Below are 72,089 nucleotides of genomic sequence, written 5' to 3'. Positions count from 1 at the left end.
GAAACTTACGAAACGTGATTATAAAAGATGAAGTTTCAATTTTCATCTTGTAATATTCTGGCGCTGTCGAATGAAAGAAATTAAAACACAAACACAATATAGTAATTAATTGCTTGATTTTAATAAGGAAAAAATTTTGGAGTACAGTTGGAGAATATGTCAAGGCATTCTTTCAAATGTGATCTTGTGTGTGTTAATGACTGATACTAGCCTAGATGTGTTCGCTGGCAGCTGACTTTTTTGGGCTTGAGGTTTTCTCCTAAAATTTACATCGTGCATTACATAATACATAGTCCATAGTCCTCAAAGGAAAATGGTTGCAGTAAAATTTAATACACATTACAGCCGTTTTTAACGATGTAAATAATGACTGAGGAAAATAATGTTTTTAATTTCCAGTATAATAACCAGTGAATTTAGAAAGAATGCTCACAATATTCTGAATTAGACCACACATTTTTCCTGTCTTGCTGCTAAAATTTTCAAAATTACGTTGTGATTTCATTCATAATGAATATTTTGAAATTAAAGAAGGGAATAATTATTTCATAATTTCTACTTTGGAACAAACTAATTGCTCACGGTAAATAAAGTTAGAGTGCATTAGTTATTGTCACACATAAAAATTTTAATGAACTTACTTGGGATTTTCAATTGATATTCATTTAAAGTCAATAAAGAACACAACTCAAAACCTAAGATACACGATAAAAAATTAGCCCATACGCATTAGATAATTAATCATTCAAAAATCACGATTCAGATGTTTAATATTGAAATAATAATAAAACAAAATTGTTGAGAACATATATCGGAATATATCTATCCTGATTGTAGCATCACATCATAATATTATTTGCGAGTCCAGCGACAGGAAGCCTTGTGAGAATATTTGAAATTGGCAGCGTTGCCGCTTCAGAAGTTCGTAAGATCAGAGACGTCGCTCGAGCTCAGCAGTTCGATAGGAATATGTCGGCATTATTACAGGTTCTGTAAATGGGCCTTTACGGTTGCCAGGGTGACGAACGAGTGAGCTCGTTACACGACGAACTACTGTAATGGCGAGGTACCCTGCCACGAGTGAGGATATCAGGGATAACAACTTTTAAAGTAAAGGAAAACTTAGAAAAAAGTATAACTCAGTACTCACAGCATTGAGTGACAGAGAGCGCATTTTCTCGTCGACGAAAACGTGAAGTCACGGAAGGACGGACAGACAGACGGACAGACGGACGGACAGACGGACATGGCGAGCACAATAGTGCATTTTTTCATATATGAGAAAATGCACTAAAAATCGGCTCTCGTTGTCACTCGATCAAGCGACGAAATTTTGACATTGCGTTATTATAAAATATATTGATACTGATACAAATTATTGTTCATGAACGAATTTTCACGTGCAGTAAAATGAGCTTAATTAGCAAACTGAACAAAACTTATTTTGTCGTGTTTCTGGCAGCTCAATATGTCTGTCTCTTTGCCGTCTCCCCAATGTCTTGCCGCATTAATTAACAATCGTTTCTTTTCAAATTCATTGCATAATGCGCTTATCTGTTAATTATTGCGCAATATGTTCGTATAATTCAGTTAGGTCAACACATAGATGGTTCACATTAGAAAATTCGACCAAACTTGAGAATTATAGAATTGAATTATGACGAATGACAATTATTTATTGACGAATGACAACAATTATTTGCGCATAAGGGAAATGTAGATCGTATCCTACAGTTTATATTTCAATTCATCAAATAAACAGAATTGATTGGCCAGAACAGCAGGATACGTTACACAGTTACTTGGGGGAGCTTAATTTCCTTCAAAGGAAAACAAATCAGTTCATTCTACGCACCCTCCCGTGTGAGAAAAAATTCTAACAAATTTGTGACCAACAAAGGAAGAGATCGCGTCACCACAATCCCCTATATGCACTAGGGAAAGAACAACGCTCGGTACATTCACACCTTTATTTCAATTTACCAACTGCATGGAGTCACCAAGCGCTCCTATCCACAGGATAAATGACGCAGCGCTGCTTTCGTAATCAATTAGAGCTCCTGTTAAGTAATTAAGTCAACACGCTATAGTGAATAAAGGGCTTTTGATTGCATTATCTTTGCGCCCGAACTACTGAATGCAGATTTCACAAAGAAAGTCCACTTTGCACCTCGCTGCAGTTCTCACCATGTAAGATTCGTCCCAATTAAAAAAATTATTGATACTGTGTTGCGACAGAATGTTTTATTTTACTCGCAAGCAGAGGCAATATAGCGGTTACCTTTGATATTGTAACGATTTGGAAAATATTTCTATATTTCGTTGTAACTGAGAATTTATTCACATAGAACTGACTAATCTATTCAGAATCAGAAAGCGAAAAAAAAAATTCTGAGTTGAATATTTTATGTTTAATCGTTAAAGGACGCAAAATAATGAAAAAATGGCGGACGAAGAATTAGTTAAATATGAATGATCAAAGGATATTTTTATACGTACGAAGAGTCCAATGCCTTCGAGAAAGATCACTTCCAATTTTCTATGAATTTTTCGTACACTGCCTCAATAATGATTAAAATACAGTCTACGTAATAGCGGAATAATACTGATACACTAATTGATTTCTTCTGCGCTGTCGCGATAAAACTTGGGCATAAGCCGACAACTAGTCTTATGCTAGCAAAATCAAACTGAATCGTGCGCCACAAATTAATTTTGAGCTAGCGAAATAGTATTGAATTATCTGTCACTTATTAGTTCTGCGAAGATGAAATAATACAGAATCTTCCATCACTAAATGGTTTTGAACTAATAACTGGCGAATTATCCTCCACAAACTCTATATTTCTGAGAAAATATGACTCATCTCGGAACGCGCCTATGGCTTTTGTGAGCCAAGACGCGCCACCCGTTGCGATAATAGAACATCTGCGTGAAGTTAAAGCGAAGCATCCCATGGAGGAAAAAACAAGACAATGAAAGGGAGAAATTAAGATAGCAGAGGGCAATATTTAGTTCGAAAAATTATTAACTATAGTATTTAATGGTAATGCAGCATGCTAGTCATTCATCATAATTGTTTCACGTTTTCTTTCCATCAAACATTGTTATAGGGCACGTATAAAAACAAAAAAAATTAATTTAGAGATTGACAGTTGACAGTGGAGATTGAGCCAGTGTCATATAATATGAGTTTAATAAATAAAAGACAAATAAATTGAAAGAATAGACGGATTTTATCTTTGTAACAAATTATTATTCTATTTATCATTTTTTTTCAAATTGAGTATATGACTTCTATTTCCTAATTTGAAAACATTTAAGTGAATGATGGCAAGAAATAACAAAAATCCTAATATATAAGTGTCTAATGCACATAATTATCATATGAGAATAAGTGTCTAATATAATAAGAAAAAGTGTCTAATTCAAATTATAATCATAAGGACGTGCATTTCAACATTTTTCAAACAATTCAACTGTATTAAATTTTCAATTATCACACCAACCTTAAGCATTTCTTACAATCGAAATAATTCGAGCTGGTAGCGCATTGTAACCACAATTTTTAAAATTTCAATAATGAAGTTCTGCATATCAATTATAAGGAAATTCCTAATAAATTTCCGATAGAACTATTAGGAGATGATTGAATCCGGCATGGAAAATATTTATTACAAAAAAATCGGGATATTCTTTTGATCTTGTACCGTGTATGTAAGCATGTAAACTAAAACCCTTCGACATTTCTTTTTTTAGACAAATAACATAATTAATTCATTGTGGGTTAGAGAAGCTATAATGTGCTGATAATCGTGCATTTCCGTTATGCAACACAGACGTTGCAAGTCTGTTAAGGATGAACGCATCCCGAGCCATTCAACAGGAACAATGAGCTGCTTTTTGCGGGCCAAATAAGGGCAAATTAGCGGAAATTTTCAGGCATTTGAGGGAGCTTATTGGCAGGTGGGGCTGATAGGGACGTTAGATGAGGACATAAAACAGGGCATTATTTTTCAGGTCATTAGAGTGCGACGCGCGCTATTAGAAGCTGAATTCTGTTGATGCTAAATTCGCGAGCATCGGATCAACTGATCGCAGGCTTATGTATCAATAAAATTTTGCGATATTGATCAAACTTATTTCCTTGCTTTGACGAACAAAGTGAGATCATGACATGCTGACGATCAAACGCTAAAAATAGTAGAATAGTAATCAATTTCAATAGGTATTTAGATGGTCACGTTCCGATAGATCCCTGTTGTATAATGGTTATCCGGTTATCAAAAAGCCTCCTTAATACCATAATAATAGCCTCCGACCTTTTCGGTCTTGGATGATCACCGAAAAATCCTTCCATAAAAATACTATTCTTCAATGTTTGTACGTGAAAAAATTGAAGTGTGAATATCTGTCGTTTCCATTGTTTCATTTCATTCAATTCATGCCGAACTATCGACTGACATTAAGTTCCCACTGTACTATAGCAATAATTTTCAAGTTGTCAAGAACTCAAGTTTACCTGGCCGAGGTCAAAGGCAGGCTAGGGCGATAGAGCCGCGATGACGCAATAAAGTCTTGCATTAAGACACAGGTCATTGGGTGCAACGCGCGCACAAATGTCGGTCATTTGAAGGCAGTCACCCGCGCCCCACAATGGCCAAATCCACGCCAACACAAAACTTAGGAATCGCTATCCCAGCTACAACATTAATATTGATGCGAATTTAAAACGTTTTTTTCTGAATATAACTTATATGAGACATAAGTTCAAGATGAGTTATTGTATACCTACAGCATACGTGAAGATTTTCATATTGATATCGTAGTTCCAACGCCGCATGTGAACTTTTAATTCACCGGTATTAAATAATCAAGCATTAAAATTTTGTAACTGTTGCTTACAGTCAGGCGGCAAATGATTATTATGTATGTAAAATATATAATAAGATAATTAAAAACTATTATATACACATTTAAAAAATGATCAATAACTATATTACTTAGGATTAATCATTATGATCGAATGCTACAGGATTATCGATCAACATATGCTTCGAGTTCGATGAAGCTGCGTTCACTAATTCTGCAATACTTTATAATGAACAAAATAACAATATAATTGGATGGTATATCGACTACAACCTCCAGCAATATTTTCTCACATTCTCATCTATAGCGCTGGTCTCTGCCCCGTCGCTCCAGCGACACTAATTAACGGAGCCTAAAAATTTTGATGGCATCGCTGTTTTCGTGGTCGTCCTTTGTCTGACGACGAATTTAGGGCAAAAGTTATCTGTGTTTTTCCACAATTTTTCTCACTCTTAAAAATCAGAGTTTGTATAAATTTTCTGTTAGTTAGGCTCAATACTTTTTTCATGTCGGTATCCGAGATTTTTCTTTTATAAATATTTCAGCCCTGCGATAGTTAGAGTCGTTGTTGAGAATTACTGTCTCAAGAAACCAAGATAAACTTTAAATACTCTAAAAGTACAATCAAATTAAGCAAATTGTTTAGCTAAATAGCAAGACAATAATTACATATTAAATCGCATTAAATGATTATAAAATTTATAAAAATAAATTAACTATAAATTTAAATAAATAAATGATTATATATTTTTAGTATAAACATGTGGTGATCGACTTCGTCTGCCTTCCATGGAAAGAAAATTTTTTTGCTCATCTTTACGGAGTGCTACAATCTCTCATGACGGCATAAAATTGCGCTGAAAATATGTTGGATTTATCTCATCTGCATCTTTTATTATTTTTTTTTAATTTTGTACCACGAAAAAGAAATAAATGCTGTATTAATGTATTTCGTTTTGAAAAAAAAAAATTAGGAAACTTTTGAGAAATATTTCTACCGTATTTTTTTCAGACTACCACAAAACCTCACCAGAAAATTCAATCATGTATAGGAAAACATTATAAGGCCTAAGTCTCGCACAATATTACAGATGTATTCCACAGCCACGAGCCTCTCAGGAAAGTCTATGGAAGAAAGTTTATAAGCCACTGTAACGATGTTGGTTCCATTAGATGAGCTGAACTTTGATCAGCGAAGACCGAATTATCATTTATATTAGGCTCAAAGAAATACAAAAGTTCCGCAATCCTGTCTATAAACGAAGTAATTTGGATCAAGGAGCAAACGCACCTCATGAACCTAACAAAAATGAAAATTTTCAATTAAAATTTTACTTATTCCTGAAAAAAAAGATTTGTTACCTGCATTATCAGATTTTACTGTAATATTATATTTAATTTAGATAACATCTCTCTTTTTAATTATGAAATACTGTAAAACATGAACTTCAGACGGTTAGCTTCATCGGAAATTCAAAATAATTACTCAGAGAACGAATTTTTATCTTAAATTAATCTTCACTCACTACTGACTAGGACTATGAAAAATACAATAAATACGTTGATGATTTCATCATAAGCGTTGACATTTATAAATTTTCAGCTAAAAGTGGATACATTTATCAATAAGTGAGAGTTCTGGTATGTCTTTTTTTGATGAGAGTACATGACGATCAATAAGTGTGATTTATTAATTTTCGGCGTGAATTTCGTCGGTAGGATGGAACGTTAGAGCAGGACTCAACTGGCGAATGCCCGGACAATAAAAGATTTCTTGTGTCCCTACATACATGCAGTGCTTCGTGTCAAATCGATGTGTCAATTATGCATTAATCCGAGGCAACTGGATAAATAGAAAATATCGGAAACCATTGTGACATCAAATATATGACTCAAAATTAAATGCCTAATCTAAATTTTACGATATGTTTTTGAATAGCTTCTCGTTTCCAAGAAAAAGAAGAGAGACAATGCAACCATCGTAAAAATATAATCTATTTCTTCGACAGCAAAAGTGGGAAGTCAAAATAGAAGGGGGCGTTTTCAGAATCTTCGTCTTACCCAGCCAATTAACAAAAAAATGCTACAGATTCGGATCATGATGGTCGGTAGCAAAAGTGGTTGTCTCAAAACTTGCATGCACCAACATATTAATGTAGATTTTCTGTGAAGCTATCAAGCTCAACCATCCATCTATTCGATCGAGCAGCACTCTGCAGAGAAATTGTCAAGTGCATGCCATATTTGACACTATATCAGCAATTAGTAAGGAATCAGAAGCTTTGTTGATAGTTCGTAAATAATGCATAAAATTTGACTTCTTCATGTACCATCATGAAGTATAATAATAAAATTGTTCAATATTTTATATTATATGTGAACATCAAAATTTTTCATGCTGAACAGTGGGCATTGATTTCCAATTCATAATGCCATTCCATACATATTCCATGAAAATTCTGCCACTAAGGAAATTGATGGATACGATTATCGTTCTGATTTATCACGGCCTAGTTCCAATACCATGGCTACACAAGTGGTATAAGAATAATTTACATCCCATAGAGCTGACACTCGGCATCTCTTTAGCATGAGAAAATCTTAAATCACGATGAGGAACTGGCATTTCTCTAAGCAGCCCAAATGCACTCGTTAGGCTTCATCTCTTTTCACTTCAGCATCAAAACGGAGCATAAATTTATGCTCTGAATTCAGTGCCCTTGCTCCGACGCTCTAAATTCTCGCCCAGCACCAAATTTGTATCCTTTGAGGGCATTAAATCTGGGATCATATATAACAGTAAACTATTTAGCTAGACTCATGTTGAAGATTCTATATATACGTATTGTGGAATGTTTCTCCGTAAACATATTGGAGAATTTGTATTGGCGGTTCCCTTATTGGTCGCCTACGAAGTTTTTTTAGCTTAGAAGAGCATTCACTAGGAATGTTTTTGTCTTTTTTAATCATTTTGTTCTATCATTGCTGCGTTCTTCTATGTGAACTAAGAATACAGTATAATATGATAGACATGCACAACGATGAGGAAAAGAGTCTGTATCGTTAAGACTGGTATATATGATTGAATGCAAACCAATATTATTAAACTAAACAACTCCTCTCAGTCAAGCTACGTTATATGTTATTGTGCTTTTTACATAATTTTGCATGCATGATATCGTTCAAATTGACATTGCATGATATTGAGAATTATAATTATTGCAGATCCACCGTCGAAAAAATGTGAGATTACTGACAAACATCAAACAAAAATGAAACCTGTTGCCGCGGCCGCGCTGTAGTATTGGTTCAAGACTGTAACTCACTGGACATTTGCACTTGCATTGGCAGATCAACATTGGATGGAAGTCATTGGTATGCCTTCAGGAATCGCTTCATGTCTAATTAGCGTCACTAAGACGAGTTAGACGAGATAATTTGTCAAGACAAGCCAATGCAAGGGTAGCTGATGCCTGCCTGGATCCACATCACCAAGTCATGAGCTGCAGTCATGGTTGACGCGGGCATGAGGTCGTGATGGAACAGAATGCTATGAGCCGTCTTGGCCATGTTGATCAAACTAGGCAAAGATGTTATCAAGTTTTGCGACTGAGGGTAAAGAGAGGGTAGGATGTTCAAAGGAGCGCAATGTGTCATGGAAAGATATACCCCGCCATCATGGTTGACGTGTGTTCTAGTCTCAGAGAATAATTAACTACAGTATATAATAGATGACGTGAGAAAGGACTGGCCAAAAGGTGTCGAAACTAAACTACGAAGAAGCAGTTTAATAGTATTTTAGGAAAATTATTATATTATATTATATTTATTATATAATTATATTTAATATTTTAGGAAAATACATCTCTAAATTTTTAAGCTAAATTGAATTGAAACTGAATTAACTAAACAGTTGAGGTACTTTAAATGAATTCGAAGACGGCGTTTCGTTTTGAAAATTGGTTAACAAGGGGCTTAATTTACCGACAAATGTTAAGTTCAACATTCAGAATAGCTATACTACAATAGCCATATTTAAAATCTGCCGAACATCTGTCGGTGTTGAGAAAATTATTTATATTCCTTGCTTCGAATCGTCGCTCTAGAACAATGTCTGAAGTTGGTATCTCTCTGGAATAGAAGAGTGATTTAATGTAAATGCATATTTTGCAAGGAGAGCTCGTTGCTGACAGTATAGCTCGTAATCTGAATAACTGAATTCCTGATTCAATGATGATTCAAAGCGATACTAACGCTAAAACGTACGCGCATAGCCTGCATCGACGGACAACAGGGTACACAATTGATTGGTCTGCCCTCGATTCGCTACATGTAAATACGTTAGAGACGCTTACTCTTTTGTTGTACGAATATACGGAATTATTCATTGTAGCCATCAAGTCACCGAAAAAGGAGCTGGATCTGGAATTAATGTCCAAGACTCAAACCTAATATGCATCGCCTTCTGCGCCATTTGTGCGACACTTTGTTTGGCAGAACTTGTGCATGTCTCCGAGACCGGCGCCCAATAATTCATGGGCAACGTCAGTGACAATGTTTTACAAATTGAGTTAGTCTGGTATTTTAAATCTTTTTGAAGTAATGCCTTCAAAATAAGAAATAATTTTAGTTTTTTTAAAGTAATAATGCCTTAAAATTTTTTGAAGTAATGCCGAATTAGTAATCCTATTGCTTTTGTTGTGGAGCGGATAACTATATTTTATACTCGGCTGAGATACGAGTATTTGGGTTACTGATGGAAGAAATCGTTTGCTTCTAATATTTTATTTGAAAACCAGAGCGGGCTATTATTGCCAAGTAAATCGTCAATATTCTAACTACATAGCTTACATTAACCCGAATATAGACAACCAAAAAATATATATGACTAATCCCTCTTTTTGGGCATCACAAACACACTCATTATACTGGTGTGATGACAAGCAATCGATTTGATTACGGTTTACGAGATCTTCTGTCCCCCAGAATGTCAGGATATCTGAACAAACTGCTGCTGTGTTCAGGCAGTTTGTGCGACCTGCCGTGCCACTGCGCTTATAATATTAATCTATATAATGCATTGCGCGGTGCTATCAATCTCGCGGCCATCGAATGGCAAAGCTCGCCGTAAGTTGCACATATTAGCTCACGCCTGTCGCTCATTTCGTGGTGTACGCGTGACAGATTAGCTCGTTTATTTAATAAAAAGCTACAGTATGTCGACTGCATGGCAAAATTAGCTCTGTTCTGCGCTCGTCTGCAAAATTATGAGGCCTAGAATGTAGAATTTGCTTTGATAAAATAATTTGGTCGAGTCAAAGCACGAGTGAATATAGTGAATATTATATTGGTCGAGTGAAAGCACGAATAATTTGGTCGAATCAATGCACGAGTGAAATTCATGAAAAGTAGAAGAAGATGACGTAATTAGAAGAATGACGTAATAGTATTACAAGTATTTACGGTTGAATTGTAATTTTTTTATTAGTGTCAAATTAATCGAACCATTTATCATTTGTCTGACAAGTCAAGCTCTATATATTATTATGCACATTATGACATTAGACATGACAGAATCCTTCTAATTAATCTAAAGATGAAATAACAAATGCAAACATTAAATCAATTAATTAGAATTAGAATTTCGTTTAAAATAACTGATTTGCTTTCGAAATTTGATAAAAAAAAACATGAAATGCGAAGAAGAGACATTAATTTTCTAATCGTCCAATACCTTGTTTTCCCCTCGTAGACAAAATTCTCTCAGAGGACAAGCAAATTACGAGACCTGCATGAGAATTTCTTTTATCAACAAATATTGCAGGTGCCTTGCACACCTGGGAAATGCATGAAAGGCATCTAAAGCAGGGAATTCTATGTAAATAAAGAGACAGGTCACTCCCGGATGATAGAAGTAAATGATTAATCTACCTTTCAAAGGCACAAGTCCTCCCAGAATCGCCTCGCGATAAAAATTACCCCAGCTAAATGGGCCTTAATTTTTATTACCGAGCGACCTCATTGATCACGCGATATTTACTTGGCAGCGCGTAAATTGCTGTACCAAGGCAACATGAAATTAGTGGGTGGATGTTACCCTACGGAAGAATTTTCAAGAGGGAAAATATAATTAGGAAAATAGTTTTTCAGTATGATTGCGGTTAACCTAAAGAGCCGTCTGACATCTCGTGAGAGAATTTTTCTCTAACAGGCCAAGTGAACAACAACAATTAATTGACAACCGCGTTAAGAGGCGCCCCAAGCAGGTAATTTATATCAATTTTGTAATTTTGTCACAAAGACTTTTGCTGGCAGGTGAAGTCTGGTCTGAAATTTTGTAGTGCTTGTACCTGCCTCGTTAAGAAAATTGCAACTTAAACTTTAAGAAAATTACTGCGTCATGTGGTTTTAAGAAACTATTCATTTTAGCATATATCCAACGAATGTTCATTTGGTTATAACGACTTTATTTTCAGCTAGGCCAGTCAATTCCGCAATGAAACTTCTGTACTGATCCAATATTAATGAATTTTTTTAGTCAAATAAATGCGCGGAACAGACATAGACGTGAATATAAGAACGCACTGAATGCAAGAAGCGCTCAGATTAGAAAGACTGTCGACCGAGCATCTTGAGCAGCTGAGGCACATCAGCCGAGCAATGTTTAGAATGCGTTCTTATCGCGCGCAATGTTGGTGTCTGAGCAGCTGCGTTCCTGTTGGCAGCAGCGCGGTAACCTTAAGCAGCTGTGCTCCTTTCGGTGGCGTTCAGAAGCAAAGCGTTTACTGAGAAGCTGAGTTATTCTGAGCCGAGGCGTTCTCCTGAGAAATTGCGTACTAAATGCAACTACAGCCTTCGGAGCAGAAGTGTTTCTTGAGCAACTGCGTTTACAGATCAGACGTAAGGGGCGTTCCCTGATGAGCGTCATTGATGGATTGGAGTTCTGATCGATGAAGCGACAAAAGCTGCAGCGTGGCAGAATTGAATACAACGATAGATTCCGAAGGAATCTATCTTTTATGAACGCTTCTGTCGTGGTTTTCTCAAAATATTTTGTACATATGCGCAAGTAACCACAATAATATTCTTTTCTGCAGTTGTACTCTTAAAATAATTACAAAAATATTAGTATAACTTTCACTGAAAATCGGCAACTCCTTCGGATAAAACTACGGTCCTGATAGGGCAATATAAGAGTGTTCAATCTCCATTTGGACTTTTTTTCTTCGACGTTCCTTGTGAGGCTAGTGAACTGCGATCGGCAAAGGTAAAACTAAGCGTTGTTTAGTCAGCTGCGGACGGATACCTAATTATTTACTTCTCAGCGGTGAAAACAAATGTTAAACCAAAAGTATTGTTCATATGATTATACCTCATATTGATTAGAGTGAGACTATGCGCAGTAGAATTAAGCCGAATAATTAAGGCGCGCACCGCTTAATTATCAATCAAGTTTCCTATTTCGTCGAATAACAATTCCAGATTATCAAATTTTGCAAAGACAATTATTAAATGTATCTTCATTGCAGATTGAATGAAATTTTCAATTATTTTCAATCGTCCAACCATGAAAAAACGGGCACATGATTGGCGATTCGAGGAAAACTTCTGAATGTAAAAAAGCTATAGAAAATAATTGACTCGTACAATGAGACAGAGTAGAATATAGTAAAAAGCGCATTCATCCAGTAGTGAAGCTCGCACCTTCTATAATAAATATCAGATAAAGCAAGGTAAGTTAAATCGAAAGTAATTAATATATATACGACACGGGATGATCTGTATTTTACGGTGCGAGTACATTGTGCTCTCTCAAAAAATTGTCTCCATTTCGGAAGAAGCAGAGATTACCTTCAGAAATGAAGAAAGGTTCTGATCCGCCGAGATCTACACACAAAGCAATTGCGCGCGATTGCCAGTCTCGGTCACGCGTAATATTACGAGCAATATTAGTACAACAATAGTTGGTAAGACTTGCGAAAGACTTGGAGTGAGAACAATTTAATCCGAAGTTTATTGTCTGGAGCAAAAACTTTCCTGAACTACAGAATCATTCCGTATAATTATTTCTTCTTTTCTGAAAAAGAGTGCCAGTTGGTGAAGTCAAGATAATTCCTTTCGCGAATACCTGGTATTTGATTTCCTTGCTCAGCAAATCAAAGTTCTCGGGAAGCCGTAATAAATTATTTCATTCCAATAATTTTCTTCATGATAAAATACTGGTAATTAGGATAATATCCTAAGGCTTCATTTACTATCTGAAATTGCGTGACATAAATCCCCCCACAAAGCGACTTGCTCCAACACTGCTCATCAATATTTTCTCATATTGACTATCATCTTAGAATAAGTTATGTATAAGAATGATGAAAAATTTATACCAAAACTTTATATAACTACCATGCATCAGTTTCTTTTAATAAATAAGAATTCAAGAATCATAAGAAAGGAAAAAAAATTAAGAAAACCTGATATTATAGTAGGCTGGGTAAATGAAATTGCTATTTTGGCGAAGCATTGCTCCTGATACAATCGAAATTCATATTATCTCTATAATGTTCGAATACGCATGTAATCGCATGACTGGTATATTTTCCTGGTACAATAGGAATGATGATTACAGGCGCTACCATCCAATTTCACGATGTCGATCTATTCTAAAGTGAGACAGAATTCCTTCACTAGAATACAGATGCCAAGCAATATTACATTACTATAGAGAAACGCAATGCAAGCTAATATGACGCTCAAAAATGGAATGCGGCAGAAAGTAGTCTTGGTGAAGCAGCAAAGTTTGTTTGAAGTACAGCAAGTAGTACGGCTCCAATTGTTTGTATAATATACCTTGTATGACAGTATTCCTAAGCAAGTTATGCTCAAAGACAGCCGATGTTTTAGCAGCTACTAGCAAGAGGTTGTTTCTTAATTTTAAAGTTATAATTAAACGGCATGACGTGGCGGACAAGAATTTTTCAGCAAGAATTTTCCGGCTTGAAATTCGAAACTCTGAGATGACTGGCAATTAAGATATCTCAACGAAAATTTCACTTTGCTATTTTCCCGCCGTTAGAAAATAAACTAGATTCACAGTTACTTTCAAAAACAGTAATCGGTAAAATTCACTTTTAAAAGGTGCGAATTTGGTTCAATAAATTGCAATAATTAAATCAGAAATTGTTCTATGAATTTGAAATTCATTTAGCCTGAATATTTAGACCACAGTCAGACAGTATAATACAGGAATATCCAGTTCGCCCGAAAGTGTAAAACGAAAGTCGTTACACCTTCGGAGCCCGACCATTCGTGCGCCGTTCAACGAAATCCATTCCGGAATAACAACAATCGACTGAAAAACCAACGAGAATGATAATAAACTCTTTATATCAAAGATCTTTTTGGATAAATTAACGATCTTTTCATTGTTCTTATTGCTCGGTGTTTCATTGAAATTCGAGCAAATATTAAAGAAAGAGAAGAAATAAATCTGAAATTAGAAGTTGATCCTCGTAATCGAATTTACCCGAACATCTATCCACAACCATCTCATTCAACGCCAGCTTAATGCAATTGTTGTTTCTTAGCGAACATCAAATGCGATGATATACGATAAAAATACAGCAGCATTTATATATAGAGAATATTTACCATCGAGAAAATTTACCCTCGCTGAATAAGCGTAGAAGAGAACGCTTCCTGGAAATTGCATAGTGCAGCGAACTTACCAAACGGCTCAACATGTTTAACATAGAGACAGCCTCACTCGTTGTATATGTTTCACAAAATTTCCTATAAAGTATTGCGTTCTTAAGCCAGCACACAAATGCGACGAGCAGCCGTAACAAGGATGCTGAAGCAAGATAGCCAGCCATGTGATTCGAGGTCGGGTCTCAAAAATTCTGATCCTATCCCTAACTTTTCGTATAATTATTCTTCTACATCCTAAAAATATACATAATCAAGCATTGATAAAAGAAAATTTGAAGGGTGTAACGTATGTATATTTATCCAAACTACGTGAAACCAGAAAAATTGCAATTTTTTATAACCTAGCGGAAAGAATTCATGATAAAATAGTTTTATTTTAACATGGATCGGTGCGGGCGATGTTGAAGTCTGCACTCTTGTGAGCGCCCTTGTAAACTGATTGCTTTCTCTACGCAATCTCATCGTCGAAGCCTGCAAGTTGCCTCATCTTCCGCAGACAAATTGTAGGATTTACTTAATACTTTTGTGGTACAGAGGCTCTGCATTCTTGTCTATCAGATGAACCTTCCGAATAGAGTAGCTTCATTCATGTGTCTTCTCCGTTCCCTTTCACATTTAGTTTCATTTTTTGTCTGAATTATCCTTGCTGAGTAGTAACAAAATAATTGAACCATTTTTTTATTTAGACTATCAATCAAAGGATCGAAAAAAATTAAGTGAAATAAACTGGATTTCATAGAAATACATTTGCAAACACAACCACGAAGATTTTTCTTAAAAACCATTGAATTTCAATTCATTTTATTTAAATTAACTTAGGATTGCACTACAGTAACCAAGATGTCGAATCCGTCGGCTCAAGTTGATCTAGTATACAAAAATAGATGAAAGCGACTGAAGAATATTTATACATCTCATCGACGACACCCTCTTTCATCGCGAGAAGCCAAATCCGCATCCCGACTCCAAATAATGCGAAGTAATCCGCCTTTGGTCGCTGGTTTTTTGGATCTGATCCTCGTCTACTCTGCTGGAGCTGATGTTCTTTTATCACGAGCCAGGCGGGTCCTGATTTGTAGGTAAGCTCGAAACCTTACGAAGAAATAATTTCTACCAAGCAGCAAACGCAGATTGCTGCCGAGAATAACATCTTCATTCATATGAGGCGCGCTGAACTGCGAGGCTGACTTGAGGGTCGTATTTGGCTGCCGTATGTAACGGAGGGTTTAGTCATTTTTAGAGCAGGGACGAAAAAGAAATTATCCTTCGAAAATTAAGATATTAGAGGGTTGTGGAATGGAATACTAATAATAATGAGAGGGTTTGTTAGTATAACATATCATCTGTTGCTGAATTGGAGTTACTGAATGATGGGTGTCCGAAAGTGATAGGTTTGATAGGCTCAAACCTATCAGGATGATATATAGGAGAAAATCAAAGGATAAGAAATGCGAATTCTGTGTTTGATATGCGTACGGCTAATTTGTATTTTGCCATGCATGAATAAGATGAATGATAAATTGTTTAATGATGGTAATTTCCTCCTTAACTCACAATTGAAATCTCAGTCAGAAAATATTAGATTTTGGCTCCAAATGTTGCGTTTACCTGAATTTTAAACTTAGTCATGAAAATCTTATTTTACCATAACTTTTTAATTGATTCTGTTGGGGTACGCTCATATTTTATCATCTTACGTGTTATTTTACTCCGAATACATCAATTATTGTGAAGTTGTTTAATGGCATTTTAGTTTAGACTTTACGGAAGTCGGAATGCGGAAGGAGTAAGTTACTGCTAGATTATTGTGCGGTCCCCTGCTCTGAACAAAGCACCTATGTCCAAGAAGACTGGTGCTTAAAGATAAATCAAGATAGATCAAGATTGTGCGGTGTGAAACCCGAAGCGGAGGTACGTAGCGTACGTGTTGGGTCTTGACGTGTATTATTGAATTGCGATATGTGAATTGATTTGAATCACAAATATATTATATTTGTGCTCCATTACTTGATTTGTATGTTCATTACTTTATTTACTAGTTAGAAATTTAATTATTGTTCATTTTACTCTTTTAGGAAGGCCTCAAACCAGAGACTCAACCTCGAGACTTAGTGATCTTCTCATCAGTTGGCCAGCACGTGAATTGTGCATATTACAGTCTATTGTACATGCTAAAACGGATTGTGCAATAAAGTGATTTTAATTAGAGACTATCAGTGAAAATGACCCTATACGATCATGTAGGCTGAGTTGGTGCACTGTTAGAAAAATTACCGTTAACGGTATTACCGGCGTTTCAGTGGCCGGTCGGCACGTGAAAAGAAACACCGTGTCGCCATTTTTATTCTAATTTAATACTAGAAATCGGTAAAACATCTGATAAAAATGGCGAAACAGTTTATTTTCACGGGCGACCGGCCACTAGAACGCCAGTGGGACCGTTTTTTCACCGTTTTTTCTAACAGTGTGTGTCGCTGACCACAACAATTCCCTGAAACGATAGTGATGCTCATTAAGTAATTTGTTTCAAAGGAAGTGACAAGTTTCCTTACCACTTCTTTTTAGCCAAAGGAATTTCAACATCAGGCAGTGCAACAAGCTAACCAAAAAGTGTAGCGTTTATTTTGTAGTGATAAAGTCCCTACAATTCAGATGTTGAAATACACAAAATTCCAAGTCTCTCTTCAACAGCGTACCGTTGACAGAAATTTAGATAAATTTTAGCCTGTCCAGAATAAAATAAGGTGATTTGGAAATTATGGTTAAAGAATTATTCTTTGTGCTATAAAATTTGCTATGACCCACACTTTCGAATATGCTTCGCACTGAGCAAAATCGAATCACTTCGACCGCTCGGCAACACGAAGTCCTGCAAGAAATTCCATGCATAACAAACAATGCACGTAAATTTACCGTAAGAGGTCTACCGCACACAAGCTTTGCATCTGTTAACAGACTTTCAATAGTTCTCCTAACCGTTACGGTCATCTATACTTTTTTTATTGATGGAAATGCATTTTGAGGTAAACGCACGCCCGTGAATCAAATAACTTCATCGTAAATCCTTTGAAGTGAAATTTGTAGTCGTCTTATCAATTTTTTTCACATAGGCCGGCAAGTGAGCTTAGTAAATTTCTTTTATGAACAAAAATAGGTAAATTCATCAATCCAGCATTTGAACTGGATACGAAAATATAATTTCAAACTTTGAATGCTTCGCATTTGTAGTTCGCACTTAAATTCTTTAATTCGATGCAATCTCATACGGGAACTAAAATTATTTTTATATATTTGATGTAGAAATAAAGTACACAATCAATTTATCACTGTTGTCGAACAAGTATTTAATAATATTGTGTAATGGTCTCATGTACTCGTTGGATTCGAAAGACTTCCAGTGAAATTTTTTTTAAAACAAATCGATTTCACAGATTTGTGATAGCCTAATCTAAATTTTCTATTTAATCAAGTTTAACCGAACATGTCCGTTGTATTTCCCTCTGCATGTTATAGGTTGAGAAAGAAACAAAAATAAACTTCCCCATACCTTCGACCTGTTAGTGGCCGCCATTGCGCCAGCCAAGATTTGCATCAGGGTTGTTTACGCGCGTGGTAGATTCTGAGGAAAAAGACACGTGCGAAAAGAGACCATCGAGCAATTTTCAAGAGACTTCAGACGGTGATGACGCACGCTGAAGAGGCTTTAGAAGGCCTATCAAAATATATTAACCAACTAACAAAGTTCGTTCCAGATTAGAAAAATTTAATTTTCATAAGGGTTCACTGCACGCAAACTAAAACTTGCAGCATGAATATCGAGGCCCTTAAGCACATCTTGCTTAACTGAGGTAAGTTACACAACTGTTCGATGAAAAACACTCATAATAATGCCGATGAGTTATAATTGAATATCTGGGAGTCTATAGTACAATTCTGAGTTGTATATATCTTGTTTAGTTTCAGAGGACTCGGTTTCACTGACGGCAATCACACTTCTAAGTTTTCAATTCAAAGTTGAATGCACACGGGGTCCTCTATGCTGTAATTGCTCACCGACGTCAGCAGTTAAGGGGATCGACCTGGCTAAAATCGATCAATTTTGGCTTTTCCGGTTTTTCTACTCATCTTTTTTTGAATTTCGGTCTGGTTCGTTTTTTATATGGGGAAGAAGGGGGCGGGGAGGGGTGAAAAATGTAAAAATGTGTAAAAATGGGAAAAAACGTCATAAAAAAAACTAGGTGGAAAATGAAAAAAATGAATGATAGAGTCGATAGATATGGTCTTTACGAATCGAATGATACGTGTCTCGATGTTGTAGGATGATATTTGTGGGAGGAGATAGATTTTCTGAAGTACTCTGAAGTACCCCCTTTTTAGCCGTTTTCTATGAATTTCACGTTTTCTATCAATTTTTTCGAAAAATTCATACGAGCAAAATGTTTTTATTTTCACATTTTACGTATGTATGTGAAGTTTCATGACAATCGGATAATAACTGTAGAAGTTTTCAAAATGCCAGGTCGATCCCCTTAAGGTTCCTGATTTCCTTGAGATCTGTGAATAATTGTTGCCCAAATGCTTTCTTAAGTTAATTAGGTTAAGTATTAAGTCTGTATAACCTGTTACGTTTTTCTCTTATTAAATAAACGTTTTAGTTTCGCAATAGTGTCGAAAAATTAACTGTTATTAAATTAGAGTTACTTTTGAAAAATCTGGAGAGCATGCGAAGAAGAAATAACTGCTATAGCCAAAATATTCTTGCTGAATATAGGTACTCTTATATTACCGTCATTGATCCAAAAGTGAAAATAACTGACGATGATAGTTTGAGTTCAGTGGGATAATAAATTAATAAATAAATCCATGTTCGTATTTTTACTTCATGTATTGCGTGTAAATAATTATTATTGCAGTTCTATTTCGCTGGGATTTCGTGCCACCTGTTGCAGTCTCGAAGACTGCATATCCTGTCAACGCCCTATATAGCATCTTGAGATGTAAAATCACTTCAGAGTCATATGGATAGAGAAAAACAATTTGAGTTGTGTTTACTTCCTAAGAAAACTTTGATCTTGCGAGCATGATGAAATAGACCATTAAATTTGTGTCATTTTCGCCTGCCTGCAATTAAGTCGAACGGAGGTGTAAAGCCAACTTTGAGACGCTCATTAAGGAGGAGCTTCAGAGTTAAGGCATTTTCATTGTCGTTATACCACTTGTCTATGGAATGTTTTTACGACACATGTGAATATGTCATTTGTATATTAATTGCCCATTGAAACAGTGAAATATCATATCGTTTTGGTAATTGCTACACGCCATTGTAAGATCACAAGTAAACAGGTTTAATTAAGGGATGTTTATTTGCGTGTACGTTTGAAGTCTGGTGCTGCAAATAAACAGCGGGCATGCGAGGATGTATCCAAATCTAAATATAACAATTTAAAGGTTATACTACAGTTTATAAGTAAAAATAAAATGAAATGTTAGATTCAAATTTCATAAGGAGAGGTAAATGTGAGTTCATTGCTAGAAGTGTAAGGGTATGGATTTTCAGTGAATATAATTACATAATTTTGAAAACATTAACAAGATTATGGGAGCAATATTATGAGAAATAGGATTAAAAGGAACGAAATTAGAGAAAATTGAATTTCAAAATATCATGGATTAGACATCTTAATCGAATCAAATTACTAGTATATTGCATTATAGGAATAGGTCTTGATATTTATATACGGCATGCAAGACTTACTATAAATCTCATCAGGTATAGACAACAGTGTTAGTTAATTACACGCTTCACAAGGATTGACAGGCACCAGTTAGTCGGCACTTGGCATGAAACCAGCCTATAAAAGGAAGCTGCAACACTTGTGTTGTTGGAGCAACAATGAACCCAGGTGCTGCAGCAGGTAGCAGGATATTGTTCTGCTGATGCTTTCATCCGCACAATGTGCTTATTGTTTACGATTGACATCATTGAAGAGCTGGGGCTGCCAATCAGAGCTCAATTCACGTGCGTTGCTTTGAACCATTAACTTGGAATTGATTCTAATTCACCTTGACAATGTGAATGACGACGTGCTGTTCTGCGATTAAATCTTTACGCAAATTGTCTAGATCAAAACAAAAATATGTTTTTAAACAAATGATACATGTAATACTGACAGTAAATGATTTCACTAGTTTGATGCTTATATATATTATGCATCAAATTGCGCGTAGCCATTACGGCCCGGAGCAAGAGGAATTTATTCCGTCACGTTTTAATATTATTACAATATATTCGCTGATATGACACTTCATCGTTGATAAGACGCAGTCGCGCGACACAATTGTCATGAACTGTCGAGTGAGGCAGACTGAGTTAAATAAACCGACTATTAAGGCAGACTGAGGTAAACTAAGCAAAGCTCGTAATGCGGGATATTATTCTCAGTAATTCAGTTTAGATTATCCCGGGAGTAACATTCAGTGGCACTCCCAGCTACCGACTATCTCTGACAGTTGCGCATGACTTCGCTGCCGCATTTAAGCACAGACATATCACATGATCATTCCTTCTCCAGTCATGAGGTTAGGTGGGAATTTATGTCGCCATCACATTGCAAACATTGCGACTTTTCGCTATTTACATGCTCAGAGAATCATTATTTATGTTCAAAATTTTTGTACGCTGTATGTTAAAAAGCCTAAAGACTGTCAAGATTTTCATTTAAAATAAGTAAATTTCGGAATAATTCTCTTTCCTAGACTCAATTGTCTCACTCACTCGTGTCGATCTTTTACTTAATTTTCTTCCGCCTGGTATCATCAACGAGGTCATTAACGCCTGGGGAGCTCAGCACGATTGCCCATTTCTGTAATAATTATATCAGGGGAATGGAAAGGAACTGTTATTGCCTGCGACTTAACTAATTATCCTGAACTTGCTTCTGCCACCGCAATACTCAGCGCAGTTCATAAACGCATCTGGAATAATGCTATTATTCATTTGAAAGATGAGCACAATGGCAAGTGTGAACGATTTCTATGAGAAAACGTGCTAACAATTTTGTTAAAAGTATTATCGGCAGAATCAAGAGAACAAAAATAGATAAATCTCATATAGAAATACATGTATAACTTTTCTTCAGGAAATCCTTTTCTGTTAAGTTAAAACGCTTAAATATCATGAATACATCAGAGGTGATACACATAACCTCTGATGTAGTCTCTCTCAACACATGAATAAATCAGAGGTGCACTGCAGTCATCTAGCAAAATAAATGCATTATTATTACTCTACGAGCACTTGAGTGATTGCTCCAAGAACTTGTCCCATTAGGACAGGTTATCGGCGGCATCAGTTCGAGGGAATCGCTGCAGCGCTAAACTTAGGTCGTTCGTGGCCGAATAGACCAGCGCTACAAAACTTGGCTAAATTCCGAATGATATTAAGCAGCTCGCAGGCGCCACCCTGTCGGGCAGACTCTATAACTTCATAGAAGACCTCATGTGCAGATCTTAGCCTCTTTGTTCACGGACACATTAACCATTGCTAATAAAATTAGGATCTAATAGTCTTGTAACGACTGCGTCATTGGAAAAATGAGTATAGAAAAATTTTGGACTCTGGGAATGTTTGAACTCACTTCCGGGCTCAATGCCTTGACTGCATCGTTAAACTTCAAGTTTTGAAGTCAATGTTTCCAGACCTTCAATATTTCCACCATTCATGAAAGTTTCACTTTCACTTCGCTTTCTGGAGTTGAGAAGTTCTGTGGTCGCAATTTCATGAGCGTGCAGCTTGCATTTGAACAAATATTTACATCGCATTGCAGTTGTACGCTTATATTCCACCGTTGCAATATTGAGACGTAACGCGATATATTGCCTCAAGTTTCAAGCAGGCTCTCATGACAATGAAGTTAGGGATTTTATATAAAGCTTAACGCAGTTCAAAAATATTTTGTCTACAAGTTAAACAAGTTATTGCTCTCGAACAATAAAGCCGAGATTGAATTGAGTTGTGCTGAAAAAGTTTCAACTCGCTCAAGCTAGCTAACCTCGCTCAAGGAGCTAACGTAGGTTAGCAAAGTCTCGGTAGTTAAAGAAAACTTTGTGATACTTTCATGCGTGAATCTCAGAAGTCACTGTTCTCTCGTCGAAGTCAACCTCGGTGGAGAGAAAGACTCTTAACTGGAGAAAAGACATGTTTTAAAAGAATGAGAGGCAAAATAGCAATCCAGTGGATTAGTACGGGTCATTCTTTCGCACTGATTTTAGCAGAATTGTAGCAGAAAAATGAATAATTTTAATGTGATTTGTCTTATTTTTCTGGAATGTAATTATATGATACAGTAAAATGTTGATTTTTTTTTATTCTGAAACTCCTTCATACCCAATTCCACAGTTCACAGCATATTTCTTAAAGACGGCATCACACTTTAGATAATTAATTTTTTTACAGCTGGTTCATTATTAAACTTAATATTAACCTGACTTATGTCATTATTGAAATGAAGAAACGCTAAATAATTGGCTCAAATTCACTAGATCAAAGTCATTTAATAAATTATGAGGTAATGTAGTGACTTGTTTTCAAGCAGGCACTATTATTACTATTAGTTAATCATGAATTATTTTCCAGGTTAAATTTAAGGGTGTCCCTGCGATGTCTCCTGCAGAAGTATGACGCATATCAGTAAGAAATAATTATTCATGATCCTTTGAAGAACTTGTTCCTTGTTCAATTGATGAGCCCCATTAAGTATTCATTATTCGTTGGCTTTTGTGAGCCAGCGCTGATCTTCCGCATGGAGGTGAGCCGAAAAAAATCGCGTCGAGAATCTTCCTTCATTAAACGGAACGATAGATTTCTTTGCGCGAAGATAAATCTGACTCCCGCTGAATCTTTATGTGTTGAATATATTTTCTTGATCTTTTATGGAAATTTTTGGCAGTGGTTGCTACCAAAAAACACCGTGAGTTTCCAAATATTTTTCAGGTATTCTAAACCATGGTTGTATATATGCAGCATCGAGTGATTTTCCTGAGGTTCGGCAAATGTAACCTTAAAAATTTAAACAACTATATTTTGATAATGTTAGAATTTGGGGGCGAAATATAGAAACAGGAAAATTTGTACTGGTACTGGTTGTACTGGTACATATGTGCCAGAATGCCAGAATTAAAGTCAATGAATGTCTTCATTCGAGGGATCTTTCCTCAAAACATGTTCAACTGAAAATATTTTAAATGTTCAACAGAAACAAATTATGTTTTTGTAAAATAGCGATTAAAACTCATTCTTATCTTGTCGAAGCTTATTTTACTGATTGATTTACAGAGGGATCAATTGCAGGTGAACCGGTTCATCAAAACTCTTGTGCGAATTTTCGACGTGTCGCAAGAACTGTAATTTATTAAATTAATTTCGTTACAAGACAGAATTTAATTTACGTTACAAGACTGAAGCTTAATTTCAAGGAGAACTAATCAAATTTACGGAGAAGTCGAGGTGCATAATTATCCCCATCCAACACATTGAAATCTCTAACTGCAAGAGATGCTAATTGAATTTCGACGTCATTTTACGGCCAATTAAAGAGAAAACCGATCGTGAAAATTCAGATAGCCAGAAAATAATTTAGTGATAAATTCATTTAATGAAACATTCCTCCTTACCAAGCCAGCCTGAAATAGAAGCTATTACTAGATCGAAAATTATCAACAATTGCTTTGCTCTAAATTTCGCGAGGTAAAATAATTGTTTATCTGAAAAATTACAGCACAGAGCAATAATATTCGTTTAATTTCATGACTCACAAGCATGCAAATTGGTCACAATCCCTCTTGTATGAACCCTCGACGAATGTATTACCGTGAAGACAACCTTATTTTTAGCTGATACATCGTAAGTGTGGCAACGACTTGAGGTTTTAAAATAAACAAATGCAAAGTTCCAACTTCGTATACCTAGCTTCCAATTACTTTTGTAGATACTGAACATGATGAATATTATGAATGATTTTAAGGAAATTACCTCAAATGTTTTTTTAATTGTTCGCGGACAATTAAAAAATACTATCTGACATATTCGGTTCGTGTATTGATTCATCTACCCATGGGGGAATGAATGATAAATATTGGAAGATGATGCAGCTTTGGTGAAGTATCAATTACTACAAGTGATTCATTTCATTACAATAAAGCTGAAATTTGCATAGAAATTTAATCATGACAGTATAACAGGGAATATTTACGCAGAGAATATGTATGAAAGAAATATGCATCTAATATACATTTACTGGAAATTTTTTAACAGCCAAGAACACTTTTTGTGATAGATCCGCTTTCAATTTAAAAAATAAATAAAAAATTTATCACCTAAATGTTTAATTTATTCAAATTAAACATTTAGGTGATAAATTTTTTTTTGTTATTTACTGACCATTCATCCTGGTCAGATGATAGCAGAGTAAGAGTTACGACTCACGAGCGAGGAATCTGAAAAATAAAAAACTAGCTGCTCGCAAACAGCAATTAAGGACTATATAGTTGTCTCTGCAGGGGCACTGGCAGAGCAAAGTTAATTGGTTTGTACCGAGCAACGCTGCAATTGCAAGTTGCATATTGGGAGCATAAGCGCAAGGTAATACCAACATTGCCCGCAGATAGAGAACTCAAATAAATGTATTTCTGCCTCGTTGCTGAACTTGGTGCTGCTGCGTATCACACTATCTCTTGCTTAAACTGTATTATCCTTGAAATTGGCTAACGAGAGTTTGCTGGTACAGAAAAGCACGATTTTGTTTCCCGCAAGTAATTTGTCATAGAAATAAAAGGTCTCTGCATGTTGTTTTTAATAGAAGTAAAAGTTACATCATATGGTATTTTATAAGTTTTCAAATTTTTCAAATGATCTTATAGATTGGGTTTCCATCAGATGATCGTTTTCAGGAGCTAATATCTCGCACGAGGGACCATTAACAACAAGTCCGTGTAAATTTTCGTTTGCAAGATGAACAAGGAATTGTCATCTACGCTGTACGCTGTGACAAACTTTGACGATTTATTCATGATCCAGATTGAGTGAATTGCTTCTCACTGCAATCAATGGCGAACGCGCCCTCAATGCTCTCGATTATGACTGCTGCTCACCAAATGCCCCGATAAGTGCTTTCAATTTTCTACGAACGCGAGCTTTGATCGAACAATTTTGACGAGCTTTGCAGCAATGACCAAGTGAAAGAGAAATGACTTCCAGCGATGAACAGAAATTCATATTCATCACGTCAAACGTTTTTTCTGCGCGGCATTTAGCTCACAGAGATGATTCATACACACTGAAAAAGCGATGCCGTGTGCATGTTTGCGGTCATTTAATTGGTGTAACGGAATATTCTTTACTCCAATATAGATTTTTTTAATTTTCCGGTGGAACTTCCCTAATTTAAATGTATCTGTGCACAATCTGCTCTGCCTCGAAATATTTTTTGCAGACCATTCAATTCGAAATGAAATTTGGTCCGCTACTTGAAAAAAACGTGAAATACACTACTGCTCATATGACGAAGAGGCAAGTGCTTGACAGCGATGTTTGTGCGGACTGCTGAGCCTACGTCTGCTTACGATGAACAGCCTTGTTTACGGCGTGAAATTCCTAAGCCTGCTCCACCAATTCAGTGAATTAGGCAAGGCGCTTCTTAAAATTCAACTTAGAAGGCGCAAATCAAGTCAGTGGATGCCAGGTTTGGTGGTAGCCGACATGGGATTTGATTAGGAGCTGCAAGGAAGAAACCCTAATGCATGAGGAGCATTTATAATATATAAACTATTTAATCATTAGAATTTTACAATTTGTGGTATTTTGGCGAGGAATTTCTGAGTGGCTCTAATGTTAAGACATTATCAATTATGCAATAATGTTTATTATAAAATATTTGCGGCTAAGCCTGCTCTGCCATGCTGTCAATTTAGTTGATATAATGTAAATGCGTGTTAAATGACAATAAATGTACTACATTTTTACAAAGTAATAATTTACTGAGTTTAAATTTACTTATTTTTTACAAATTATATGTGTTTAAGGTTATTATTACCACGTTTTTCTTAGCTCGCTTTCGTGTCTGTGATGATCAAATCTTGCAATCGATATTTCTCCAACTTTCCCATTAGCTAGCGCTCNTGCAGGTCACTCGAATTTCACCCTGCAATATATTTTTCATAAGATTCACGATACAACAAAATGAGTGCGCATATAGAGCGATCAGCGAACGCAAGACAGCTATTGCTATGGAAGGCTGAAGCTGCTAAACTCATACGAGATTTATAGCCTTATCCGACAGGTGTGACCGGAGTATATCAACTAGACTGACCTGCCACTAGATTGATAATGATATGGATGAGCACTATTATTCAAAGAAGAGATTGCAAAAAATCTTAATAAATTCAAAAATATTCCTTGTTTTAATTCGATCATAATAAATTTGATAAACTAGTTACTTTTTTAAGCATGCAATAGCACTCCAATTCTGTACAAATAAATTGGTTTCAGTGGGGAAAAGTAAAATTCAATCTATCTGTTGATTCCTGGCAAACGCCGGAGTTAAATATATTTGAGCGTCTGATCGCACATCGCATCAACAGCGAAAACAGCAACCTTATTAATAACATTGATTGCGATAACGAACGCGAAGCCAAAATGCTATTGCACAGTTTCTGAATATTAAAAGACAATTCATTATTTACCTTATATTTCCCAGGTTGTTGACTGCAAGAGTTCTCTTCCATCTCCGGGAAGCAGCGAAAGTCAAAAAAGGATATACTAACTTCCGTAGGGATGCTTCAGTAAATTTGAAGCTTAATAAGGTTTTCAAACAAAAATCAGCATCCAATTTTCTCCTCATGTGAGCCGGAATCTGACTGCTCTCGACTAAATTATGCAAAGTTTTAGTAGGCCTAAGTCGTCCTTCAGACGCAAAACCAACAACGGATCCTGCAGCCAAGGAAAATAAGCTGACTATAAGAATCGCCGAGAGGATCGTAATGTTCATTTTTCAACAATTATTAGACAAACAAATCAAACTGAGAATAACTCTCGGCGCTAAGCCTTCGAACTGTTTTTACTCACAGTCAGGCTCCCAGCTAATTGTGTAGAATCTGGCAGCAGAGTGGATCTTGCCATCAGAACTCGATTACGTCCGAATGATGAAGCTCGAAGTTCACTAATTACTTTTGATACCTTTGTAGGGACATCCAATGTTAATCTTAGTTTTAAGTAGTTAAATCTTCAAATTTTCCCATAAAATCAATCTTTACGTAAACATCCGAACTACTTCTAAATTGACTTTTTCTTTCTTCGTAAGTTCCGTTAACTGTAACCGCACTACTGCCTTGTCCTCCAACGTTTGGGGTAAGCTCTTAAATAGCTCCTAGATTGTTCCTCAAACTTGTTATATTTCCTTGTATATTGATTGTACCTAATATTGACTTCATCTTAATGTGTATTGTTAATATGTATTCATCTTAATATGTATTGTATTCTATATGTATTGTATTCATTCTACAGGTGCAACTCACGGATACATACTTAAATACACTCTCCAAACACGCGTCTCTCTAGATTAGTTTCTTCTAAATCCCTCATCGCGTTTGACTTAGCTTATAGCGGTGTAGAACCAACTTACTGCTATACCTTGATGGGAAACTAGTGAAAACAATCTATTGACTCACTGCTGGAGTTTTCCTTCCAAGATCCTCTTGTGTAATTAAATTCTGACGACTTGCAAGTTATGTTATGGCGGACAATTGATAATTGAATGGTAATTCTGAGTGAATCACAATTTATCGTGTTTTCTGCATTATATTTTTAAATCATCGACTTTTGAATTCATCTTCAGATGTGAGATGAATGAATCGGCAACTAATTTTTCAGGTTGCCGAGCAGAAATTTTTTAATGACCTCAGAAAAGTAATAGTTATCCATTTTGTTCTAACATTCATGTATTTTTTAACAGTACATCAGCCTCTATCTTCCGGCCAAAGAATCTATCAGTTATTCACTGCTATTGCAGAATATGAGAAATTTATTGAATCAAATGATTTTGATTCACGATTATGCTTGCGGCTCAAAATAATTATAGCGGACTCTCGAACAACGTTTATAATTTCGAGTTGTTCGACCTTTTTCATCGCCCATGTTGTAATTTATTCAAATTTCAAGAGAGAAACCCTGACCAAAATATCCTTTCTGAAAGAAATAATTCTGCCTCGTTTCCCCTTATCTATGTATAGAGATGAAATTTGTTCCAATGAAACCAATCTGATCAATAATAATTCCAAATCAGCTTAAAACTTTTCACGGGATTTACGAAGCTGTCGCCTCTCATCATTGGTTTTTTCTTAGTCATAAAACATAGACGATCCGAGTTCATAGGGAAATTTGTGTCTACTTCTCTACAATTAAGGAAGCAAATTTTGTCATAAGATATACATTATAAAGATTGTCAAACTTGTCATCTTACCATAAAACGAGCTCAACAACGATCGATATACACAGTTTCATCTATCCCTTTATTCCTATTCACCGCAACTTATGTTGGAATAATTTCTAACATTTTTAGCATACAATTATTCTTTCTCCTTAATGATGTCTAACGTGAAAATTCTTGTCAGTTACAGAGCAGCAATAATAAACGCCCCATCCACTCCCGATATCGCTCATAAATTTCTGGCAAAAACATGCTTGAAGAACAAACGGCCTCCGAGTGGAAGGTGTGATACGCGTAGCGGCACAAACTCGCAGTGAAATATTCCAGAGGTACGCACGCAGCATACGAATGGCTGACAAACAGGCTTGTATATTGGCGGGCGTGAGCGACCACTGCGCTCTGTGATCTCAAGAAGCCACGGGAATGATGGATGAACGTTGCGGCAAATAGATGCCCATCCTTGCCTTACCCAGCCTTGATTAGGGAAGTGTGAGGAGCTTTAGTGTGTTGTGGAAATGAATGATTCCACGAACATGTAAATGGATTTCTACATGATGCCGGGCAAAAATAATTGGAAATTTTATAATCGCTTTTACAAAGAGTGTATTATTATCGTGCACAGAAAGAAAGTGTACAGAAAGAGTGTAACATTATCGTGTATAAAAAATAGACTAATTACTCGACTTTTCCCAAACGTTGCTCTCTGATATATCATGAACTTTCGTATGCAGAAAATATTCTTGGCTTGGTCACTAAGCGATCGGGAAGTTTTTTTCGAGGCAATGCAGATAAATAACAACACAGTTGCCATCTTCTTCAAAGATTCTCCCTCACGCCGGTCAACTTGCAGCTATTCTCCGAGATTGAATCATAAACTTCGTGCCCCAGTCCGCGACTCATATTTTTTCACAAAAATTATTCAAAGTGAACAATTTCCAGATCATAAAATCATGCCTGGCTATTCCAGTACTCAAACTTATAGACAGTTATATAAATGTACTACTATACTAGTGGTGCTAAAACATGAAGTTTATTCATGGTCTATGATCATGAGTACACTATTTTGTGCGCGAGCATCCGATTGATATTTATTATCGTACTTTGTTACCATGATTTAATTTTTCAATGTAAAGTCTAAAGTATGAAATAAATAAAGTTAGATAAGCTTCAAATGAGTTGAAACGGCATCAGTATAAGTGCTCAGGCACCGCAATTCTCTCACACATTCAAACGTTCCATTTACTTATTACAAATACCTACCAAATACATAATTTTCTGTCGTTTCGTGTGTTGATTCGATAAAACAATCAACGAATCGGCGCGCACTAGTGTTCTATTTTCTAACCAATAATAAAGTGCAGACATTTATTGTGCAAAAAGAATCGAAAAGAGGGAAGTATATGGAACTCTTCAGAAACGATCAATCAAGTTTAAATTTTAGATGAGCAGTTATTATTGCCAAAGAATATTCTAATTCGTTTCGAAAACGTCGGTAGTTGATAATATTGTAAATTGTATATCACAGTTGACGATCCAGATCATTGATTGCTTTTCTGCACAACTGACCACATATGACACCCACCCGAGATGAACGCCTTCACACAAGTCAAACAGCAACAGAGCACAAGTAAGTCACAAGTAAGTAAGTACGCTGCCCGCCGTCTAGGGACTCTAATCCTGCCCTTCACCCTCTCTACCCCTCTGCCGCGAGCCCTTCATTCCCTCAGCCAACCCCTCTCCCCTCCAGCTGAGTCCCCTTGCTCAGCTAGAGTCGTAATTTTTGACGGAACTTTAAGGGGAGCATGTCGGTCAAAATCTATTTTCTATATTTAGGGAGAGATCATCTCCAAACTTGATACACATATGTAAAATGAAAAATGACCACTATTTTGTTCGTGGAAATTTTTCTAAAAAACTGAAAGAAAACGTGAAATTAATGGGAAGCGGCCAAAAAGCGGGCACTCTAAAAAAGTTAATGACTGTTGCAAATCACAAGCTACAACATCGAGACACGTATCATTCGATGCGTAAAGACCATATCTAGCGATTCTCGGGCCACTTTTTCAATTTTTTCCTTGGTTCTCTTGTTATGATGATTTTTATGTAATTTTTCGATTTTTCACCCACTTTTTGAACTTTTAGGAAAGGCAAAAAACTAAATTTTTGCCTCTCTAAGAGATAGTTTTTATCTCGTGCCAAGGCTCTAGATCCCCGCCTTGTAATTAACAGTTACAAAGGCTATTACTCATGAAAGAGGGTTTCATCGCTGCCCAGACGGACTCACTGTAGTCTAGTTTAGGCACGAATAATATACCCTCAGAAGGAGGGCATTCATGTTCTCAGGACCATTTCGAGTCAGCCCAGTTAGATCGGTTCGGTTCTCAGGACCATTTCGAGTCAGCCCAGTTAGATCGGTTCGGTACTCAGGACCGGTTCTAGACTTCTGACACCACTCAGAAATGGACACAAAAACAGTTCCATTTTGCCACGCTTCCATCATCAACCATGGCTGGCAGTGTGTCTGTGACAACACGAGCACAGGGAGAAGCCTCGCAGGTTAGGTCCAAGTCAGGTCAGGTTCATCTACTTCCAAGGCACTTAGTAAACGAACCATGCCGAACTAGACGTCACTCTATGAGGAGTGTCGCCCCCCATGGGACAGTCAAGGAAATTACCGTCTCCTTCCTTGGCTGCAATGGGGGAGGCCAACTCACGTCTTGCGTGAGTTTTTTGCTCTCGTGCGCAGCGATTGGGATAGACACAACACCCATCAACACGCGCACTTGCCAGCAGACAGCAAGTAAGCGCCCGGACTCTCTCATCCCAAGAGAGAGCCGAGCGCAAACTTGCATCCGCATGCGCCGGACNACCTGTCTCTTATACACATCTAGATGTGTATAAGAGACAGTCGTAGACCTGTCATCATAGGAGGCGTAGTATCTCCTACGCATTCCACCTGTTCCACTTTGCCTTTCTTTACTAAAAGATTGGCATAAGTCTTACGTCTTACCATTGTTCAAGAGTTTCAGAGAGACACTCGGACAAAATTCGAGCAGCAGTTGCACTTACGAAAGCTAGCACAACAATGAGCTGTCACTGACGAGCCAGCCGCCAGTACGAGACTAGCTGCGCGCGCAGTTTAAATTTTATGCGCAAGAGTTGAACGTGCGCAACTTTAAATGCGCACTTGACTTGACTTGAATGGTCTTAATCTTTGTTCTTAGTTTTCTCAGTTCTACCATACAGAGAGCAGTGCCACTGCTGTAGAAACAGTTTTTCACAGTCATGACCATGATCAGTTGCACGGTTTTCTGGCAGTTGCAGAGATTCATTCAATTCGTTCTGGCCAAGAAATTCCTTCATGTCTGCATTAAACATAGCTGAGGGTGCTTGGATTTCAAATGCACAATTATCTTCATTGAATTGACTTAAAGACAAACTATAGCTTGCACTAGACGCCATTACCAAGGTCTCCACAGAGCTGGACAACCGCTGCACTCGTCAGTCAACGATCGTCCGTCAGGCTGTATCAGACAGCCCCAGCCACCGGGACACTGCTGGTGTCCCGGTCTAGAGCTTGATACCTCTTTTGAACACAGCGAGAATCTTCGCAGGTTAGGTCCAAGTCAGGTCAAGTTCAGCTACTTTCAAAGCACTTAGTAAACGAACCATACCGGACTAGACCTAACCCTGAGGTCCCTCGCTTCAACGTGCAGCAGAGAACAAGACCTCTGCCACACACACAGCTCTCCAACGTATGGCACGACACCGTCAAGGGCTGTAGCTTGCCTGATACCTCTTTTGAACACAGCGAGAATCCTCGCAGGTTAGGTCCAAGTCAGGTCAGGTTCACTTCCTTCCAGAGCACATCAAGTGAACCTTTCCTGACAAAACCCAACCCTATGAGGAGTGGCTCCCCCCAGGGGGCAGCCAAAGAAATCACCGCCTCCTTGGCTGCAATGGGGGAGGCACACAATTGTGTGCGGTTAAAGCCAGCCGATCACGTCTTGCGTGAGTTTTTTGCTCTCGTGCACAGTGATTGGGATATTCACAACACCCAATCACACGCGCACTTGCCAGCAGACAGCAAGTAAGCACTCGGACTCCCTCAAGCCAAGAGAGAGCCGAGCGCAAATTTGTGTCCGTGGCATCATCCAGTGATATGACATTAACCGGGACTTGCATCCCCCCTCGGGCAGCCAAGGAGCGCCTTCTCTCCTTAGCTGCCAGCAAACTGAGAAGCACAGTCTCTTCTCAGTTGCCTTTGGGTAGGGGGGATTTTAGAAAGCCAGTAACCACGTGTCTTGCACGGGTCTTGATTCCCAAGAGTCGACGCTTAGTGAGAGTGCAGAGAGCTCAAGTGTAAGAGACTTGACCCCCGGACAACCACCCACAGCGCAGACTCGCCACATGCTATACACCACGTGCTGCCTTGGAGACAGGACTCTTCCAGAGTCACACAGCCTGCGTGTGCACGACGAGATACACCCAACACTCGCCGGCGCACACAATTTCTGATACCTCTTGACTTTGCAGCGCGGCGAATGGGATATGCACAACACCCACACGCGCGCGCCCTTGCCAGCAGACAGCAAGTAAGCGCTCGGACTCTCTCAACCCAAGAGAGAGCCGAGCACAGACTTGTGTCCGTGGCATTATCCAGTGCTATGAGAATAACCGGGACTTGTGCGACCAAAGTATCTCACAGTAACATACTTTAGCTCTGGTCGCGTCCTTAAGCGCGGCGAATGGGATAGTCACAACACCCAATCACACGCGCGCCCCAAGCCAGCAGACAGCAAGTATGCGCCCGGACTCTCTCAACCCAAGAGAGAGCCGAGCGCAAACTTGCATCCGCGGCAAAACCCCGGACGACTTGCGTCATCCTCAAACGGTTTGTGCATGGGGCAAAAGCTTTAGAGGATCGCAATGTAATTTATGTTTATGTAGCGCCTCTCTAATAACATGATCGTCATTTTTCGTAATATCTTTTGCCTTTTCTAAGTCTTCTAGAGAACACGGCGGAGCAGGATTCATACAGTCGGTGACATATGAAGGGTGAAACGATTGGGTACGAGGAAAATTAGGGGCTTCCTGATCCTCATCGCCGGAGGCATCAACAGCGCTGTTGCTCAGATCTGTACTCGACGTGTCGCGGACGGCGGAAGAAGCTTCTTGCATCGTTGAAGAACTCTGCCCACTGTTTTCCGAAGCCACTGCTGTTTCGATGCTAATTTCAGCAGTGGCATGACTCAACATGACTCGACCCGCTCTCGTTGTTCCAGCAAGGAATGCAGCCTTGATTTCGTTTAATATATCTTGTGGAACTTTGCTGTTGAGGGATTGACCTCTTCCTGGAGCTGTCGGGACTGAAACAAGTCTCGCATAAGGCGTGGCGGTCTTTTTCATGGCTAAGGCATCGGAGTTTGATTTACCGTGCGCCCTTATAATGTGTTGCTGCAGCTTTCGGGGGTGAAATCCTTTGAAACACGTAGGACAAACTGTCACGAGAAACTTAGCGTTCTCAGGGTTCTGCACGGGGCGTTTTTGCCTAAGGTATCCTTCATTAATCTCCTCTCCTTGCAGGTCTTGGCTTGGTCTTGTGACGGCGGTCGTGCTAGTTGACGGCACTGGTTGATCTCTTAATGAAAAAATTTCCTTGATCATATCATCATGTGCTCCCATTCCATCCATCACATGAAATAGCATGGTGAGTGGCTTTGCAAGATCTCTTTTTTCACTTGATGCGAATGCAGGCATTGTCTTGGGTAGGCTTCCTTTGTTGGTTTTCAATATATTTTCACCATATAGCCGAAGCTCGCTGGGGCTCAAGACGGGTTGTTCATCACAAAGTTTCATCAGCTTATCGTGTCTTCGATGAAATCCAGTCAATTTTTTAGATGCTTCTTCTCTGAATCCATGGGCATCTTCATAGTGCCGGCACATATGGTTTGGGCGTAACAGGCCCTGGCAGGCTGTGACAAAACAAGGCCACTGAGATCCATGCAGCTTTCTTCCACGAGTGCGCGAGTATGCCTTTGGGCCTCGTCTGTGTAAGTGAAAAAAAGCGATTAGTCGAGGTCTCTCTCAGTACTAATTTAATTTAATTAATTAATTAATTAATTAATTATAATTAACTTAATTATTATCAAGTAATTTAATTTAATAATTTACGAAAAACTGGGCAAGTCCCGGTTCAGAGCGAGACAACCAGGGGGATAGAAATGACTGTATGGTGCGGACATTGTCCCGGTTCAGTCGAAGTGGTAACTTTTTACCTATATCGTCCCGGTTGTCTCGCTTTACTCTATTTACCCATCTGTTGCAGGCTTTTAGCTCGTAACTGCTGTAGGGAGAAAATGAGCAAGATCTAACATTATTATAATTCAATAAAGAGAAAACACGTACGTTGTGCTGCTTTCATTGTTGTCACCACTGCCTTCTTCACCCTCATCTTCAGTGCCGTCATCGTCTTCGTGGGAAGGATGACTGGATGTCTTCTTTTCCTTGTTGCTGCAAGGAAGTAAAAGAGGACGTGTCATAACTCGACTCTCAGAGCCAATCCTTGTTCCGAAGTTAGGGATCGAGCTTGCCGATTTCCCTTACCTACGTGGTTCTGATTCTGCAGAGGCTACGAACCTTGGAGACTGGATGCGGATGTGGGTACGATTCGTCTCGATCTTGTCGGACGTTTGAGCTTAGCATGAGAGCTAACAAGCTTACCCCAAGACCACGTCTTCAGGGACCCACCAGGATCTCAGAGACGTATCACAACAGCTGTGCCGCTTTGCCAATGTGAGAGAGCCTTACGCCATTTCAATTGCTTGCAGGCTCCCCACACCCGTCAACTAGAGAAGAGATCTCCAGAACGAGCAACGGCAGGCTGATGCGGTCANAGAGACGTATCACAACAGCTGTGCCGCTTTGCCAATGTGAGAGAGCCTTACGCCATTTCAATTGCTTGCAGGCTCCCCACACCCGTCAACTAGAGAAGAGATCTCCAGAACGAGCAACGGCAGGCTGATGAGGTCAGGTTCCAATAGCATTGGAACCGAGTGCAGAACACTCGGGGGCAGCGAGGCAAGTATTGGACAAACATTGCCCAATTCCCTTTCGCCAGGTACGATCGCAGCCGGTCGACAAAAAAACAAACTGCTGACCAAACACACACTAAACACCGTCACGCCGTCTCGAAAATTGAGGCATAGAGATGCCAATTCAGAGTTCGGTCGGAACTGTGTGCTTTCAACTCTCTCAACCGAGAGAGAGATCCAGTCAACAACCGTGAACCGACTCATGACAAATCCAACACTCTGCCTGTACTATGTGAGACAAGCGAACTGCAACCGGTGCGCGGCTGTGTCGGACAGACCGATGAGCAACTTCAGCACTCGCCGCTCACGATCTTCCACTTCTTTCACAGCTGGCTCAGGTACGACTACACCATGTTCAACTGCTGTTGACATGGAACCCTCATCCACCTCACAGCCCTAGGTTACTCACTGAGGTATTAGCTACTACCACCAAGATCTGCATTACCGGCGGCTCCAGTCGGACTCACGTCACGACCTTCAACGCTCACCGGTATCCAGCACTCGATCCCTATAGAAGTTTCTACAAAATACCATTGTACATACAAAAAATTTTATAGAATTTGCCTGGCCGGGCCAGGCAAACGACCCAAAATGCCCAAAATCGGCCAAATTTTGGACCAAATTTTTGGGCATCGACCTTCGGAGGGGTCGATCGAGCCTTGATCCCAGCCACGTTTTCGACACCCAAAAATTTTTGGCGGGGGTGGAAACCCTTAGGGTAAAAAGTTGGCAATATGTCAAAATCCAGAAAAAAGTCGCCACAAAAAATGGGGAAATGTCCCCAGAGAAAATTTCGAGAGGACAATTTTCTCTGGACTTAGGGTAACTTTTCCCTAAGGGAAAAGTTACCCCTTTTTCCCTACTTTTCTTCTCGAGAGGACTTAGGGTAACTTTTCCTCATCGGCAAGATTTTCCTTGGCCGCAGCCAGCAACTTTCACCCTCCAGAAATCGACTCCCTGCTTCAAAATTCTTGGGGTCATGCTCTCGGAGGGCNAATGCCCAAAATCGGCCAAAATTTGGACCAAATTTTTGGGCATCGACCTTCGGAGGGGTCGATCGATCCTTGATCCTAGCCACGTTTTTGACACCCAAAAATTTTTGGCGGGGGTGGAAACCCTCAGGGTAAAAAGTTGGCAATATGTCAAAATCCAGAAAAAAGTCGCCACAAAAAAATGGGGAAAAGTCCCCAGACCACCATCTCGAGGTGGCCTGTTTCCTTGGCCAGAGCCGACGTTTTCGACCCATGTGACCAAATTTTCTCTTAGGGTAACTTTCCTCAACGGCATGATTTTCCTTGCTCCCAGCCAGCAACTTTCACCCTCCAGAAATCGACGCCCGGCTTCAAAATTCTTGGGGTCATGCTCTAGGAGGGCACAATTGCTTGGCCGCAGCAAGGATTTCACGCCACTCTGAAATCGACACGGTCAGACACCAGATTTCTCGAGCCAAGCCAGAGGAGGTCGAATGCCTGGCTGCAGCCACGTTTTCGACCCACCTCACAGTCAGATTTCTCAAGCCACCAACTCCTCCGCCAGAGGAGGGCGACGTTGCTTGGCCGCAGCCGACAATGCACCACCATCAAGCCATGCTTCCAAAGCCACCCATGGCAAGCCAAGCCAGAGGAGGTCGAACGCTTGGCCAGAGCCACGTTTGCGACCCCATAGCTGTGCTAAACCACGTTTCGATCCATCGCTGTGCGATTTCAAGGAGGAAAATCAGCACCAGCGGCAAGCCAGTCCATTCTCCGCCACGACCACATGGGCCATTCGAGACACCGCCCCTTGTCTCGTCAATCATCGAGAGAAATTTGCTTGGCTGCGCCAAGCAAATCTCGCCTCAGGCTTGGGGAGTCAACCTGGGCTTGGGCTCAAGCAGTGTCTTATGGTAACACTTCTAGGGTTCGCAGCACAGTATACTCCCGACCGTGTGCCTGCGATGAGGCATACGGACCGGGAGAATTGTCGGCTGGGAGCCGACAACTTACACACCCAGATCGAAACCAGAGGGTACACGATTTTTTGGGACCAAAAAGGTCTCTAGCACAGTGAGAGGTCAAATGCTTGGCCCCAGCAAGCAAATGACACCCTCATGAAATCTCAACGATCACATACCAAGATTTCGAGATCACTTTCCCAGACGGCATGATTTCCTTGGCCCCAGCAAGGAACTCACACCCTCCACGGTCCAACACCAGATTTCTCGAGCCACCAAGTGCTCCATCTCACAGCAGGTCGAATGCTCGGCCAGAGCCGACAAAAGTTGGCAGCTTTGAGAAAAGTCGCCACCAAGCATTTCTCACAAATCCAAGTTTTTGGGGTCACTTCCCAGACGGCACGATTTCCTTGGCCGGAGCAAGGAACTCACGCCAATCCAGAAATGAGTCACGTTCATTTCAACGTGTAAAAATAGTATCAATATATCGTTGACCGAGGAGCTTGAGATTGTAACTTTAAACTGTAGAGTAAATATAATGTTAAATGTGTATCGTAGCATGCAAATTATCGACTTGTCTGCTAATTCCGGAAAATTCAAGTTCGGCAGCACCCACGCAGTCNCACTCCAGAGGCCAACACCCAAGATTTTCCATTTTGCCATGCTTCCATGATCAACCATGGCTGGCATCGTGTCTGTGACAGCACTAGACAGTGATACCAAGGTCTCCACAGAGCTAGACAACCGTCGCACCCCTCAACGATCGTCCGCCAGGCTGCCTCAGGCAGTACCAGGCACCCCGGGCACTGAAGGACCAAGCCGAGTCCAAACAGCGAGGAGAGCGGAAACCTTGCTCTCCTACCCTCCTGAGTTGATCGACGTTGTACGAGGTGTTGGTGTTTAAGCATTCCTCGCACCGCCAATAATTAATACTTGACTTTATTTGGGATAGGTAGAAATAGAATTGTTATGTAACTTATTTTGCTAAAATCATGTCTATGATATAAGCTCCAGGTTTATCTTTTGTCACACTTTTCATATACATTATTAGAAATAAAGAATAAGTTTGAATCAACTGTCAATGATCTTTTACCTGGCTCACCAGTAACACAGACTGTAATCGAACTGCGGTAAGTTTCATTACCAATATGACTTCTAAACCGCCTCTGTATTCGAGGAAACAAAACACCAACGATGAAAACTATAAAGCATGTGAATGTCGTACGTCTGTTTAATCACTANTTTCCTCATCGGCATGATTTTCCTTGCTCCCAGCCAGCAACTCACACCCACCCGAGATCGACTCTCGGCTTCGAAATTTTTGGGGTCACTTTCCCGGAGGGCGCAATTGCTTGGCCGCAGCAAGCATTTCACACCACTCTGAAATCGACACGGTCACATACCAAGATTTCGAGATCACTTTCCAAGATGGCACAGTTGCTTGGCCAGACCAAGCAACTTACGCCACTCAGAAATCGACACGGTCAGATACCAGATTTCTCCAGCCAAGTAATCGAACCTTACCGAACTGGACCTAACCTGAGGTCCCTCGTTTTTACGTGATCACTTTTCTGATGGCACGATTGCTTGGCCAGACAAAGCAACTCACGCCACTCAGAAATCGACACGGCCAGACACCAGATTTCGAAGTCACTTTCCAAGATGGCACGATTGCTTGGCCAGACCAAGCAACTCACGCCACTCAAAAATCGAATTGAAGCCCCATCACAGGTGGTCGAGCCTTGAACCTGTCGATTTTGACCTACATGCTCCCCTTAAGAAATTATATTCAACTTTCAGGCAAATTTACATATTCTTAGAAGTGGCAGTGCGCCGCGCTCTAGATTAGGTCATGAGTTAGTAAATGGTCAAATTAAGTTCATAGGCAAAAATAATTTGTTCTAATTTAGCATTTAATATTCAAATTTTATGTGTGATGTCTACGGACACGACTTCCATCATTTCACAGAGGGGGCTAGAGCTTGATACCTCTTGTCACAGGCTCACAGCACTTATATGACCATAGAATTACATTGACCAGAGCTGGGGACAAGATGGCACCCTGCGGGACAACGATGTTCACAGGACTGAACTCTGACAGTGTATCTCCAACTGTAACTCTTGAAGATCGATTCTCAAGGTATTTATGGAGCCAGACTAACAGTTGTTCAGAGACCACCAGGAAATCTCATAACCAATGAATATCTCATTTAAAATGAACAGAACTCAATGTAACTTTGTACGTGTATTAATTAGGAACTAACGCTGATGTTTAGATCGTGGATAATATTTCCATTTCATCTTTATTCATGAATTAAACGGTGAAAGCGGGTGAATTTGCAGTGAGCAACACATTCTTTTTAAACTACTGTCATGACAACCGTCGCACTCGTCAACGGCCGTCCGCCAGGCTGCCTCAGGCAGCACCAGGCACCCGGGGCACTGCTGGACAAAGCCAAGTCCAAACAGCGAGGAGAGCGGAAACCTTGCTCTCCTACCATCGCCAAGGCATGTAGGAGTCACCAGAAGACTCGGGGAACCAATCCCGAGAACTTCCATTTTTGACCCTTCAACCGGCCAGTGGTCCCTATAGAAGTTTCTACAAAATACCATTGCACGTACAAAAAATTTTATAGAATTTGCCCGGCCAGGCCAAGGAAACGACCCAAAATGCCCAAAATTTCGAAATTTTGGACCTTGGTTTTTCTGATCCGCCCTTCGAAGGGGTAGTCAGACGTCGTGTCCCAGCCACGTTTTGACGGCCCCAAAAATTTTTGGGAGACCAAAATCTCTTAGGGTAAAAAGTTGGCAATATGTCAAAATCCAGAAAAAAGTCGCCACAATTTTTGGGGCAATTTCCCCAGACCACCATCTTGAGATGGGGTGTTTGCTCGGCCAGAGCCGAGGTTTTCGACCCATGTGACCAAATTTTCTCTTAGGGTAACTTTCCTCATCGGCATGATTTTCCTCGGCTCCCAGCCAGCAACTCACACCCTCCAGAAATCGACGCCCGGCTTCAAAATTCTTGGGGTCATGCTCTCGGAGGGCGCAATTGCTTGGCCGGAGCAAGGATTTCACACCACTTTGAAACCTCTACGGTCACATACCAAGATTTCGAGGTCATTTTCCCAGACGGCATGATTGCTCGGCCGCAGCCAGCAACTCACGCCACTCTGAAATCGACACGGTCAGACACCAAGATTTCGAGCTCACTTTCCCAGACGGCACAGTTGCTCGGCCGCAGCCAGCAACTTATGCCTGTCAGATATCGAATTCCAAAATTCTCGCAGCTTAGGTCCAAGTCAGGTCAAGTTCAGCTACTTTCCAAGCACTCAGTAAAGGAACCATACCGGACTTAACCTAACCTTGAAGTCCCTCGCTTTAACGTGCAGCATGACTTTCCTTGCTCCCAGCCAGCAACTCACACCCTCCATAGATCGACTCCCGGCTTCGAAATTTTTGGGGTCACTTTCCGGGAGGGCGCAATTGCTTGGCCGCAGCAAGGATCTCACGCCACTCTGAAATCGACACGGTCAGACACCAAGATTTCGAGATCACTTTCCCAGACGGCATGATTGCTCGGCCGCAGCAAGCATTTCACGCCACTTAGAAATCGACACGGTCAGATACCAGATTTCTCAAGCCAAGTAATCGAACCTTACCGAACTGGACCTAACCTGAGGTCCCTCGCTCTTACGTGATCACTTTTCTGATGGCACAATTACTCGGTCACACCAAGCATCTCACGCCACTCAGAAAAGTGATCGACGTAGACTATCTGACGAAAGTATACGTTTTGCACATATCAGCTCCGAGACAAATCCCTTCAGTGGAGGTCGAATGCCTGGCCAGAGCCAAGGTTTAACCATCCACAAGTGTTGTGGGCATGCAGAAGCAAGTTTGCCGTGCCCAAGCCATGCTCCCATCATCGTCCATGGCTGGCAGTATGCCTTCGAATCAAAACGTGCGCTCGACTTTTCTGAGAAAAGTCTACTTTCACAGACCCTCTGCGTAGACTTTCTGACAGTAGGCTATCTGACGAAAGTCTATGTTTTGCACATATCAGCTCCGAGACAAATTCCTTCAGTGGAGGTCGAATGCCTGGCCAGAGCCAAGGTTTAACCATCCACAAGTGTTGTGGGCATGCAGAAGCAAGTTTGCAGTGCCCAAGCCATGCTCCCATCATCGTCCATGGCTGGCAGTATGCCTTCGAATCAAAACGTGCGCTCGACTTTTCTGAGAAAAGTCCACGTTCACAGACCCTCTCCGTAGATTTTCTGACGAAAAGTCTACGAAAAGTCTACGATTTGTACATATCAGCTCCGAGACCAACTCGTTCAGAGGAGGTCGAATGCCTGGCCAGAGCCAAGGTTTAACCATCAACAAGTGTTGTGGGCATGCAGAAGCAAGTTTGCCGTGCCTTAGCCATGCTCCCATCATCGTCCATGGCTGGCAGTATGTGTCCAAGTCAAAATGTGCGCTCGACTTTTCTGAGAAAAGTCTACGTTCACAGACCCTCTCCGTAGATTTTCTGACGAAAAGTCTACGAAAAGTCTACGATTTGCACATATCAGCTCCGAGACCAACTCGTTCAGAGGAGGTCGAATGCCTGGCCAGAGCCAAGGTTTAACCATCCACAAGTGTTGTGGGCATGCAGAAGCAAGTTTGCCGTGCCTTAGCCATGCTCCCATTATCGTCCATGGCTGGCAGTAAGCGTCCAAGTCAAAATGTGCGCTCTACTTTTCTGAGAAAAGTCTACGTTCACAGACCCTCTGCGTAGACTTTCTGACAGTAGGCTATCTGACGAAAGTCTACGTTTTGCACATATCAGCTCCGAGACCAATTCCTTCAGTGGAGGTCGAATGCCTGGCCAGAGCCAAGGTTTAACCATCCACAAGTGTTGTGGGCATGCAGAAGCAAGTTTGCCGTGCCTTAGCCATGCTCCCATCATCGTCCATGGCTGGCAGTAAGCGTCCAAGTCAAAATGTGCGCTCAACTTTGCTGAGAAAAGTCTACGTTCACAGACCATCTCCATAGACATAGCCCTCCGACGGATGGCCCGACACCGTCAGGGGCTATAGCTTGCCTGATACCTCTTTTGACCACAGCGAGAATCCTCGCAGGTTAGGTCCAAGTCAGGTCAAGTTCAGCTACTTTCCAAGCACCCAGTAAACGAACCATACCGGACTCAACCTAACCCTGAGGTCCCTCGCTTTAACGTGTAGCAGAGGACAAGGCCTCTGCCACACACATAGCCCTTCGACGGATGGCACGACACCGTCGGCGGGCTATAACTTGCTTGATACCTCTTGCTACAAGCTATAACTTGCACCAGACACCATTGTCAAGGTCTTCACAGAGCTGGACAACCGCTGCACTCGTCAACGATCGTCCGTCAGGCTGTCTCAGACAGCCACAGCCACCGGGACACTGCTGGTGTCCCGGTCTAGAGCTTGATACCTCTTTTGAACACAGCGAGAATCCTCGCAGGTTAGGTCCAAGTCAGGTCAAGTTCAGCTACTTTCAAAGCACTTAGTAAACGAACCATACCGGACTAGACCTAACCCTGAGGTCCCTCGCTTCAACGTGCAGCAGAGAACAAGACCTTTCTTATCAGCTTTTCGAATTACAATTTCGTCGTTATCTCGTAATTGCTTTGCTGCCAGGCGTAGAGCTGGGGTAAGGGCTTTTGAGGTCGATGAGCCACGCTGTTTGGTGGCTTCGGCGCGTAATTGGTCTTTTAGGTCAGGGTTGATGTTAATTTTACCTTCATTTTTTAGTTTCAAAAGAGAATCATATAGCATTTCGAGTTCGATTTTCTTCTTAGTTTTGCTGAACTTGGACATCAAATGACAATTAAGTCCGAGGTTTAGAAGTTCCTTTTGCTCCTTGCTCAGAGTGTGGGAGGAGAGGTTGATGAATCCATCGGTAGTATTCGACTCTTTTGACCACAGTGAGAATCCTCGCAGGTTAGGTCCAAGTCAGGTCTAGTTCATCTACCTTCAGAGCACTCAGTAAAGGAACCAAACCTGACTGGACCTAACCCTGAGGCCCCTCGCTTCAACGTGCAGCCGAGAACAAGTCCTCTGCCACACACATAGCCCTTCGACGGATGGCACGACACCGTCGTCGGGCTATAACTTGCTTGATACCTCTTGCTACAAGCTATAGCTTGCACTAGACGCCATTGCCAAGGTCACCATAGAGCTGGACAACCGCTGCACTCGTCAACGATCGTCCGTCAGGCTTAATTTAATTTGATTTTCGATTTTGAACCGTATCTATAATACTTTTTGTATGAACTTATGTCATGTCCAAATTTCAATTTTTAGCGTTGTAATAACTGTTCACTTGCTTGATAATGAATATTGATATATTCGAAACGTCGCACTGCAATAAAATGTCATTCGGTAATCTACTTTTTGATCTCCAAGCGCCAGCTAGAAATTTCGTTCGGCTTATCGAAAAGAACAATAAGAAAATCGTAAATAAAAAGTACGCTCTGGTCTTCAACCAAACCTGCATAAATTATAAGATAGTGCACCATGATTACAGAATCGGCTAATATCTTGCCCTATACATAATAGATCTTACAATGTGGAACAAACTCTAGATGAAGCATTATAATTAGTTAATACTGCGGGCATTTAAGCTAAATTAGTTCATTTTGCTCAGTCTCAGGGAATCCTGAAGGAAGCTGATTTTTCTAAATTAAATTAAGTTTTTTTAATTAAAATTTTACTTGAGTGCAGGAACCAAAAAAAAAATAGAAGCTCACTTGTGAACTTAAGCCGAATGTAGGCCTCCTGATCGAAGATAAAATTTAATTTTACTAGATCTTTATACATTAATTTTTCACCTCAGGGAACTAAATTTGAGTTTTCGGCATTTATTATGAGAGGGCAATCAATTTTCGGTAAAAATGAGGAGAGAATGAAAATAAATATCATATTTATGAAGATATTTCAGGATATGGGAGGCAGCGAGACAGAGTTAAAATTAAGTTCCATTTTATTAGAATAAATTGAGGCGTTTTGGCACATGATTTTTGCTAACTATATTAAAGTGAAGTAAAATTATTTTCTACACACGACACTGCATGGCACAGGAAACTTTTTCTTACGTTAATAAACACTAATTAGCAATCATGCAGCTTGCGCATAGCTGGCTCAAGCCGTCATGAAAAATGGTTACAATATTCATACATGCATTTTGTCGATTAGGACATTTTGTGAAGTTTCAATATTACAATGCTTACTGTTTCAATATTCAATATTACAATGCTTACACTTTTTAGCTCTTAAACCTATACTGCGCCTGGATGGTACAATGTTCGATATTTTCAAAATGTGTTGCTTATGGTAAGCATTTTTACAGTCATATCACTAGAATTTTGCCCAAAATAGTATTGTTCCTATGAATTTAAAAACGCTAATTGTGTCAACAAATCAAACTTTTCCAGCATTTAAATTATGATTTCCATTACAGAGCGTCGTATATTCATCACAGAAGTCAAGAATATATTTACAGAAAAATGCGGTAAAACACTTGAATTTCATTCCAGGTACATAATTAATTGGCAATTATGGCTAAAAAAATTTAAAACCCACCTTGTAGGAAATTTTTAAGGTCGAGTGGTAAGAAATATTTACCTACTACGGGATTTATGTCCCGTTCGTGATGACGCTTTTGTTCATAGCTTCTAATTTCACTTGTTTTAAAATTAGGAAGATTTAATCAACATAAAAATAATACAAGCTAAAATTCTTATTTAATCGACATCGCTGAAAAAATGCAAAAATTCCCACGACTGTTGTCGTAACTATGATTATTTACTACACCATAAGCGACACACCTTCCTGTGACGCAGTATGGTCACAAAAAATAATAACAATAATGATAATAAATACGAATAGCAGAGATTTTTACAACAGAAATTTAGTGATCACTTGGTCATCCACTATCATCAGCGGACGGTGATTGCAATCGAACATCCGGCACCGCTCCCCGCAATCTTCCAAATTCAGACCTTGACAGAAACTCGAACCTCGCGGCGTAGTCGAGGGCTTGTGGTGTCTCGGGGATGGAATTATCCACGTAAGGTCTGGTGGTTAAAGATAAGGGAGGTAGAAACATTGGTGGAATAACCGATGGGTAGTGAGCGTTGATAGGAAGCAGAGACGAGTGCGCAGAAATATTGCGATGAAGGATGTGGTCCTGCAGAAGTGCAGGTCGACTTGTGAAGATTGGGTGTTGATGCGAGCCTGGTGGTAAGATGTTGTGGAAGGGCAGAGGAGAAAATGCTGATTTCAAACCTCCCAATGAAGGTCGTGATGGGAACGTAACTTCTGCTGGTGTTTGGGCATCGCTACATGAAAGGTTCACTGATGGTCGCATCGAATCTCGTTTTGAATGATCGGAAACTGATAAAATGTGTTCAACAGCTCGCAGCAGATCACCATTGCATCCCTCCAGCACAAGGCTGAGAACACCAGGCCGCTCATTAGGAAAAATCTTTGAGAGAACCTCGACTCCGGGGAAATCATTTTTCTTTTCTGGCTCTTCTTCGAGGTACGCCCGTTCCTGCAGAGAACTCTGTTTAGCTACGGTGACTCCGGCTGTACAAGTGCGGGCGTCAAACAAAGTTTCTTCTGTTTTTCCAGTTTCCGAAACACTTGGCGGTGATATGTTGGTTTTTGAGTTGAAAACATCACTCCGGGAAACAGTTGTCGATGAATTACCCTCAGGAGAGACGAGGTCATTAGCGCTGCATAACTGAGGGTTGTCGAGGTCGCCTTCAGATGGAGTTGGCGGTTCTTGGTTAGCCATTGCAGAGTTCTCAGAGCTGCCAGAACTGTGGCTACAGTCCAATACCTCCACCGGCGCTTCCTTGTCAATCTCTGCAACGAATTAAGTGGAAAAAATATTCACTGAGGGATACTTACTTTAATAATTTCTTGAACTCGAACTAATATTACGACGGAGAACACAGTAGTAAGGGATAGCACTATTTAGAAATTTTAACTAAATCTAAGCGTGCGTTTTGTTTCTTGATAAATTAATGAATATCAAAACGTTCTAGTCAAGCTGGAGAAAACACATACCAAATAAAAAGTCTCTGATCAAAATGGCAATTAAAATTCTCGAACAAGCAAATGGAAAATGATGATGCATATTAATGATGAAAATACATGAAAATCGGTCTCCAGTTTTTTATTAAACAAAATTAATGTACCTCCAAGTAGTAATACAAACAATATATATTTACAGTCTTTGATTGAATTAGTGACTATACATACCATATTGAAAGCCATGAATTCTAAAGAGAAATCACAAATAAGACACGACTGAAGTTAAGTAGGACTGTCACGCTACTAACGTAGCGTTCTTCACTCTATAGCCGTCACGGTCGGCGATGTTATGAAGATAAACATGAGATGAAGCGAACACATTTGGACGCTCTTAACTAGAGCAAGGATTACATTCTTTGTTTGTCTGTGTCACACCAGGTGACCAGAAGCAATGTTAACCAAATTAGTTTAACCCATTTTAACATATCTTGAATTATGTTCTCACTACCAAAATGATAATGATTGCGCAGCCAGCGGGTGCCGATGATTTTTTATTTAGGTTCTTATCACATTCGTAAATAATCGAAATATTACGTCCATTTTTTGTTTGATATGGGTAAAAGAGTATAAATGAGCAATATAAAAGTTTAAACAAGAAATTAACATTAAAATGAAGCCCCAAATTTTTTGTTAACAATAGGTACAATGAGTTTTATCCGAGTTCTAGCTTTTCCTTTCACAAACCAAATATTTTTTAGAGTCCATATATGGGAAACTGTCTATTTTGTCAATGAAATATCATAACTTGAGATATTGAACTTCCCAGCATCAACTCGGAAAGGAATGATGAATGATTGACATTCGCGAACAATATAAACAACCCATATGCCATGCATATTTTCATCCGTTTAATTTCAGCGAGATCTCAGCCTGATGACTTAAGATCTAATTTTGATTTTACGTCTCGAGTTCGTTGTAATGGACGCGTGACAGATGCAGTGCAATTCTTAAGTAGCTCTTAGGCGTAACTAAACACTTAAATTCCTAGGAGCAACATGGGTATGAAAATACAACGCAAGAGTGGCGTTCTCCGCTTAGGTTCAACAGAGGAGTTTTTATCTCTTGATTTATAAATTTATAAATCTCGTAATAATGCAATGTTAGGAGCAATCAAGATGATTTCCTAAAGGAAGTATGACGCTATTTTCTCATAGCTTTCGATTTACGAATAGATTATATCTTTAAAGTTAAATTTCCCGTTAGTTTTGTCAAAAAACGAACAGAAATTTGGTTAATAACAACTAATACAGTAGCTGCACAAATGAAAGAGCGAAAAAATGTTCTCCAACAAACATGGGCATAATATGGCAATAAAATTTCCCAATGCAATGATGCACGGATACAATTTTGCTTAGGAAAATCAGGAACTAAAATTGGCAATGCAGCATTTTGGCTTGAGGAGCATTCCCCGAAAAAAAATAAATAAAAACAATATTAATGAAAACCTAATCAACCTGACTTGACTCTCTGGTTAGAGATTCAATTACCTAAGTTATTCAGTTCAGTTTGATCGAAATCTAATACAAATAAATAAATAAATATTTCATGTTGGAAAGTGTCTTATCATAATGAAATTGTGACTCAGCTAACAGTTGACTAGGACTTGAGGTGAGTTAGCTAAAAATAATGAGTGCATCCATTATTTTTAATGGCGAACTAATTGAATGTCGTAACGGACTTGGCACAAGCTGAATTGCATCGGCTATGTCAATGACTGAGATTTAGGGTGGTGCTAGTATTTCTACATTTTCATTGAATTAATTTCGTGTTTTCATTTTTCTATCACGGACACCCCTCGACTTATTCATCTTCAATGTTGTTGATTTTTATCCTCTTCTATTTGGTGAACACACTTTACAATAATTACCATTTGTTAACGGTTTGTGGGACCATACCCATGTTTCTACTCAATAATCATTATTCAACAGCTATGGGTTACAATTAACTGGGCAACTCGGTGACGGGCAGCCTGAAGATTGATTCCATATTCACCCCTCCAATAATTATTATTCAACAGTTATGGGTTTCAACTGACCGGTCTGTTGGCTGGTCTCGGAGACGGGCAGACTGCATGAAGATTGTCCATATTTATTCACCGCTCTAATTATTATTATTATTTAACAGTTATAGGTTACAACTGACCGGTCTGCTGGCTGGGCTCGGTGACGGGCGGCCTGAAGATTTAGTCCATATATATTCACCTCTCCAATTATTATTATTATTATTTAACAGCTATGGGTTACAATTAACTAACCTGTATGTTGGCTGGGCTCGGTGACGGGCAGCCCGAATATGGGTCCGGGCGGTAGGAAGTTGTACGAGGAGCCCGTGGCCGCGACGCGGAACGTCAACGCTAACGCGTCCTCGGCCGCCTGCTGCCGCTTCAGCGCGACCTGCCAACGCGGTTAAGGGGATACTCAGTTAATAATTATTATCTTAAAATAACAGCTGATTATCCGCGTTTAATAGATAATCAGATAAAATGAATCATTTATTGACATATATAGAAAAATATAACTCAGTACTCACTGCAGTGAGTGACAGAGAGCGCATTTTCTCGTCGACGAAAACTTGAGGTCACGGATGGACGGACAGACGGACAGACAGACAGACAGACAGACGGACATGGCGAGCACAATAGTGCATTTTTTCCATAAATGTGAAAATGCGTAACTATGCTTGATTTATGACAATTTTTATGTATTTACTTCTACTATATAATGTTACGAGTTTATAAACTGAAGTGCATCTCTCATGAATTTATGAATTCCTTCATATATTTTTCGTTGATAAAGTAAAATTTCCATGAAATTTTGTTAAAAGTTTTTATCTTGTAAATTTATTTGCAAATTATTCATGTTTATCATTCTCACTTCATGATTCATGTTCTATAAAATGAATAGTAAAAAGCCAGCCAATTTCAACACGCATATGAATTTGTACATCCCATGCCCAATTACGTGCATTTGGAGGGTAAATTGGGAAGAGCCTATTACTGCGTTCAAACGCAAAATGCCTTTATTAGTGGATGTGAGTATTGCCTCATTATAGAATAGATTTGTAGAAATAAGGTAGAAATAAAAATTGATTACAGGTATTGTCATACAACAAAATAATGTACACATTTCCCAACTCTCTTAAGCTACGAGAAACTGGACTGCATGAGAAATTTAATTCAAATGAAGAAATATTCAGCAATAATTTGTGGTCCGATGAAGTTTTGATGAAAGGCAAGTTTGTTAATTAAAGTTGATTGAAGCGTTTAAGATATTTAAAAAAGATAAAGATTACAGTATGCGAACATTTAAATGCTAAATCTATAAAAAAAATCGATCTTATAACCGGACGGTAACCAATTCATTTCATTAGTGAGAGATATTAAGCATAACTGAAGATCTAGTCTTAGATAGATTATGACTAAAACAATTGATTTTTATTTCCTTAACACGTTGACTATGTATTGGTACATATAAGCGTACCACGAAATGTAATTCTCCAGGAGGTAGTGGTACATAATTCAGGTTGCCTAAAATCGGCCAAATCCGAGAACAAAAAAGGCTAAAAAAGGCCGATAATTCAATGTATACTAGTTTATTTGTAGGTTCCGCTATAAAAACTCCATTTATTTTCTTTTTGCAGTATTTAAAATTTAATTAGGAAGTACCCTTATCATAAATTTTAGCCGGTCAACGCAAGTGAGAAAAACTAAATCACGGAATTTGTCCGGAAAAAATGACCGTCTGGCAACCCTGCTTAAAAAAAGTACAAAAAAATGAAATAATTGTACAAGATGCAGCAATCGTAGGCAACGTGTTAATTTGAGACAGATCACTATAACTGAATTTGATTTGCAAAACTCAAAAAACTAGACTTTTTCTCCAACTGAAAAAAGCAATTATTTTAACAAGTAGGTTTCTGTTTCTAAACTTTTGCCCACCTGAGCTGCCATGACTCTTTGTCTCTCAGCAATTAGGTTGCATCTGACACACGTACAGTCCTTGAATTTACAGTGGCGCTTGTGTCCCTTCAGCCAGCTGATCATGCCGTGGTTCCGACAGCGCGCACATTTCGGTTTCCGCCCGCCTTTTTCATTCTGCGGATAAGGCGAAGAAGATGGCAACGGAGAGCAGCTCAAACTTGACATGGTGACCGTGGTGCTGGAACGCATGTTGTTCATCTGGGCCAGCGAGGGAGATGTCATTGAGGGGTTCGAGGTGTCCATTGTGATGGAACCTTCTTTGAGAGTTTTTAACAATGTAAAGACTGAAATGAGCAATAAACTGGACTACCACTGAGGTAATCTTATCGATTAAGGATCTTGCGATTTTTCACGAATCTTCGAAAATAATCTGAAACTTTCGAGTGAAGCCAGTGAGAGCAGTCAAGTGACGAAAGCAAGTGCTGCAATGTTATCAATCAGTCGAGGAGTTTCGCAGAATTAGTTTGTTAAACCAGCAAAAATCTCAACCTCGTCATCAAATACAAATTGAATACGAGCCCAAAACTTCTTTCTTGTCAGAAATTAGCTGCAGGAAATTAATCAGTCAAAACCACAACTTGCTTGAGCTTTGTACTGTTTCACCGTTTATTCTTAATTTATTCAGTGTTCATCAAAAAAGAAACGTAGATGCGCTCATTTCATTTCGTAAATGAATTCATCTTTAATAGCGTTAACCGCGCTGCAAGTCGTATTTCATTGTTGAATTTTTTGATGATGCATAGTATCTTTAATACCGATGCCTTTCATCACTATAAAACTTTCCTCCAAACGAGCACAGAGAAAACTATTTGCTATCCTAGTTCTATGCAAAATCTGTCAGGCACCGCAACCTTAAAATCTCGACGCACTTGCACCCTCCACCGTGTTCGTTCCGTCGTCGGCTGCACGCGAAGAATGGCCATAAATCAGCGAGTCAACGACTAGTTACTCACCACCTTGTCACAAGACCGCATGTTCCTGCTCACATGGTAGACTGAGTTAAACGCACTCATTTCATGCTTACACAAAATTAGATCTTATGCCTGAAGTCTTTATGGCTTCGCTAAATGCGCGTCCCCATGTCTTGGAGACTCGTGGTTGGGCGGAGAAATAGTCTTGGGCCAATGTCAGACCTGCCCTTTGTTTTGCCAAGCTTCAATTGGCAGAGACAAAGCCCCTTAAGGGAATGCATGCCTTTCATTGGCTCTGAGCTTCCCTCGTTTTCTCTGGTGTGTAATTCGATCGACGAGGAACATGACTCTATTTGCCTCACGTCAATGCAGCGTTTACTTTTGAGACACTGAAACGGCTTCGTTTGGAACTCCTGTGTCTTTTTTAGTGTTCTTCTGCTTGATAAAGTTGTTGGGCAGCTAATATGTTGATATTTTTGCTTACCAGTTCTGCGACAACTCGTCAGCTAATTCGCCCAGAGTCGAAATATTTTTAGAAGATTTGCCACCACTAATGATACTCATCCGTATACCATTCAGCAGCTTGAAAATTAATAATCTTAATTTTTCAATGCAATATGCATGAATAATTACATTTACGTTCTATTTATTGATCACGAATGAGTGTTGTTGACTTACAATTATGACTAAGAAACATACATATGTCCCCGCAACGAAATCTTTCTAAACTAATATACACAATCAGAAATCAACTAATGCCTGCACTACAACAAACCTTATTAAAACCCTAAAAATTATTCCATATTAACAACAACAACAACAAAAAAAAACGAAATATCGGCTGGCGAAAAAAGTCTTGGAATTATTATTAGAATTGCTTGCAAAAAGAACCCTCTCCAATCATGCCTGATGCAGTATTGGTTTATGGGAAGATACTTTTTTTCGTCCATCAGTGGGATATAAAGAAGGATTGGTTTGAACGGCCGCCTCATCAGTGTCGCGTTACATCATCATTCAGCCCATGACGTAGCCAGAGAGTCCTTCTCTGTAGACTCAACGAGATCTGACTTCTGCCCAAAACACATCTTGTGGGATCGATACACCTTCATATAGCGATGTATATCTTTGAAGCTATTTCCCAAGTATTTTGTAAAGAAAACATAACACGGAATCTACAGCCTTATGTTCTGATGGATATTTTAAACTTTTGGAGGTTCACGAGAGATAAACCAAAAACATTCAGTTTGTGTTATTGATCGCAAAGTCGATATAACTAAGGGCAATTTGCACACTTATCATATGTTAAAATGATACCCAACTTTGAAAAAATAGCTCTTTAAAAATTATAGGGTAACGTGGGGCAGCGCGCCCCCCACTTTTTTTAAACTAAAATTTTGACGAAGTTTTAATTGATACGAGGTGGTTCTTTGTTTTGTTTAAAGGTGCAACTAATGAGGAATGTATGATGTGAATTAGGCGCCTATAGAGTTATTCAATTTTTAATGAAACATTATTTTGTAATTGAAACTGTCGACCGGCGGTAGAGAACACGGACCAATATCTGCCATACTTAGCGAGAAACCCGCTATGGGCCCGTGACCCGCAGTGGGCTCGCTGCCCCATGTTACCCTACCGTTCACTACAAAAAAAAAATCGTACATCACAATGCATTTTGAAAGTAATGAGAGTGGAACCGGATTCTGGATGTAATCAATTAATTTGAAGGAGGATACTACTCGTATATGTACGTCCTCAGTCACATATATGCTTGGAATACTTCAGTCGCGTTTTGCGTTCAGGATACCGATACTTGAATTGGTTCAGAAGATCCCAATTTTGAATTTTATTTTAAAATAAATTAATCTGAATTGTTAAATAATATTATTGATAAGATGTCATAGAAGAATTAGATTTTAGTATATTTTTATATTAAATTGTTTTTTGACGTTAAAAATGCAGCTAATTTACGAAATTCCAGAAAGTGCTTGATGAAATTATTTCAAACTGAAAACTGAAATATGTTACAATTTATAAACCACGCGCCATCGAGAAGTATCAATTGCTAGGGGTCGTATCAATGATGCACCATTGATACGATGACTCATTCAGAGAAACACATTCAAACTGAGGCAAAATATCTTATCCGAAATAAATAATATTTAAAGGATCTCAGGAAATTTTTATATCCATCCATATATATTTTTATATCCACCCGTGAATTTTCTATTATTAATTGATAATGATGTTGTATTCAAATTTAGGTATGTATAGTCATGGATCGTCACAACAGAAACTGTACTATGCATTTAAAATTTCTCGATAGTAAGTGTACTTTAGCATATATAATTAAAATAACTACATAGTAACTAAAGGGTGTCATTTATGCCTAACTACTTTATGTGATGTAAACTTATATTAGCTTTATGCATGTATATTGTACTGTATGTACTAATATAAATATATCTGAACTATATGCACCATGTAATTTTACTGTAAATATGATGGACATATATGGACGACGCGTTATATAGGACCCGATTGATGACGATAATTAATATGTCCAAACTTTTTTTGTTTTAATTTAATAAAGAGTTTAAACTTGTATTGGCACTTCAAATGGTGTAGTCAAAGCGCTCAATCTCGAGTTTAAAAGTTCAAGCTTCAAATTGGTATATACATTTACCTTATAAGAAATCTGTTAGAAATTTGCTTGCGTTCAATAAGCTGTCAAACTACGGTGAAGAATTAACAAAAAAGCAACAGCGCAGAAGACTCATGAAGCGATGCCTTTGCAAACAGGATTCGTTTCTCGCCAAACAAATTGTCTTCCGGTGAGTGTCATTTCTTTCAGACCAAAGAAATCAACATGTTTGGTCTGAGCGCAAATGACTGGACGCAGAACTTCAGTGTCGAAACCATCATCAATATTTGCGATGTCCTCGCGTTGATATTTGAAGAGTAATTTCCTGTTTAGAGTAAAGCAACAGCGACCAAATGCGAAAGTTTGAGGAACATTGGTGCGCGAGCAGATAACCTATAATCAAGGAATTGAATGCTTGCCTGGTATTTTGGTTTTTTTTGTAATCCAAGATCATCAGGTGATCTCTAATATATTTTTAACGTGAATTTACCGACCTTCTAAACTTTTTTTTTTAATAAATTAGTCTAAAGGTGTTCAGAAACTCGAATAAATGTTGTAATGTAAAATTTTGGAAAAAAGTTTAAAAATCTATAATTGGCATCATCATCAAGACATACCATGCATATTATTCAGCTGTACTTCACGTTCTAAAAGCGAGAGTAAAATAAAATTTAATTTTTTTCGTGCGGGTTGACCGACTGATCGATAGTACTGTACACCACGTGAGGCACACATGTACTAGGGCACCCGATGTTCACAATAAGATGAACTTGATTCCTGCGGGCACTTGAGATGGGTCGGGTTACAGCAAGTAAGGTAACGGCGCACAGTAACGGGAGCGCGAGGCAGCATCTTATTGCTCGCATCAAGAAGGAAGGAGGCTTTTAAGAATCGCTCCGAGTCTCCGAGTTTCCTTTTTGTAGTCGACTTTCGGTGTCGCGACGTTTTTAAGGTCTTCCGGGCAAACATTTGGGCGAGCGGGCGACATCTCCCAATAAATATTGCAGTCCCCGCATCACGCCTGATTGAGTTAGCGAGCCGCTATGGTGGCAAGCTTACGAGCTGCAGGCTTGAAAACTAAACAACTATCCACGACAATCGGTTAATGTAAATAAATTTTTACTGTAAGCAGAACGTGATCAAGTATAAGTCCCTTGCATAAATGTTGAAATAATTGACAATATTTCTGTCTGCGTTATCCACCATTCTTAAAAATTACAAATGACAGTATTGAAGTCTTGGGAAAAATATTTATATTAAATACATAAAGTATGTACGAATTTAGACAACGCTTAAAATTTTTTCACTGTAATGTAGGATTGAAAGTTTTAAGTCGAATGAGAGAATTCTTTATATAACTTAAGTTATGCAATAACATTATTGGGCGAGGAAGTGACGCAAAATAGCCTGAATGCGACGAAACATATACTGAATCGCCGGCATGCAATCAATGGAATAAGAGTTTAAGTTTGCTGATGATGAAAGTGAGTGCATTAGCTTAAATGCAAAACAAAAAAAATCCCCCTAAAAAAAGTGAGCTAGATGCGCAGTTATATAGTGATTTAATTGGTGCATCAGAGCACACGAATATAAGCCAAAACAAAAAATATAATTCAGTACTCACTGCAGTGAGTGACAGAGAGCGCATTTTCTCGTCGACGAAAACTTGAGGTCACGGACGGACGGACAGACGGACGGACAGACAGACGACATGGCGAGCACAATAGTGCATTTTTTCCATAAATGAGAAAATGCGCTAAAAACATCGTCAGTGAAGAAGCAAATAAAATAAAACAGTCAGTATACAATGAGAGTCACAGAAGTGTGCAAGTTTAGCTCTGCCTCCCACCGAGCTGTCACTCACTAGGAGCTGCGTAAGGGTGAGTAGCTTTCACTGTCTTCACGTTGTGTTGTCCTACCGATTAGACGACATTGCTGTTGTAAACATTTTATTTGTGGCTATTTACACAAGCGACTCGAGCTGGCTTTCGCTGTGTGAGTATGTATTACATGATTGACAGAACCCAGGGGTGCTGAATAAACTCAGGCTGTAGAACTGTTCATAGAAACACATAGTGAAGTGAGTTAAGCAGTGACTTTTTAGGATATTTCATAGGGAAATAGTTTATGTAACAATTAAAATCTATGATGGCTGTTATCTGCTTATCTTTAGTCAATTTATTGCAGAATTTAACAAACCTATTGGTTTTATCTGGTGTTTTTATACGTTGTTGGCCTAATTAAAATGTTATAAAATTCATTAAAGTCGTAATGTATTTATTATTAATTAAATGTATCACCATTGTTAAATTAACTCATATACCTATTTAGTTTGGGCAAGAAAAAACGGAAGCTGTCAAAAATATTATTTCCAATATTATACCCATATTTTGCTAACGTTTTTTACAAAAATGAACTGAGTTAATGTTTCAATTTCCTAAATCCTTGTTAAGGTAGAAGAATCTTAGACCTCAGATTTCGAAAGGCTTTACGTTTCCACGACGCCAAAGTTTATACTAGGGAGACCGCCTGTGTGGAGTTCGGACAATAAGCGACGTGGTGATGTCGCCTGCGGCTGAAGTCAACAAGCTATCACACTCGCTCTGCCTTTCAATCTCGCAAATACAATCAAGAGTATTTTTATTGGCTTAAGCTTGGCAAAAATAACAACTCGCGCAACTTGTTTGTTCTGCTCACGTCCAGCGAGCTAAGTTAGAGCACCAAGTAAAGATAAAATGACAGTGGACGAGACAAAACGTGGCATTCTTATGGTAACTTTCACATTGTAATTCCTCGTTTTTCAAAACTAGTAATTGACATTTAACGTTTTTATACAATTTCTTATTTATTTAATTATAAAAACCGAGTCTCGTTCCTTGCTGTGATTTTTTCTTACCATTCAATATTTCAAGGAAATAATACGAAAATATGAATCTTTGTACTTCAAGCATTAACAGCAAGTTTATAAAAATGAACTACAGAAAACTTAGCGTGATATCATTCAGGAAGCAGCGTGCGTGTGGTGAATTATGAAGCCAAACTTGCTACTCACACGGGAAAACCATTCAAAATGTTATAATTATCAGTGTATATAAATATTATAATAATTATATAATATCATAAAATATCATAAAACTCACGAAATATCATAAAACTTATCGCAAAGGAAAATAATGCATTGAAATACATTCCAACATAATGAAACAATCAATCGATTTAGAAGTTATGTTATTCAGCTGGTGGTTCGTGATTCCCATTGAAAATATATTGAAATTTATTTGCATGATTTTCTCATAAAATACTAAGGAATTAGAATATCTTCTTTTCCTATTGCTAGAGATGTTTAGCGATGGCGTTTACAAATGGTCTAAAAAACTATTTAATTAGGAGGAAGTTCTAAACCACCTATAAAATTTCATAATAAGAATCACTAGGAATGCCAAAACGGAAAGCCAAAGATCTGAAATTGGAACCAATTTTGATCAAAATATCAATCAAAAGTTTGTAATGTATAGGACCTTGGTACAAACAAACCTTTGCGAAAGCGTTCAAAATAACCTAATGCCATCAATCTCTGAATTTATACATTGCAAACTTATTCAAATTTTGTGCAAGCATGAGTTCTAAATGTTCTCGATATCAGAGAAATAACTCATTTCTCTCATTCTCATTCTAAGAAATAACTCATTTCAGACAGTGCATACGCGATATTACTCTTTGAAATTCGAGTAGACAGAGCGAAATGACCAAAATTAGAACTGCAATATAAGTCAATCGAAATTAGATTTAAAATACGAGTCTGATTTTGAAGCTCGAATTCCAAAATATGACTGAAAAAAGAAAAAAATCATTCTCTACCGTTTACATTTACATCACAGAAAACGTGCTTTGTAACCACACTAAAAGGTGACTGCTACATGTCTGCATTCAAAAAAAGTGGAATTTGCACAGCAAAAAAAGTTGAAGCGGGATAATTGCGTCTTTCTGACTGTTTATTAACAACGATAAATTGACAAAATCTAACGATAACCATCTTCCTGTTGTTGTAATAGACTCAAAGAGCTGTGAAACAAGTGAATATTTTTACTAGCTAAATTATTTATAAGGAATACTTAAATCGAATCAGTCCGAATCGAATCAGCTTTTTATTGAAATTATGAATCAAAATAATTGTTTTACGAATTTATCGTATAACTTATACATAGGATCATCAACGTGATTCATCTGTTGCGATTCATACATAGAGCGGCATTGTACTTGGCTTATGATGGCCATCATTTGGCCCGTCGATTATTATAGTTCCGTTTCTGCTCAAATTTCATTAAAAAATCCACTTCTACTAGAGTAATTCTAAAAGTAATTTTGAATTCAGATATCCATGCCATTCTAAATTAGGTTTAAGATTAGCAACGAAAGAATTAGATCAGTCAAAACTTATTGAAATTTCATGCCATAGTAAATTAAGTTAAATTGCGTAGCAACGAAAGAGTCAGGTCAGTCAAAAGTTGTTGAAATTCCAAGTCATAGTAAAATAAGTTTAAGCTGATAATGAAGTAATAAGATCAGTCGAATGCGATGGAACAGGTAAAACCTGGCGCGGGATTGAGACGCGCAGACGAGCGGAAGTAAAGCAAGGCTGCACTGCTCGCGATCCTGTGTGGAGTAAAGTATTTTTATCGAAGTTTCCTTTACAATTCAATATTTCGATAAATGAAAAACCTAAAACGTTATAAACTTTACAACTTCACCGTTTTTAGATTACTTCGATAAGCAGGCTATTTGAATTAATTATTTATATATATATACATTTACTAAATTTGAAAGTATAAATAAATAAAGTTAAAAGTTACAATCTAATATAATTCATAAGCATATTATGCCTTGATTCCTGGACGTAGTCAAGAAGAATTTATTTCGTGTGCTGCGCAATCAAGTTTTTAATAAATAAATAAATGCAAAGCAAAAAATATAATAATATTCACACGTATAATGTTAAATTTTTATTTCTTGTATCGCGTTACTAAGTTCTCTTACTTGAAAGATTTGCTCAGCCCCGACAACTCGTGGCCACAGAAGAACTTCAGCTCGCCCTCCTGTTCCACCATGAGGTAGTCGCTACAAGCTCCCCGTCGGCGGGACAGAAGCTCGAACGTCTCGCAGCTCACAGTCAGTGATGTGCCGACTGCTGCCTGAAATTAGAATTATTAACTATTAAATAGTTGTATTTTCTTATTTATAAAAGAATATAATTGTCTTGAAGACATTGCAGTATCTTATAATAAATATTTTTTCATTCATCACGTTCTTTAACTATCGTCCTCTGACAAACTAAATGCTCGCTCAAATTCACGAATGGAATCTTATTCAGTTTGTGTTTCCGGAGTCATTATCGAGATTAGAAAGAAATAAATCTACATAGAAACGTATTATAGTATCATAGAATTGCAGAATATGAGTATTTACTGTTGTACTTACTGTTGAAAAGTACCAATTACACTCTGCTTTAATTATTATCATTTGTTGCATGCAGTTATTCACCTACATGTATGTAAATAGCACCGTTGTTGAATGCAAATTGTCGCCATTGTAATTAGTATCATTTTTTGAATGCAGTAACGTCAGTCATAATCATCATTGTACAACTTTGATGCAATATTTTAAATTAAAATATTGTATAATTATGAAGTTATATAAAAACTATCATAATAAACGTGAGGGTTTGCTACAATGAAAGCAAGGCAATCATTGAAAGACTTTTTATCATCAAACAATAACTAAAATATATTTATTCAACTCGACCTGAATAACGTAATTTTTAATATATATTCAACTAGCCTGATATACCTAATGCAAAGGTTAGTCTAACTATTCTAAATAATCTTATTTTGAATTTTTTGACCATTATCATAAAATCCAACCTGCATGGTATACTACTTAATTGCATTACTCTGAGTAATCAATCATTCAATCGCTCACAATTTGCATCGAATTCAAGCCAACGTGATGTGTACCCTTGCACAGAATACGTCGTTTACATTTACCTTATCGTGAATTGTTGCTTAAATGAATGAATTAACTAATGAATGAATGAATTGTTGCTGAACAATGTATTGTTGAGCATCTAGATTCAGATAGTGAATAATGCATTTTTGCACGTTGCATTTCTGTTACTGAACAGCGTGTTGTTGCGCACCTAAATGCAGTTAGTGAACAAGTCATTGTTGCACGTCTCATTGAAGTTATTAAACATTAAATTGTTGAACTTCTAAATTCAGATATTGAACAAGGCGTCATAACACGGATTGTAGCAGTTACATTGCTGTACGCTCATTGCAGGCGAATGTCTTTATATATATGCATCGTGATATGCTCATTGCAAGCAATCATCCTGATGTATCTTAGTAAGCGCTATATCAATCATGACTGGGAGCTGCTATTGTAAGGAATTACACGCAAATGCTCCAGGCTGCACCAGCCCAGGCTGGACCATCTGACCCATGCTCCCTGTCTGGGTAGGCCCTCCCGATAGGTAAGGGTGACTAACACTGCTCGATTTACTAATCTAATTTGAAGTAGCTTGTTGAACTAACAAAACAACCTCAAAGTTTTCAAAGTCTAATCTGGCCTTTTATCCACAGGCCGCTCCAGTCTGGCCATTGCTGACCATCCAGACGTGAGGCGGGTGGTGAACAACCGAGTCCTCATAAAAAAGGATCCGAAGAAGAACAAAGAAGAATTACACGCAAACAACACGCAGCTTATTCAACGTGGATTGCAAATTTTCCGCTCTGTGATCGTTACACAACGCTGGTATTTCGTCTCAACTACGACGTCATAGGACGGCTCTTTCATCGGTCATTGCTTCTGAAACTGCGCAGTTGCAGACAATTATGATTTTTTATGTTTGAAACACGCAACTTTTCCGGAGTGAATGCACGTGCTTTCAGAGTTTGCATGTTTTCTGTTAATGATTTCGCCGATAACTTGCATGAGCTGTCAAACCAAAGCACGCATTTATCATAAGTTTAAAAAAATGCTCTTTTCTACTTGAATTTCATATACCTTTGACTAAAAATGCCGGAGTTTCTTCCATGTCTACATCGTAAGAAGTTGTTCAAATTTTCCTGTACCTACAATGTGTGGGACGAGTATAATTGAATCGGAAAGATAAAAAAAATTAGGTTCGATCTTGAACACTTAAAATGTATGTGAAGCACCCCAGAAGAATTTATCTAGTAAAAAATTTGACGGCCAGTATTCAAAGATCTATTGCAATATCTTTTCATTCCATCAATGAAAGCATGGCTCACTACTTTCAAATAAATATTAATATCGTATATCCGAGCATGATGCAGAGGTGACTATAATAAAAAAACTATATCCTAATCATTAAACAAATCCAGAAATCTTCATGAAGTCAACATTAGTATCAGAAAGATAAATGAAAATTATTTTCAGATGCCTGCTCCCATCTGATCCTACTCAAATGCGTATCCAAAATATGGGGAAAAGAGTCAGGAGATACGTATTAAGTGTGGAGATTTTATATATACCTACTGCATATCCACTATAACAAGAAAAGTCCCACAAAAATACTACGTTCAAATGTAGGAAATACATTCAAGCGTAGTTCGTACCTCGATTTCCCACGCGCACGACAGGTCACGAGGATATGGTTCCGGAAATAGCGGAGTTTCGATGTCGACCATTTCTCCGGGCGACCCGCGCAGCAAACCACCGCACGCGAATATTGGACTGAAGCGCAGCATGAAACCTCGGCCCTCCGCCCCTCCCACTGAGACGTTCAGCGCGACTGTGACGCTGTCTTGGTAAGTGAGATACCTCACCGCCCTCACACCACACAACCTGCAGGTATTTATGCAAGAATTATGATATATATAACGTTATTTGCTTCACCGCTCTCACGCCACAAAACCTGCAGGTATTTATGCAAGAATTATGATATATTTAACGTTTTTGCGGTGAGTGATGAGGCTAGAAGGATTCAGACATGGCTTGCATTCAATCGTTTTTTTATGAGTATATACGTGAAGTAATTACAGTGGAAGAAGCACGGACTGTTATGAATTAAAACGAAGTTGCCTAAAATTTACAGCACATTTCTTTGTTAATTTTTTGTTTCAACTAAACAAACAATTCAATTTAATTCAGAAAATTGTGAATGATTACCGAGCAGCTTTTGAAAGGAAGGTTGGCAAGGAGGCTTAACTTAGTTTAAATTATATATTATATATATATTATATTTCAGTATTATATATATTATATTTCAGTCTTGTTCTCCTGTAAATCTTTTCCCTCAATTTACTGGAATATTAGCGAAACATATAGTATAAAGATTTACCATGCTATTAAGAAATTTTCATCTACACAATTTTTCGAAAACAATGAATATATATTGGTGTTAGGCCAGAAAATTGGTATTGAGCATCGAATGCGTAAATATATAAAAAGCGACGATGGAGCTGGACTCCGAAACATTTGCTATAAAGATATGAATTTTTGTGGACTATTCTTTGCTTTTCAATTTTTAGTTCACCTGCGATTTAAGCAAATAAGTGACATCAATTCATTTATATAAAAAGAAATTCATAGATTCATAGATTCATAGATTCATAGATTCATAGATTCATAGATTTATCTTCTGCATCAAATTTATAGATAATGATTTATCTTGAATATACAAAATAACCCGACGTTTGCGTGATGGCCGTGTTGTCACCCGCGTCGTCCTGGTCGGTGATCAGGAGCTGTGATGAGGCGCACGTCTCATCGTTGTCAGCGTCACTGAGCTCCAGCCCTCCTGACACTTCCAGCCCGTAGTTCTCTAGACCTGACGCCTGGGTAATGATAAACGTTACTTTTGTAGCTTGATGATTGCAAAAGATTCATTGCGAATAGTAACGCCTGAGTTCAGGCGTTACTACGGCGTTACTTTTGAATACGCCTGAACTCAGGCGTATTCAACGGCGTTACTTTTGTAACTCGATGATTGCATATGATTCATTGCGGATAGTAACGCCTGAGTAACTATCTCAGGCGTTTCATTTACTATCTCTTCTTCTTTACACGGCGTTACTTTTGAAACTTGATGATTGCATATAATTCATTGCGAATAGTATTTGATTTTAGATTCAATAATAAATAAAATATTACGATAGGTGTAATTAATAGAAAGTTCTAATGATTAAATTGTGATATTATTACATTGATTTGGTGTACTATGCTGAAAAAAATTGAGATACTTCTATTATGAACATACTTGCACTGCAATCCTCTGGACTTACATCATAAAATAATGATAATTATGAACATACTTGCACTGCAAACCTCTAGACTTACATCATAAAATAATGATAATTATGAACATACTTGCACTGCAAACCTCTAGACTTACATCATAAAATAGTGATAATTATGAACATACTTGCACTGCAATCCTCTGGACTTACATCATAAAATAATGATAGTTTTGGACATACTTGCACTGCAATCCTCTGGACTTACATCATAAAATAATGATAATTGTGAACATACTTCCACTGCAATCCTCTGGACTTACATCATAAAATAATGATAATTGTGAACATACTTCCACTGTTATCCTTCTCTGGACTTACATCATAAAGTAATGATAATTATTAACATACTTGCACTGCAATTCTCTGGACTTACATCATAAAATAATGATAATTATGATCATACTTGCACTGCAATCCTCTGGCTGGTCTTACATCATAAAATAATGATAATTATGAACATACTTGCACTGCAATCCTCTGGACTTACATCATAGAGTAATGATAATTATGAACATACTTGCACTGCAATATTCATCAACAAATATTCATAGAGTAATGATAATTAGGAACATACTTAATAGTATGTTCATAAGATCAATAGATTAATGATTATTATGAACATACTTCCACTGCAATCCTCTGGACTTATGACATAGAGTAATGAGAATATATATATACTTGCGCTGCAATCCTCTGGACTTATATTATAGAGTAATGATAATTATGAACATACTTGCACTGCAATCACTGCAATTCTCGTGACTTACATCATAAAATAATGATAATTATGAACATACTTCCACTGCAATCCTCCAAGTAACGACGCAGTTGCGCGGCAGAGCCCCACCATCATCCAGCAGGTGGCGCGTGTCGAACTGCACGACGTCGCCGACAGCGATCAAGATTTCTGCGCTGTCTCCACACGAGGCGCTCTCTAGCGCAGCCGCGTCTGTACACGGGGAAAAAAATACTGTAAATAACTTCAAGGTAGCAAATTACAATATTTGATCGAACACGAGGCGCTCTCTAGCGCCGCCGCGTCTGTATACACGGAGAAAAAAATACTGTAAATAACTTCTAGGTTGCAAATTACAATATTTGATCGAATCATGGTGAATTTGTGATCTGAAATTATAAAATTATAGCGAGTACAGCTTCTAATATAATTTTTCTATACAGAAATTTGTTCCTCAAAAAAGTATATTAATAAAGTTGGATAATGGCGAGTTAATATCTATAAATGAATGTTCAGTCAATTTCATGGCCGTGATTGATCAGTTAGGTAGAATTTTGTGCTCACATTCAGCCTCTTTGGTCGTCACAGGATTGGCTGCGGCGACGCTGGCCAGGGCAGCTAAGGCCAGTAAAAGGCGTCTCACTGCTCCCTGTATCATTGTAAAATCAAACCATTAATATTTAATGGAAAAGTAGCCTCCCAAAATTCTAGCCAAATAGTAATTACATCCTTTGAATATATTAACTATATGTGATACGTCTAATATATTGACACGTAAATGTTTGTAAGGAGAAAAGAAAACTGTTATTGCAATGTAATTTTTCGAAGATATCATTAGATAACTTATAAAACTCGATCAATAATGATAAGTAATAGGCTTATATGCAAGGATATTTTATCGGACTTTCAAAGGGAATACCATCGAATAGATTTCAAAATTTATACTATTTTTGAGTTAATGTTGTAGTCCCCAAGATGCTCTGAACCACTGAATTTATATAAAATTTCACATAAGAAAATAAAATAAACATACACTCCAGAAAATTCAGCATTTCATTCTGTGGCTTTCGAAATTAGTTTAAAACATTGAACGTCGAACGATCAACGTTGAAAGTTCAATGCCAATAATGATGGGTATAGTACATGCAAAATCAACTCTTTCTAAGTTACAAATATTCATAGACAATATCTGTACACCATATTATTAACACAGAATTGAAAGTGCACGGTATAACGTGAATGAGTTAGTATAAGATTCAACAATATGTTGAAAGTTAAAAAAATACAAGGTTTTCTTCAAGAAACGCGATTCTTTTAATTTTTCGGTTTGCTATTTAATTTATTCCTTTTACCCCAAATTGATATGAAACAAATTACTATCGAAATTTTTAGGGGATTCTTATAAATTTATCAAAAATTTGAGACTAGGTGTCTGCAATATAAAATCCCTTCAAAAATCACGATTAAAAAATAGCATTGACTTGAGTTTGAGAAGTAATATTCAATCAAGTACTTTCCAGTGAATTTAGAAACCGTTATAGTTTTGTGAACAACATAAAAACGTGGAGCAATTTTATTACCATCATTGCAGCAGTGGCACCGAAGCAGCAATGACGTTATTTTGACTCGCGAGCCTCTCACCAAAAGGATAAGGCCTCACGCCTGACCTTCCTCTAATTACAGCCTTTCTTAACATTGTTCAAATGAACCTTAAAGCTGGAGTAGACAGCTGACAGTTCTGAATTGTCTCCTAATATGAAGAAGCATCTAACTTCATGACAGCTGTTTCTTTAATTACAGCTTTTCTTAACATTGTTCACATGAACCTTAAAGCTGGATAAGACAGCTGAAGTTCTGACTTATCGCTCAATATGATGAAGCATCTAACTTCATGACAGTCGTTTCTTTAATTACAGCCTTTCTGCACTAGAAGCTTTTGCTCATTGAAAGCTGAATAAATGAACTCCTTTTTAATTTGAGTGGCACCCGATGAGAGCTCAAACATTCACACCAATTCAAAAAGTCACACCAGTTTAAAAAAATAATTGTGAGAAACGAGGTAGAACAATTTGTAAGATCCTTTAATTATTTTTTTCATGTCATGATGTGAATTTTTCTGAATTTTCTGTAATATTTAAGATTATTGAAATAACATGTCGCTCGCTGCTCTAAAATTTATTTGTTGAAGTATCACAATTGGATTAAGTTTCTAGCTGTAACTTAATTTTCCACCGAGTTTAATTTTGAATGTTGAAACCAATAGATAATTGGGTCTTGCTTTAACGAAGAAAATATCAGAAAAATTTTTTACAGCTCTCACATTTTGTTTTGAAACGGGTTCTAATTATCTGTAAGCTTTGCGCATAATTGAACTCATTTAAGTTCACCTTAAACAATTAAGTATTACATCATGCGTCTAAAGCAGAAATGAGAGAACAAATTGGAGGAGGAGGAAAATTTGTTTGTAGGCCGTGGATGGTCACCTGCCGATGAATCACCAGGAATCAAAAGAGCCTCTGGCCGCAGGTGTTGCAGCAGCTGCCTAAGATCAATCAAACCTTGCAAATGCAAAGAAAATTAAGGTTGCCTCAGCATATTCTTCCTAAGCATGTGAGGTGTGCTCGTGAAAGCCTGCAAAAGTCAAGGTTTTCGGAGGTTTAATTTCTCAGAAAAGGTTTGTATTCTCAAAAAAGGCTTACATTATCAGAAATGGTTTGAATTCTCAAAAAAAGATTTAAATTGTCAGAAATGGTTTGAATTCTCAAAAAAGGTTCAAATTCACAGAAAAGGTTTAAGTTCTCCGAAAAGGTTCTAATTCTCAATGAAGTTTTTCAATAGTAAAGGGAGACTCAATTTTTTCGTAGGCGTTGAATTACAGTAGTTCGAAAACCATAGTCGGAACATCAATTTGGATTATCAATTTAAAAAAAAAAACATCAATTTGGATTTTAAAATTTAGGAATTATGTACTCCCAATTTTCGTTTGTATTACGAAATTGATTTATATTGCAAAAAACTTGTATTCCATGAAATTACGAGAGAAATTGCGAAACCCAGTGATTTGCGAAACATTTTTTCCAATATGCGATGGAGTGCACCAACGGCAGCTTGAGTAACGAGATACGAGGCGCAGAGACGATAATCACAGCGCATGCAAAACAGGTCTTGGTTACTGACGAAATTCTTCCTTAACACACGCAACGACGATGAGAACTTCCGGGACGTGTGATGTCTGCTCGCACCACCTGCAGCAATCATGTGTGAAACAAAGGACGTTATCCCAGTTAACAAAAATTAGAGATAAAAAAACTCCAATCAAAGTAACAGGACATTTCTTAACGAGTTATACAAACTGGCATGACCAACTGTGACGGCACATCATCTGTAAACCATAGGAAATAAATAATTAAATGTTAATTAGGGTCACTACGAGAACTTTTTAAAAATATGTAGTGTTCGATTGTTTCGACATTATTCAAGCTTACATTGTTTCCCGCAATTTACACAAGTCAGTATAGAAACAATTGATTGTTATTGATAAAACAACCTGTCTACATACGTACTGGTATGGCGTTTCTTACTTTCGAAATTACTATGTAGCTAATGTAAGCATTTTAGTAATTTCTCCTAAACAGACTCAACCCAGACTACTTGACGTCAATTAAATCAATTATTGCGTGTCATATCTGACTAACATATACACTGCGTGACAGCCTGGAAGACGCAAACTACTCTTTCACTCCAAGAAAGCGTCGCGCACACACAAGAATGTGATAGGAAACAAACGTTCTCGTGACGCTGTGATATAACTGCTTTGAATATCCTGATAACCCGTCATGGTGGACTGAACTCATTCTAGACTTGAGAGTCCCTGCGTGAAGGTTCTTAGTATAAAAGCGGACTGAGCGAGCGACATCGGTAGTTACAGCCGAACCTCTTCAGTGAAGATATCAAGCTGTGGAATACAACATTTCTATTAAATAAAAGTAAAATGAATTCCCTGGGTTTCGTCTTTAGTTTGGTAAGAATATGGATAAATTTAATACGATGTGCCAAAATATAAGTTATAAAAAGTTAGGGAATAAATAGTCGTGATGAATCGCTTTAGAAAAATTGCAAACTTAAACAAAAGGACCCTAGGATTTTCTTCTCATATTAGGATATGGTTGTATTTATTTTCTTTCCGTTCTTGTGACATATTTTAGAACTTTTAAATTATAAATTTGCTGTTGGAGGTTGCACGTTATAATTGTACTGGTACTGCGATATAAGGTCTCTCATCTCTTCGAGATCCAATCACAAACGTAATGCAAATGCCCATACCCGAGTAATTCATATAAGTTCATTCATGAAATCTGAATTTAAATAAGAGCTTACGATTTTTGTCCAGGCGCACGTTTGATTTTTTCCAAAGTACTCCAGGGTATGTTTATGATTTCTTCACTTATATCATTACCTATCACCATTAGATTTTTTACCTTGTTCCTAGCACAGGTTATATAGGATCGCACCGAGATATTATAGGTTCGAGTCAATTCTAAATGCTTGAAATATTCCCAGTGAATAACACAATAAATTTTTAAACAAATATTACAGTTGACCGTGTCAGCAATGGCGCTGGCGATGCCTCAGTTGGGAGGCGGTAGGAACGATGCTCAAGCGACGATCGTCCGTGATGATCGCAACATAAACAACGACGGCAGCTACCAGTTCATGTACGAGACCAGCAATGGCATCTTCAGGCAGGAACAGGGGCGAGAAAACAACGGCATGGAGCAATCCGGAGGCTGGAGGTACGTATTACGTGTGGGAAAATTATCGTTCAAGGCGATTTCTCATAATTGTCATGATAGGTTCATGCCGTGTTATTAAAATTCTGGAGCCTTGCAAGCTATAAAGCATGGTGCGTGCATGTGAACGTAGAATGCCGCACCAGGAACGGAATGAAGCAATTTTTAATTTAGATTTATGCATTAACAGAATACGAGGCATTAAAAAATAACATTAAATGCCTGGCTTGGCCTAATTATCGTTCGCTAACACTACTTTAGTAAAGGATATAATAATTCACGTTCATGAACAAACTGTAATTAAAACTTAAAACATTTCTCCCATGCAGCTACACATCACCTGAAGGAATACCTGTGGAAATCACTTTTGTGTCCAACGCTGGTGGCTATCAACCTGTCGGTGCCCTGCTGCCTGTCGCACCTCCTCTACCTTATCAACGCACTCAGGTCTACTAGATCCACATCACCAGCCCCCAAGTCTTCTTTACCCACATCCCAGCTCCAAGTCTTTTTTACCCACATCCCCAGCCCCAAGTCTACTATAGACCCACATTAACAACTCCAAGTGTACTAGACCCACATCCCCAGCTCCAAGTCTTCTACTTGGTCTACTGAAGTCGTCTACTTGGTCAAGTCTACTTGACTGAATCACCAGCCCCCTGGTTTACTAGACCCGCCTCAAAACTGCAAATTCAAAGTACTAATTTGTTTTAATTGCACGAAATTAAAAAGTTATTGCTAAAAGAAACAATGCAAACTTTTTATTCCGATTTTCTCGTTAATCCCGGAAATGAAGTTAATTTTTGTGAGCTTGAATTAACAATCAACCAAAGAATTGAATTAAACGTTGAAAATTTTTATTTCTATTGCTATCACGTAGATATTGAAGTTTTTTCATGAATAACCTTCCGTTGACCGGCTTTCGCATCAACAACTTTTACGACATGTAGGATACAGCGTTTTTACCTTCTTTTATCGTATTATTGTTGCTTAGATAAGAAAGGATATAAATGTTTTTACGCCTGATTGCATGACAATATCGTCTGCTGATTGAGTTAGTTTTCTTAAAAAAAGATTCAGTTAAGGATTTTTTATTGTGATTTAAAGAGAGATGAAGGAATATAGGTAAAATAAAAATTTTGGTTTCAAGGCTTTTGCAATATTATAATTTTTAAGTTGGCTGAGTTTGATTAACTCAAATGTTAAGTTTCTTTTATGTCTCTAGTTGGTTATGATTGTTGGAAGTTAGATTTCATTTATTCGCCAAGTTTGTTATTGAGATATAGTGAGAAGTAATTTTTTCATGCATAGTTAAAATTACAATGAACGTTGATCACGTGATGCACTTTAACCTCTTATGAACGCAGCCACATCAATGCAATCATTCTGATAATAAACAAAACCAGTTAATTTTGTTTAATTTTCTCCATAGATTATAAACTTCACAGCTTTCCATGATTGTTTCCCTCATAATTAATTATCTGTGTTTTGTGTTCTTCTTTTTGTCATCACAACGATCTCCAGAAAATTAGTTTAATTTTACTAGCATATTTTATAGTTCGAATGACACCGCGTATATACGGGACGGTTAGGACTGCTGGCCTGGACTTTCTGCCTCCATCAGAGGATTGTGGCTCTGAATTGAATAATATTCTCATGGAGTAAAGTGCACTATGTTCAAGCCGAAATTCATCATTGAAACCCATATTTGAAGTCGTAATTGAAAGTTTAAGAGTCGTACTCTCACTATTCAATTGATACAGTTTATACAGTAAAATTATAGAATGCCAACTAGAAGCAAAACAGTTCCTATAATAGGAGCATCTTCTAATGTTTTGAATGAAAGTTCCACTACAGTACAGGTATGATATTTTTGAAATTCTATAACGAATCCTATAAAAGAGCTTACAAAATAATTCCTACTAGCAGAAGAATGTTTAATTCTTTCCCGTCAAACTAATTACTAATGCTAATTTTGTAATACTAACAATAATTTTAGTTAAACACAGTTGAGACTCTCCAAGCGGGTCTGCAGTCAATACAGTGCTTGTCCTAAGGGCATCGTCCACTAAAGATTCCTCTAAATGCGGTGAAATAATATTTTCAAGTTAGTAAATGGTTGATTAAATGAGTCTTACTACAATTAATGAAGAATTAATATGTATTTATTTTTTCACTCAGTAACATCAAAGAGCCACTTGACGTTCACGGTTGACAGTTGCTGTCTGCCTCATTAGAGAAGTAAAGATATAATCTCTATAACATTCAGTTCATTGCAGCGTTCGACATTTACTTCACATAAGTGTTCGCAGGATACACATAAATGAGTACGAATCTATAGAAGAACTGGTGCAGATACTCTCAGCAAACTGTACTGCAAATACATGCTAATGATCCTACGCATCGATATTATAATGCAAAAGCTAAATACTGAATTTAGCGCTGATTTTCCATCTATTACTGTCTTTGATATTGACTGTGCAATGCGTCGTCTTTT

At 38.3% G+C, this 72,089-nt stretch overlaps 4 protein-coding genes across 4 annotated transcripts in view; 1 reads left to right on the top strand and 3 right to left on the bottom strand.

Moving 5' to 3' along the window:
• Nucleotides 1–45,923: 45,923 nt before the first annotated feature.
• Nucleotides 45,924–51,539, bottom strand: LOC108674950 (doublesex and mab-3 related transcription factor 3, truncated). Its single transcript, XM_018162939.2, has 3 exons — nt 51,153–51,539; nt 49,470–49,608; nt 45,924–46,984 (listed from the first exon to the last, which is right to left on the bottom strand). The coding sequence occupies exons 1-3, from the start codon at nt 51,435–51,437 to the stop codon at nt 46,038–46,040; spliced, it is 1,371 nt and encodes a 456-aa protein (XP_018018428.1). The 5' UTR covers nt 51,438–51,539; the 3' UTR covers nt 45,924–46,037.
• A 6,318-nt stretch (nt 51,540–57,857) lies between these two features.
• On the bottom strand, nt 57,858–66,441 carry LOC108675014 (cubilin). The gene is made up of 7 exons (XM_018163004.2): nt 66,383–66,441; nt 65,367–65,451; nt 64,864–65,015; nt 63,462–63,604; nt 62,384–62,612; nt 59,781–59,935; nt 57,858–59,399 (listed from the first exon to the last, which is right to left on the bottom strand). The coding sequence occupies exons 1-7, from the start codon at nt 66,386–66,388 to the stop codon at nt 59,309–59,311; spliced, it is 861 nt and encodes a 286-aa protein (XP_018018493.1). The 5' UTR covers nt 66,389–66,441; the 3' UTR covers nt 57,858–59,308.
• Nucleotides 66,442–68,729: 2,288 nt separating this feature from the next.
• LOC108674986 (larval cuticle protein LCP-22-like) lies at nt 68,730–70,697 on the top strand. The gene is made up of 3 exons (XM_018162978.2): nt 68,730–68,823; nt 69,399–69,595; nt 69,922–70,697. The coding sequence occupies exons 1-3, from the start codon at nt 68,794–68,796 to the stop codon at nt 70,046–70,048; spliced, it is 354 nt and encodes a 117-aa protein (XP_018018467.1). The 5' UTR covers nt 68,730–68,793; the 3' UTR covers nt 70,049–70,697.
• Nucleotides 70,698–70,747: 50 nt separating this feature from the next.
• Nucleotides 70,748–72,089, bottom strand: part of LOC108674975 (WD repeat-containing protein 86) — a 4,860-nt gene continuing 3,518 nt past the window's right edge. Inside the window, exon 5 of the mRNA XM_018162968.2 lies at nt 70,748–72,089. This exon is cut by the window's right edge and continues 740 nt beyond it. The gene's annotated coding sequence lies outside the window, so the exon portion shown is untranslated.

The sequence above is a fragment of the Hyalella azteca genome, unplaced genomic scaffold (genome assembly GCF_000764305.2).
Source record: "Hyalella azteca isolate HAZT.00-mixed unplaced genomic scaffold, Hazt_2.0.2 contig4930, whole genome shotgun sequence".
Lineage (NCBI taxonomy): Eukaryota > Metazoa > Arthropoda > Malacostraca > Amphipoda > Hyalellidae > Hyalella > Hyalella azteca.
Note: the sequence above shows the minus strand (reverse complement) of the source record. Positions and strands in the feature narration are given on the sequence as shown.

What these genes read in the sequence shown, in the direction of transcription:
- LOC108674950 (XM_018162939.2), bottom strand. Translation starts at nt 51,437, where the DNA reads ATGGACACCTCGAACCCCTCAATGACATCTCCCTCGCTGGCCCAGATG. An exon ending in AAAGAGTCATGGCAGCTCAG is followed by an intron (nt 49,609 to 51,152) that starts GTGGGCAAAAGT and finishes CCGCGTTGGCAG; the next exon opens with GTCGCGCTGAAGCGGCAGCA. An exon ending in CGAGCCCAGCCAACATACAG is followed by an intron (nt 46,985 to 49,469) that starts GTTAGTTAATTG and finishes AATTCGTTGCAG; the next exon opens with AGATTGACAAGGAAGCGCCG.
- LOC108675014 (XM_018163004.2), bottom strand. An exon ending in CGTGCGCGTGGGAAATCGAG is followed by an intron (nt 59,936 to 62,383) that starts GTACGAACTACG and finishes TTCTAATTTCAG; the next exon opens with GCAGCAGTCGGCACATCACT. An exon ending in GGGCTGAGCAAATCTTTCAA is followed by an intron (nt 59,400 to 59,780) that starts GTAAGAGAACTT and finishes TACTCCACACAG; the next exon opens with GATCGCGAGCAGTGCAGCCT.
- LOC108674986 (XM_018162978.2), top strand. Translation starts at nt 68,794, where the DNA reads ATGAATTCCCTGGGTTTCGTCTTTAGTTTG. An exon ending in TGGGTTTCGTCTTTAGTTTG is followed by an intron (nt 68,824 to 69,398) that starts GTAAGAATATGG and finishes CAAATATTACAG; the next exon opens with TTGACCGTGTCAGCAATGGC. An exon ending in GAGCAATCCGGAGGCTGGAG is followed by an intron (nt 69,596 to 69,921) that starts GTACGTATTACG and finishes TCTCCCATGCAG; the next exon opens with CTACACATCACCTGAAGGAA.